Source organism: Gossypium hirsutum, chromosome D13, assembly GCF_007990345.1.
Source record: "Gossypium hirsutum isolate 1008001.06 chromosome D13, Gossypium_hirsutum_v2.1, whole genome shotgun sequence".
Lineage (NCBI taxonomy): Eukaryota > Viridiplantae > Streptophyta > Magnoliopsida > Malvales > Malvaceae > Gossypium > Gossypium hirsutum.
In genome coordinates, this window is record NC_053449.1 from 59,772,915 (window position 1) to 59,845,003 (window position 72,089).

Consider the following 72,089-nt stretch of genomic DNA (forward strand, 5'->3'; position numbering starts at 1 on the left):
AAATAAATAAATATAATAGATACGAATAATATTAAATTTAGGTATTTAAAAAAAGAATGATAAATATATAAAACAAATATAAATAATATTAACTTTAGATATTTAAAAAATGAAGAATAATAAATAAGTTAATATATAAATAATGAAATTAATCAAACAAATGACTGAATTGAAATCAAAACAAAATTGAACGCGCATAAAAGAGGAAGGACTAACTGGGAAATTATTCCCTATCCCTAAAATGACGTTGTTCCCCAGAGGACTAAAATGAAATAAAAATAAAATTATAGGGTAAAATTAAAAAGAAAAAAATGAAATAGGACTATATTGCAACAAGCCATAAAAAGTGAAAGGACTAAAACAAAAATATCCCTTACCAGCGAAAACATGCGAATCCTAGGGGGTGGATCGGGTTGGGTTGCGGGTTGTATCAAAATGACACCGTTTCAGGTGTTTGCCTTTTAAAACGGTCCAATGACCAAATTGAAACAAAAATAAAAATACGTGGCAAAATTAAAAAAACATAAAAAGGCATAGGACCAGATCAAAATAAGCAGCAAAAGCGGAAGAACTAAACGTGCAAATAGACCCTTCATCTAAAAACACGCAGATCCTATGGGGTCTTGGGTCGGATATCTCGAGTCAATGGCCAAAACAATGTCGTTTTGGGGCTGTTGAAGCCAGCCATAAAACGGTGTCGTGTAATGAGTCTATAAAAGTTATATATATTTTTTTAAATTTTTATTCTGCCTAGTTTTTTATAAAAAAATTGAGATCCCCTTACTACTCTCTAGCCCTCTCTAAGTCGCCCTTTAGTCAGACATCGGGCACTGTCGCTGCCAGCGACTATCAATGACAGCAACTTTCGTCTACGGTGGTCAAAGTTCACCAAAAGCCCATTTTTTGAGCTATTTTCTACCCTTAACCCTGATTTGAGACCAAAATTCAAAAAAGACACCAAAACACCAAAAAAAATAAGAGAACCTTTCGGTTCTGCCCTCTTCCCTTGCGACCATTTGGCGAAACCCGAGAGTCTATTGCCCTTGCAAAACAGAGAACGAGATGCCGGTAAAAAGAAAGGGTAAAAGATTTTGTTTTTATTTTCACTTTATATATTTCAAAGATAAAAATAAATGAAAAAAATCACCTTTTTGTTTTTGATTCTATATCCGATTGTTAATTCTTGTATTTAATTTTTTTTCTCTGTATATTTTCTTCTGTCACTATTACAATTTGGTGATGGCTTTTATAACCATATTACACTATTTACTACTCAAGTTTGTTGTTGTTTCTTTACTGCTATCTTTGTGCTGCTTCTGTCTTCTTTTTGTTCTCTTTTACAGGTTCGCAAGGTCAACAAAATAGGAGACCCTGACTTTTGCCATTTCGATGTAATGGCAGCAGAGGAAAGGTCGGGCTTTGGGGCGCGAATCTTGGGCGACGTGCCTGTTCAGATGGAGGGTAACGACACTGGTGTCTTAGGGGGAGCTAGGGTTTTTTAGCTTTTTTTCTGAAAAGATTGGGTTATGGGCTTTAGGGTTTTTGTTTGTTTTGGACTTGTAAGTTGGGCTTGTAATATTTGGTCTGGACTGTTAATTTATTATTATTTATTTATTTTGTGTTTGTTTAGGGCACGGGCAAAATTGAGCCCTTACAGCTGCCCCTCTTTGCTCGTTGTCGTGTAACGAGAATGAAGCAAAGACTTTTAAGAAGGACCAATTTTGTCTTGCAAGTCAAATTTCGACTTTTTTTGTGCTTTTTTTTGTTCAAGTAGCTTCTTTCTAACCCATTGCAACTTCAGGGGTATAGGAATTGTCGCTTTAATCTGTTCTACTGCAACTTCAGAGAGATAAAATTTATAACTCGTACCTTTAATCTGTTTCACTACAACTCTAGAAAAATAAGATTTGTTATCTTCAATCTACTACACTGCAACTCCATAGAAATAAGATTCGCTATCTTCAATCTGCTCCTCTACAACTTTAGGGAGATAAAATTTTTAACTTGTAGCTTTAATCTGTTCCACTGCAACTTCAGGGAAATAAGATTTATAATATTCAATTTGCTCCACTGTAACTTCAGGGAGATAAGATTTATAACTTGCAGCTTTAATCTATTCCACTGCAACTTGAGGGAAATAAGATTTAAAACTTATAGCTTTAATCTGTTCCACTACAACTTCAAGAAAATAAGATTCGCTATATTCAAACTGCTCCAATGCAACTTTAGGAAGATAAGATTTGTAACTTGTAGCTTTAATCTGTTCCACTATAACTTCAGAGAAATAAGATTCACATCTTCAATCTGCTCCACTGCAACTTCAGGGAGATAAGATTTGTATATGTTATCTTTTCCACTGTAACTTTACGGAGATAAAATTTATGGCTTTAACCTGCTCCTCTGTAACTTCAGGGATATAAAATTGTCATGATAACTTTAATCCGTTCCATTACAACTTCAGGGGTATAGGATTTGTAGTTTCACTGATCTATTACACCATTTTCTGGGAAACATGACCTGTAGAATTTTATCAGTCTATATTTATGCCGAGCGATTAGGATATTATGATCAGAATGAATCAAATGCTCCTAACTATATGTGTATGCATGTAATTTGCATAGATGCAATATTTCAGTTTTCGAGAATGATCCCCTTTTAATGCTTAGGTTGACATTGCTCGTTGTTCATCAAAGTTCTGTCACTGACGCATTACCCTGTCTTCTTGCTCAGTTGGTATCTTTGATAGGAAACCCAAAGAAATAGTCACAATTTGGGCTATTCTTTCCCAAATATTTCTAACATTTAAATTTGGTTAGTTCTGACTAATGGTCCTATTTCAGGTTCTCATACTATTTAGAAAATCTTTTAGAGCAATATGAAGAACTCATTTTACTTGAATATTATTAGTTCATTAATCGTTATTTCAATAAAAATACCTGAAAAAGATCATAACAGTGGATAAGATTAAAATTTATTAGGATCAGAGTGAATAAATTAACCAAAATAGCAAACGTTGATGAGATACAAAATAAGTAAAATAAAACTAGGTGCCTCAGATATCGTAGCATGAGCTTCTTCGTACTAACTTCTTAAGGACCCTTTCAACCTGATATGTGTTTAGAAGACCAATAGTACTCTGTTGATGCCCCAATATGTATGTCGCATCCGTCTTTATTGTTAATTCGGAGAGGACAAGACTACCACATGCCCTATCTTTGATCAAAATTTGTATTGCTATTTCCTGGTTTTCAACTCAAAACTCTTTTGGTCTCAAGGCGTCTTTTTACGAGTTTTCACCTTGGCCTCTCCTTTTTTGTTTAAGCGAAGTACTTCTTAACTAAATTCGAATTCACGGGATTAGGTAAGTTTTTGCCATCCATATCGGTCAAAACCAACGTTTCTCTAGAAAAGATATTCTTTACCACATAAGCTCCTTCCTAGTTTGGCATCCACTTTTTTTTGAAGTCCTTTTGTATGAGGAGGAACTTTTTCAATACCAGGTCCCCCTCATGGAATTATTTAGGGCGAACCTTTTTGTCATAAGCTCGCATAATTCGTTTTTGGTACATCTGACCATGACGGATAGCTTTCAACCTTTTCTCTTCAATCAAGTTTAATTTATCATACCAAGATTAGATCCATCCGGCTTCATCTAATTTCAACTCTACCAAAACTCAGAGAGAAGAAATCTCGACTTCAATAGGCAAAACCGCCTCCATTCCATAAACCAATGAGAAAGGCGTTGCCCCAGTAGAGGTTCTGACAGACGTTCGATAGGCATAGAGGACAAATGATAACTTTTCATGCCAATCTTTATAAGTCTCAGTTATTTTTCCCATGATCTTCTTAATATTCTTATTGGCTGCCTCTATTGCACCATTCATTTTTGGGCGATATGGTGACGAGTTGTGGTGTTTGATCTTGAAATGACTATAGACCTCCGCTATCGTACTATTGTTCAAGTTTAATACATTGTCAGATATGATCCTTTCTGGCATTCCATACCGACATATGATTTCTTTCTTCAAGAATTTACCGACTTTCAACTTCGTGACATTGACATAAGAAGTGACCTCTACCCATTTGGTAAAATAATCGACGACTACAAAGATGAATCGATCCCCATTGAAAGCTTTTGGTGAGATCGACCCAATGACATCCATGCCCCACATAGAGAAAGGCCATGAAGAACTCATAACATGAAGATGTGAATGAGGCATGTGAATTTTATTTTCATAAATTTGGCACTTATGGCATCTTCTGTCATAATTGATGCAATCTTCTTTCATGGTGGATCAATAATATCCAAATCTCATTGTAATACCCAATTTTAGCCCCGGCTCACATATGGAAACATAATTTTTGAGGATATGCAATCTTAGATATGATATGCAATCTTAGATATGATATATAATCTTAGATATGATATGCAATCTTAGAAGATGTGATTTTGTAATCTTAGATATTTAATTTGTAGATACCCTTTAATCTCAGCCGTTGATATAATTGATCTGTACCGTTGGATTTGGGGAGGCTCAACTATAAATAGAGGCCTCTCCCTTCATTGTAAAAGAAAAAAGAAAAAAGGAGGAGGAATAAAAAAGAGAACGATTGGCAGTTTTTTAAAGGTGGCTTACTATTTTTTTCTTTCGATTATTTTTTTACTTATTTACGATTTTAAAAAAGGGAGAAGGTGATACTACTGCGAATTTTATTTATTTATTTTATTTAGCCCATCCGCCTTTTAATGTTTTTGTAATTAAGTTTTTTTTTTATTTTTTTAATTTATCCTTTTATTTATTTTTATTTCAATTTGGTCTAATTTGAACGGCGTCATTTAGAGGAGAATGGACAATTTCCTTTCCAGCCCCTCTGCATTCTTTGCGCGTTCAATATGGTCCTTGAGACTTCAATTATTTGCGAATTTGCCCTAGCTTTTTTATCACATTTTAAAATTAGTCATTTTTTAGAATTAATTAATTTCAAAATATTTTCTTTTTTCCCTTTTTTTTAGTTTATATATGTAATTATTATATTTATGATTTATATATTTATTACCTTATATATATATGTACGTATATATTATACTTTCTATACATATTTTATAATTTCTATATATATATAATCATTATCTTTATGATCTATATATTTATTAACTTATATATATGTATGTATATATATTATACTTTCTATCCATATTTTATAATTTCTATATGTATATTTTTCTTTATACTCATGAATGTATTATATATATAAATATATTTTTTATATAAATTTTATATTTTTTTCCCATAATTTCAATGTATATATTATGTACTTTCTTTTATTTATTTTTTATATGTTTGTTGATTTATGTTTTCATATATTTTTTTTATTTTGCTCATTTATTTGATACTTTGCATTTCATTGTTTTTTTTTAAATTTTGTTTATTTATTTGTCTATCTTATTTCTATATAATTGTCGTATTTATTATTGTTATTTGTTATTGTGACATTTATACACGCATTCAATATAACATTACATTTTTTTACTCGATTTTAAAATTTTCAAAATTGAGATAATGCTTGTATTTAGGATTTTCAAGGAAATTGAGCCCTAACGTATTGGGTTTCGATTTTCTTCGTTAAATCTAATAATCGAGCATTTCTCTTTAATCAAAAAATAAGAACTCATTATTGAGAATTCAACACGTTGTGTCCTAACGTATTGGATGTGACGCATTGATTTCTCGAAATGAAGATTTTTTTCTAAACAATAATAAAGGAAATATTCCGAGTTTGGGATTTTAAAGGAATTGTCCCCTAAAGTATTGGGCCGCGATTTCTTAAATCTTGAATAAATGAATATTCTTTTACATTTTTTATTGCACTAGTATTTTGCCCTAATTTTTTTTTGGAAAAATTAGAATGTCGTGTCCTAACGTATTGGGTGTGGTATTTTCTTTCTCTGAAGTGATAAGGGTCTTAATACGTAACGTTTTTAAGTTTTTGCTAAAGATTATGTTTTTTCAAATTTTCGACATTAAGACATTAATTAATTAACTAGGTACCAATTTTGGGGCGTAATGAGGGTGCTAATCCTTCCTCATACGTAACTGACTCCCGGACCCATTTTTTCTAAAATTTGTAAACCAAAGTCATTTTTAGGTGACACAATCACACCTTAAAAAAAGATTGGTGGCGACTCTCAATTTTTATTTTTTAAAAGTCGACAACCTAAATTTTTTTTTGTTTTAAAAAAAATGATTTCGACAGCTTGGCGACTCCGCTGGGGACTTTTTTTTAAAAAAATAAGAGAGTCAAGCCACAAAGTTTATTAATTCTTGTCTTATAGTCGAGAAAATATTTTTTATAAAAAAACTCATGACATCCTTCATTATCTTCTTGTTTAAATATTGTTTGCATTATACATTTCATGAGCTGAACAATTTTACCCTTTTAAGTGGGAGTGAGAAGCTATGCATTCGTGAGGTTTTCACCTCCGTGTAGGGTAGTGGATTGCTTCCGGGATACATCCGTACCTATGTCTTCGTAAGATTTTCATCTCCGTGCAGCCATAGGGAAATGTATTCCCCTGAACCGAACTCGATCCATATGAGACTATAATGGGTGAGGATTGAGGAATCTACTGGTTCGGGTACCTTTACTTTAAAACCGAACCGCATATAATGAGCCTTAGGAGCTTACCTTAGGTAGAACCGCACTGAACCCTAGTAGATATCCGAGTAGGAATTTTACTATTATATTCTATGTTTATATGATACTGACTTTTCGTGTTTTATTTACATGTCATGGCATTTCATTTCATTATAAAAGAGGTGTTGATTCATGTTCAATTACTAAATAGAGAGCTGGTTATAAGAAAATGAGTTTCTTACTAAAGTGGATGACAATATGGTTGTCCGAATATGGTCCAAGAACACATGATAAGAGAAGGATGATAATTTAATGGAGGACTATGGATCCGTTACTCGAGAATTCAAGATGACAAAGATTATTCGAGAGCCGCTGAACTTTCTTAAAGAGAAGCCAACGAGCATCACAAGGATGAGCGAACAACAACTTACGGCCCGGATTGAGCAAAAAGAGATAGAAGAGACGTTTTTGAAGAGTTCGTGAGAGTTATATTAACACTCAAATGAAGAAAATGATCGAATATCTTCGCCTATGACGGCAGAGCCGTATGAATATTCATTTTATGTAAAGAGATTTGTTTTCTAGTAAAGTTCTCTAAATGGAATTGAATCAGAAACGTCTCTTTATGCATTCATTTCATGCATTCACATTACATGATATCATATGCATTAAAGTCCACTAAAAGATTCTAATTGATATAAATCATTCATCAGTTAATCTGGAAACCAACCAGCCTACTAAACACCGCTACGGTACTCAATCAAAAACTAAGGATATGGATCAAAGGATGGAAAAACTAGAACAATCCCAAAAGGAAATACATGAGCAACTTCAAAAGCAAATGAATGAGCAGCAAAAAATGATAGACAAAATGATAGAATCTCAAGGGAGTATGATGGCTCAGTTAACTCAATGGTTCAACAAAGGAACTGATAAAGGAAAAGGCTCTGTGTTCAATATTGAAGAAGGAGACAATGAGAGACCTGTTTATCCTCCGGACTTTACCCCCCAATAAGTTGAGATATACCCGCGTAGGTCATCTATTACCATTAATCCTCCGGGTGACGCTGCAACGCTATTGAATCTCCAAGCGGGATCAGGCTCTAACCCTGGAGACAACCTCGTTAATCCTGCTGTCCCTAATTTCGATGAGGCAGCGGAAAAAGGAAAAATGAATGATGAACTGCCAAAACAACTAGAAGAAAAGTACAAGTGGCTAGAGGAGAAATTTAGAGCAATGGAATTTGCTGATAGCAACTATAGGATTGATGCTAAAGAATTAAGCTTGGTTCCAGATTTGGTACTCCCATACAAGTTCAAAATGCCAGAGTTTGAGAAGTACAACGGAACTAGTAGCCCCAAAGCTCATATTACTATGTTTTGCGGATGGATGACTGGGTATGTTAATAACGACCAACTGCTAATACATTGCTTTCAAGATAGCCTCACAGGGGCAGTATCTAAGTGGTACAATCGATTGAACTGTACCCAGATTAATTCATGGAGAGATTTAGCACAGGCATTCATAAAGTAATACAACCATGTAACTGACATGGTACCTGATAGAATCACTCTGCAGAACATGGAAAAGAAGTCGGGTGAAATTTTTAGGCAATACGCGCAGAGATGGAGGAAGGTCACCGTACAAGTTCAGCCACCGCTATTGGAAAAGAAAATGGCAATACTTTTCGTTAACACATTGAAGGCTCCATTCATCACACATATGTTGGGAAGCGCCATAAAAAGCTTTTCTGACATAATCATGAATGGTGAAATGGTAGAAAATGCTATCAGAAGTGGAAAGATTGATGAAATAATAGAAGACAAGCCTCAAAGGAAAAAGAAAATGAGGTGAACAACGTGAATACGTACAGCAAATTGATTACGGTAAATCAACCAAGAAATGTGGTTACTAATCAGCAAGGTTCATTAAGACAAGAATCAGGTGTGAAGCAAGACACTGAGAAGCTCCAGTTTACGCCAATTTCAATGTCGTATAAGGAGCTGTATCAAAAATTATTTGATGCACATGTTGTTTCTCCTTTTCATGTGAAGCCTCCACAGCCTCCGTATCCCAAATGGTACGACGCAAGTGTACAATGCGATTATCATGCGGGAGTTATAGGGCATTCAATAGAGAATTGAACTACCTTCAAAAAGCTAGTTGAAAGACTCATCAACCTGGGTGTTGTCAAGTTTGATGACTCATCTAGTGAAGGAAATCCGCTACCAAACCACATTTGATAATGGGGGTGAATGTGATGTATGAAGAAGTGTTGAGAGACGTACACATCAATGCCATATTTGAAGACACAATTTACAAGAAACCTTAAAGATATTCGCCCTTATCAACTTGGAGGTGTTCTAAGTAATTGAACTGCGGAAGAAATCTCTGTAGTTTTTAGAGTTTATTTAGAGTAATGTTCAGAACAATTTTGTTGTTTTTAGCCTAGAAATGATAAAAATTCCTTTGCGAAATAGGCTCATGTCTGAACGTCATTATTCTAATAAAATACATCTTTGCATTCATACTTTTTTTTATTCTTTTTATTCTGTCACTCTTTTGAATTTTCTTCCACATTATTCTCTTATTCATAATTATATTGTACAAATAATTATTCATAAATTTGCACATTCTTTGTATATTCTTTGGAACTTACTATGGGTCCGTAGATATCAATGACATGAGTGACGCTGCTGCAGACTCAGAATTCTCTTTTGAGCAAGGTATGTGTTTAGAGGGATCTCATGACTTTGAAGATGACATAGATTGTAGCCTATTTCTGGACTTGTTAAGGATGGTAGAACAAGTCGAGAAACAGATCTTACCCTACAAAGAATCATTGAGATGCATGATTTCTCCTTATGTGGGGCATGAAGGTCATTTGGTTGACCTCATCAAAAGAGTCTGACAGTCATCGATACATCTTTGTAGAAGTTACTTCATATGCTAATGTCACAAAGTCGACAATTAGCAAATTCGTGAAGAATCATATGTCAATATGGAACGCCAAAAGGATAATATCTGACAATCTACTAAATTTGAACAATAGAATAATATCAAAAGTTTGCAGTCTATTCACGATTAATGCCATCTGCCGGGGCAATGCATTTCTCTTAGGCCTATCACAGTTTTGCCTATGGAAGAAAAGATTCTTTCTTTCTGAGTTCTGGATTCAATTCTGTTTGAAGAGGAATTTTTAAAGTTGTCCATTATGGTCAAATGCGCAAAAAAAAATGATGCGAGCTTACAAAAGGTCCGCCCTAGAGAATTCCTCGAGAGGAACCTGGTATTGAAGAATATATTTCCCATGCAAAAAGAATTTCATCCCAAGCTAGGAAGGACCTTATCTGGAAAAGCATCGATCAGAAGGGATAATAAGGGCATGCCTAATTCTATGAGTTCAGATTTAATAAAAAAAAGGGGCAAAAAAAGAAAGAAATAAAGAAAGAAAGAAATAGGAGAGGCCAAGGTGAAAGTCCGCAAAGGACGCCTTGAGACCAAGGGGGATTTGAGTTGAAAACCCGAAAAGGGCGGCTCAAATATTGATCAGAATGGGGCATGAGGTGATCAAAGCAGTTCAAATTTTGATCAGATAGGGGCATGTGATGATCTTGCTATACTTGAATCAACAGGAAAGGGTAGGCGACATCTTGGGGCTTCGACAAAACATTGTAGATCTCTTAAACACATGTCAAACTCAGAATAATCTTCAGAAAGTTTGTGCAGAGAAGTTCAAGCTGCGATATCTAGGGCACCCAATTTCCATACTATTTATATTGAATTTGTTGTTCTTGGAATACCTCATTCTTTTCCAAGATACACATTCTCAATCAATTTTTTTGTTATCCTTATTTTTGATAATCTATTCCTTTCGAGCTATGCTTAGAACCAATTGTATTCTCATCCATTGTTATACCCTTTTTGCAAGCATGTTGCATTGGAATAATGATTAATGCACTAATAAAACTTTCACAAGGAAAGTTCTGCATATTACTCTAGAAGTTTCTAAATAATACAGGAACTTGAAACAGGACTGTTGTTTAAAACGCACCATGTTTAAAGGTTGGAAATTTGAAAAGGAATAGTCTAAATTAGGACTTTCTCTTTGGATCTTATTATCAAAAACATTAATGATAAGATGTCGTGTTGACGACAAGGCTTAAATAAACAAGCAAGCAATGATCACAGACAATAGAAAGAGGTTTCCTCGGAGAAGAAAGCCTTCATTTGTGCGTGAGCCTTTGGTACGATACCCTGGGAATGGTGTAAAGGACCAAGGAGTTTCATATTCTGTATCATTGAATTACAATAGGAAAGGATTGAGAGAAAGCTAGATTTTTCTACCCTTGGATCACAACGAGAGAAAGGATGATCCAAATTTTGTGTCCCAGAGGATTGAACTTTGAACTTCATAGTGGAGGCAATTTGATTAAGTGTTTCATTGGAGATGCCAGCCAAGAAGGAAGGCGTTGAAGACAAGACCTTAATAAACTTCGAGCAATGATAAAAAATGATCATTCTAAAAAAAAATTCTACACTCATGCAAACACCATACATGTCTAGTTAGGAGCATTTGATTCATTTTGATCATGCCATCCTAATCATTAGGCATAATTAGATTCATTATACAGGTCATGTTCCCTAAAAAATAGATCGATGAAATCACAAAGCCTTGCCTCCCTGGGTTGCAGCGGAGCAGGTTGAAAATAACAGATCTTGCCTTCCTGTACTGGCAGTGAAGCAGATCGAAGACATCACTCTTATCACCTTGACGTTTCAATGAAAAAGATTGAAGCCACAACGACGAATCTTATTTCCCTAGCATTGTAGCGGAGCAGATTGAAGCCACGATGGTGAATTTTATCTCTCTGGTGATAAGGCTTGGATTAGCTGAAGCGGAGCATATTGAAGCTATGGATAGCGAATCCTATCTCTTTGGCATCACAGTGAAGCAGATTGAAACCACGACGATGAATCTTACTTCTCTGGCAGTGTAGTGGAACAGATTGAAGCTACGACGGCAAATCTTGTTTCCCTAACATTGAAATTAAAAAGATTAAAGCCGCGACGGCGAATCTTATTTCCTTGGCAGTGCAGTGGATCGGATTGAAGCTACGACAGTGAATCTCATCCTCGACATTGTAGTTAAACAAATTGAAGATGGCAAATCTTATCTCCCTGAAGTTGCAGTGGAGCAGATTAAAGCCGATCTTATCTCTCTAAAGTTGTAGAGAGCAAATCACATTTGGTCTGATCTCCTTGAAGTTGCAGTGGAGCAAACTAAGTAAACAAGTCTTATCCTCCTGAAGTTGCAGTGAGGCAGACCCAAGATGGCGAATCTTATCTCTCTGAAGTTGTAGTGGAGCAGATTAAAGCCAATAATCCTATCTCCCTGAAGTTGCAGTGGAGTGGGTTAAAACCGATCTTATCTCCTTAAGCAGTAGTGGAGCAGATCGAAGATGGCAGATTTTATCTCCTTGAGGTTATAGTGGAGTACATTGAAGCCAGTAATTCTACTTCCCTGGACAACAGTGGAATAGATTGAAGATTTCAGATCTTATCTCCCTAAGCAGTAGTGGAGCAGATCGAAGATGGCGGATTTTACCTCCCTATGGTTATAGTGGAGTACATTGAAGCTAGTAATTCTACTTCCCTGGGCAACAGTGGAATAGATTGAAGATTTCAGATCTTATCTCCCTAAGAAGTAGTGGAGCAGATCGAATATGGCGGATTTTACCTCCCTGTAGTTACAGTGGAGTATATTGGAGCCAGTAATTCTACTTCCCTAGGCAACAGTGGAATAGATTGAAGATTTCAGATCTTATCTCCCTAAGCAGTAGTGGAGAAGATCGAATATGGTAGATTTTACCTCCCTGTGGTTACAGTGGAGTACATTGAAGCCAGTAATCCTATCTCCCTGGTCAGCAGTGGAATAGGTTGAAGATTGTAAGTCTTATCTCTCTGCAGTTGCAGTGGAATAGATTAAAGCAATAGCTCCTATACTTCTGAAGATGCAGTAGGAAGGAATTAGGCTACTTGAAGAAGAAGAGTTTCATGTTCCAGCAAGACCGGACAGAATTGAGCATTTTTAAAGTCTTTGCTCCGTTCTTGTTACACGACAACGAGCAAAGAGGGGCAGCTGTAATACCCAATTTTAGCCCGGGCTCACACATGGAAACATAATTTTTGAGGATATGCAATCTTAGATATGATATGCAATCCTAGATATGATATACAATCTTAGATATGATATATGCAATCTTAGATATGATATGCAATCTTAGATATGATATATAATCTTAGATATGATCAGCAATCTTAGAAGATGTGATTTTGTAATCTTAGATATTTAATTTGTAGATACCCTTTAATCTCAGCCGTTGATGTAATTGATCTGTACCGTTGGATTTGGGGAGGCTCAACTATAAATAGAGGCCTCTCCCTTCATTGTAAAAGAAAAAAGAAAAAAAGGAGGAGGAATAAAAAAGAGAACGATTGACAGTTTTTTAAAGGTGGCTTATTATTTTTTTTCGTTCGATTATTTTTTTACTTATTTACAATTTTAAAAAAAGAGAGAAGGTGATACCACTGCGGATTTTATTTATTTATTTATTTTATTTAGCCCCTCCGCCTTTTAATATTTGTGTAATTAAGTTTTTTTTTTATTTTTTTAATTTACCCTTTTATTTATTTTTATTTCAATTTGGTCTAATTTAAACGGCATCGTTTAGAGGAGAATGGACAATTTTCTTTCCAGCCCCTCTGCATTCTTTGCGCGTTCAATATGGTCCTTGAGACTTCAATTATTTGTGAATTTGCCCTAGCTTTTTTATCACATTTTAAAATTAGTCGTTTTTTAGAATTAATTAATTTCAAAATATTTTCTTTTTTCCCTTTTTTTAGTTTATATATGTAATTATTATTTTTATGATTTATATATTTATTACCTTATATATATATGTACGTATATATATTATACTTTTTATACATATTTTATAATTTCTATATATATAATCATTATCTTTATGATCTATATATTTATTAACTTATATATATGTATATATATTATACTTTCTATCCATATTTTATAATTTCTATATGTATATTTTTCTTTATTCTCATGAATGTATTATATATATAAATTTTATATTTTTTATATAAATTTTATATTTTTTTTCCATAATTTCAATGTATATATTATGTACTTTCTTTTCTTTATTTTTTTATATGTTTGTTGATTTATGTTTTCATATATATTTTTTATTTTGCTCATTTATTTGATACTTTGCATGTCATTGTTTTTTTTTAAATTTTGTTTATTTATTTGTCTATCTTATTTCTATATAATTGTCGTATTTATTATTGTTATTTGTTATTGCGACATTTATACACGCATTCAATATAACATTACATTTTTTACTCGATTTTAAAATTTTTAAAATTGAGATAATGCTTGTATTTAGGATTTTCAAGGAAATTGAGCCCTAACGTATTGGGTTTCGATTTTATTCGTTAAATCTAATAATCGAGCATTTCTCTTTAATCAAAAAATAAGAACTCATTATTGGGAATTCAACACGTTGTGTCCTAACGTATTGGATATGACGCATTGATTTCTCGAAATGAAGATTTTTTCTAAACAATAATAAAGGAAATATTCCGAGTTTGGAATTTTAAAGGAATTGTGCCCTAACGTATTGGGCCGCGATTTCTTAAATCTTGAATAAATGGATATTCTTTTACATTTTTTATTGCACTAGTATTTTGCCCTAATTTTTTTTTTAGAAAAATTAGAATGTCGTGCCCTAACGTATTCGGTGTGGTATTTTCTTTCTCTAAAATGATAAGAGTCTTAATACGTAACGTTTTTAAGTTTTTGCTAAAGATTATGTTTTTTCAAATTTTCGACATTAAGACATTAATTAATTAACTAGGTACCAATTTTTGGGCGTAATGAGGGTGCTAATCCTTCCTCATACGTAACTGACTCCCGGACCCGTTTTTTCTAAAATTTGTAGACCAAAGTCATTTTTAGGTGACCCAATCACACCTTAATAAAAGATTGGTGGCGACTCTCAATTTTCATTTTTTAAAAGTCGACAACTTAAAATTTTTTTTGTTTTAAAAAAAAATGGTTTCGACACTCATGATTTGCTTGGCCATCGTAAAACCGTTAGCATGTGTTCCACAGACGCCTTCGTGGACTTCTTCCAAAATTTTCTTAGCCTCAACACGTCAACACATCTTTATAGCAGCTGATCCTTTCTTCTTTTATATAGGATTTTCCCATCTAGAACATAGTCATTGGCCATTCTTCTCAATGTCCTTTTCTCATTTTCAGTTGCTTGGTCAGGGTATTCACGATTCTTCATATACCGTAGTATATCGTGGTACCAAAGGTGATCATTTTTTTTTATTCGATGTTGTAATAATGAGTTGGAACCTTATAAATACTCATCTAGATAGGTTTTACATCTTCTTATTTGTTCATTTTGACCATGGAAGCTAAAGTAGCTAGGGCATCAACCATCTAATTTTCATCTTGCCGGAGGTAGTAGAAGGTAATGTCATCAAACTCCTTAATTAGTCCAAGGACTAGCCTTCTATACTCAATTAACTTGGGATCTATTGTCTCCCATTCACCTTTGAGCTGATAGATCACTAATGCAGAATCCCTGTATACCTCTAGCACTTTGATCTTACATTCTATGATTGCACGAATACCCATGATGCATGCTTCGTATTCTACCATATTGTTTGTATAATTAAAATATAATTTACTAGTAAAGAGATAATGGTCTCCGTTTGGGGATACCAGGATTGCCCCGATTCTGTTACCTATAACATTTGACGCTCCGTCAAAATTTAGTTTCCAATGACGTACTTCTTGAGCATCTTCTTCAGTGGTTGCAACATATATCAAATCTTCATTCGAAAAATTAAAATTCAAAGGCTTGTAATCTTCTAGAGCTCTACTGGCCAGAAAATATGCTATTGCACTCCCTTTTACTACCTTCTTGTTCACATAGACTATATCAAATTTGGAAAGCAGAATTTGCCATCTGACCATCCTTCCATTCAAAATAGTCGACTTTATCATGTACTTTAGAGGGTCCATTTTTGAGATTAGCTAAGTTGTATGGTACAGCATGTACTGCCTCAGTCTCCGGGTTGTCCAGATTAAGGCGCAACACAACTTTTTAATTGGCGAATATCTTGTCTCACGTTCAGTAAACTTCTTACTGAGATAATATATCGCTCTTTCTTTTCTCCCTGACTCATCATGTTGACCAAGCACGCATCTCATAAAATTTTTAAATACTGCCAAGTACAGTATCAATGGCTTATCTAAACTAGGTGGCATCAGCACTAGGGTATTGGACAAGTAATGTTTGACCTTGTTAAGAGTTTTCTAGCACTCTTCATCCTATACACCTCGATTATATTTCTTAAGGAGACGGAATATGAGGTTACATTTCTCAGTTAGTTGTGAAATAAATCGGGAGATATAATTTAACTTCTTTTAGAAACCTCGAACTTCTTTTTGAATACGCGGCGGAGGCAACTCCTGTATAGCCTTTGACTTTATCTTGGTCGATCTCAATCCCTTTTTCACTAACTACGAATTCTAACAGTTTCCTTGACCTATCCCCGAATGTACATTTTACTGGATTAAGCTTTAGTTAGAATTTTCTCAATCTCAAGAACAATTTTCTCAGGACTTGTATATGCTCATTTTCTATTCGGGATTTTACGATTTTATCATCGACTTAAACCTCGATTTCTTTGTGTATCATATCATGAAATAGGGTTACCATGGCTCTTTAATACATCACTCTCACGGTCTTTAGTCCAAATAGCATTACCTTATAGCAAAATGTTCCCCACATGGTTTCGAATGTAGTCTTTTCCATGTCTTCAGTATGCATCTTTATCTGGTTGTATCCAGAGAAACCATCCTTGAAGGAGAACAGTGAGTAACTTGCTGTATTGTCCACTAGGGTGTCAATATAGGGTAATGAGAAATTATCCTTCGGGCTGACCTTGTTTAAGTCCCTGTAGTCTACATACATTTGTATTTTTCCATCTTTCTTAGGGACGAGGACTATATTGGCTACCCACTCCGAGTATTTAACCACTTGTTAGAAACCAACGTTGAATTGTTTTTTAACCTCTTCTTTTATTTTCAGTAAGATGTCAAGCCTCATCCTTCAAAGCTTCTGTTAAACTGGTTTGTACTCTTCCTTTATGGGGAGTCGGTGTACCATAATATCAGTACTTAACTCATGCATATCTTGATACGACCATGTGAAAATATTTTTAAATTCTTGGAGTAACTCAATGAAGTCTCGTTTTGTCTCTACAATGATACAAGCTTCGATATTCACCTCTTTCTCTTCTCCTAAGCTTATAATTTCTACTGATTCTTTGTATGGTAGGATCTGTTTCTCATCTTGTTCTACCATCTTTAACAAATCAGGAGATAAGCTAAAGTCTCGATCATTTTCAAAATCCCGAGCTTCCTCCGGACACATATCTTGCTTAAAAAGAGATTCTGAGTCAATAGCAGCGTCGCTCATATCATTGATATATGGAGACTTTTAATTAGCTCTAAAAATTACAGGAATCTCTCCTGCAGTCCAATTGTTCAGAACACTTTCAGGTACATAAGGGTAAATGCCCGATAAATTCTCTTCCCCAATTCTTTCTTCAGTATGGCGTTGATGTTCAGATTTCCCAATATTTCTTTTGTAGTCTCTTTTCTTGTCATCTTCCATTCAGGGTAAATAGTTCCTTCTGACACAAATGTTCTGGATATATAAGAAAGGTCATCGGTTCCCACTTGACCTCTCCCCCGCTTAATCGCACTCTTCTCCTTTCTTACTTATTCTACAACTCCTTCTTTTGCCTCGCATCTGGCTTATATCCTAAGCCAAAACAGTCTCGTTTGTCCCTCAACATTGGTGCTTCGACTTTCCCTTGGAGGTATTTTCCAAGTCCCATTCCCATTAAGACTCATTTCCCAACCGTCAACTACCGGCTCATCCTTGTAGTTTTGGATATTTTGGGCATTGGGATCTTGTTCTCTTCAATAATAAATTCCAACTATCGAAAGGAACATTTTATCGCATCATCGTCCGCCCCTATGTATGGCTCATCACTGGTTACGGATGCAATAATATCTTCAAGACAACTGGTTGTACCACCGTTGGCGACGGCGATGGCGACCGCCGTCCACTGTGGTCGGAGTTCACCAAAAGCCCCTTTTTTTGAGCCATTTTTCTACCCTTAACCCATATTTGAGACCAAAACACCAAAAAAAATAAAAGAACCTTTCGGATCTGCCCTCTTTCGTTGTGACCGTTTAGCCAACCCCGAAGGTTAGTCGGCCTTGCAAAACAGAGAGCAAGACGCCGACAAAGAAAGGGTAAAAGATTTTGTTTTTTTTTTTTACTTTATATATTTCAAAAATAAAAATGAATGAAAAAAATCACCTTTTTGTTTTCGAATCTATATCTGATTGTTAATTCTTGTATTCAATTATTTTCTCTGTATATTTTCTTCTGTCAGTATTACAATTTGGTGATGGCTTTTATAGCCATATTACACTGTTTACTACTCAAGTTTGTTACTGTTTCTCTACTGCTATCTTTGTGCTGCTTCTGTCTTCTTTTTGTTCTCTTTTATAGGTTCACGAGGTCAACAAAGGAGGAGACCCTGGCCTTTGCCATTTCGGTGTAATGGCAACAGAGGAAGGGTCGGCTTTGGGGCACGAATCTCGGGCGATGTGCCCGTTCACGTGGAGGGCAACGACATTGGTGTCTTAAGGGGAGCTAGGGTTTTTTAGCTTTTTTTTTTGAAAAGATTGGGTCATGGGCTTTAGGGTTTTTGTTTGTTTTGGGCTTGTAATATTTGGACTGGATTGTTAATTTATTATTTATTTATTGTTTCTGTGTAGTGCCCAGGCAAAATTGGGCCCTTACACCTATATTATTAAAAGAAATCAAATAAACCCATATTGTGACAAATGTGACATTTATTGTATAAAAAATGTCTTAAATTTTTTTTTCAATTTCAATTCAATTCTAAACAAAATATTTCATTTATAGAGCCATAAAAACTTTAAAAATGTTTGATCTGTTAAATAATAAATGATATTTTTTAAACATAAAATGTTAATTCTATTTCAGTTTGACCTTATTTGATTCATTTTAATAGTACAAGGACTAATTGATCAATTTAATAGTAGAGGGACTAATTTGATCATGTATCTATAATAGAAGGGCTTTCGGGTACATTCACCTAATTAGAAGCGACATTTTTGGGAATAGCTCTCATCTCCTTTGCCTGTTGGACTCTAAAAACAACAAATATAGGAGAAGATAGACGCAGGAAACACATAGCAGCATCGAAATGATCACATTGTTGAAACTAAAATAAGCTATATACTGCATATTTGCATTTACACAAACATTTGTGCATTAAACAAGCTTCCTTATATATCAGTTATTCGATAACCTAAGAGAGAAGGTAGACACACGGCAAGCGGCCATACCTCGTGTACAAGGAAGACCAAGCCAAGCTAATCCCTAAGATACTGCCTTGCAAACTACTTGAATAACAACTCGAGACACACTCATGCTCCTATGAGTATTATTCCTATGTAAAACTCACACTTCTATCTCCTAATTTCTCCTATTTGCCTGCTTATATAGTAAGGATCACTTTCGGTTACAAACATGTGAGTAACTTGGATAGTATTCATGCCTTGGGATTCTTCAGTAGAACTGACCTTTGTAATGGAGTTGTTTATTGATAGCAAAGTAGCCTTATATCATTATTTTTCTTCCGCTGTGGACATTTGTCTCTATCAAGCCTTCATTTGAGAGGTTTATAATGGAATCTGCTATGACTCTGGCACTGGTTTTCATATAGCCACCTAAAACAAGAAAATGGATAAGTATGTTATGATGGGTGAAGCTTGAACAGAATCAGACATGTTTTTATGATATTCGTCATCTCAGGTTACATTGAGGATCCATCCAATGTGGTAATTTCAAACTTAGCTCCAGCAGTCTTGTTCATATATAGTGGAAAGTAAATAAACAATTCTTTCTATTTATTTTTCCTTCCATTAACACAAACGATAAGCGGGAGAACTATATCTTGGCTATTATCAAAGGGACCAACACCGATCAGTGACTGAAATGAAAATATTTTTCTTAATTAATGTAAGGAGGGCAGTTGTCGTCTTTTGCATAAAGCAAGGCATCGTCTATTTGTTGTTTGCTTCAAGCATAAATATAAAGGTTTGAAGATACGAACCTGATGTGACCATTACAATAGGGATCTTTCTATCACGAGCAAACCTGAAGACCTTCTCATCTCTTTTGATCACCCCCTCTGGACTGACCTGAAAATTTTAAGTGACGAGTAGCCGCAAGTGAAAACTAGCAAATATTAATTATGCAGAGATGCACCATCCAATAAAAAGAAATATTTTAAAAATAAAACATGGTGTATTTTACTGAATGCCCCAGAATTTAAAGGGGCACAGAAATGAACTGCCTTAAGCACCCTTCTTGGTTGTAGTCGTCTCAAACTTTCTTTTACTTTTTGTTTTTCACATGCGACACTCCATCCCTTCACTGCAAGCACTGATACTCCGGATTATGCCAAGCAGCCCATCTAGAATTATATCCCCGAAATCTTGTAGGATATTTCTAGAGTTAAACCAACATTTAAGATACAGAAAATCTCTGTAATTTTGCATGATAATCTAATCCTCATTGCTACTTATCTACTTCCCTTTTTGGTTCAAAACTACTTATTTGAAATGAATGTACTATAAATGAAGGATTTTCTTTCACAGTTTAGTGGAAAAGAACGACCGTTCTAATCTGCTTCTAGTGGTCTGAAGATGCATCATCCTAATGCAGCGCTGTTCAGTTAACCTATAAGCAGGCAAGTGAAGCTCTGCAGAGTTTTTAGGGAGATGAACACAAAATCTCATATGAATCAACATGACCATGTTAGCACATAATATGAGATAAAACAGGAATGTGTTCCTGCAACCAGCATCAGCTTCCTTCTTTCTGTATGATGTTTAGGCTGCTCTCCACTCTCCAGGGCCATCATTGAAAGGACAATTCTTCACCAAAAGTTAAGTTGATGACTCAGAGACAATTGATTCACAGAAAGTGTGAGTCTAATGAAGATCTGCTTTACTTCTCATAGAAGAGGAAAAGTACTGGGAGAAAAAGAATAGAAAGCACACAATTAAGCAAATGGATCCTATGATTGAATTTACCTTTAATCCACCCAGTGGATCTCCATCGAGAATATCAGTTCCAGCATTGTAAACAATCAACTCGGGGGCAAAATTACTCCCCGCTACCTGGCATTTGTAACTAATAACTACAATGCAATAACGACATAAGAACAACTTTTTACTACGGTATTCATAGTACAAAATTAGTTAAAGATAACAAGTAAATGAAAAGAAAAGAGGAGAACATAATAGAGATAAAAATGCAAAGCAAAAGATGAAGCCCGAGTTGGCAAAAATGCTGATGAAATCATGTCAGAGTGCACCAGAGTTAAAAAGCATCAGACATTATGACAACAATAAATAAAAGAATAGATAGAGGCAGAGACACAGTATAAGCACTAAATGCATTTGAAATAATACGATTAAAAATAGTAAATGACAAAGTCAAAACCAAGACAGACACATAAAACGGACTTATTTGTGAGTAAAGGTGTCAGGCAAAGATGCATTAGTGTTGTCAGATAAAATACAGCAGATATGGACATCAGAATTGAGAAAAGATCCAGCGAAAAACAGAAAAAAGCATGTTGAAGATAGCTGAAAAAATCTATACCGCAAGTGCTTTATCCAATTGGTCCAAATAGTCAACAGTTGCAGTCCCAGTCTGTTCATATATCGGAATATTAAATCAGCTAAAGACCTAGCAAGCAATAAGCTAACTTCATTAACAAGATGCTAGATGCTCACCACCACTTCAACCTTCTGGTTAATATAATTTCTAGCAGTCATATCCTGAAAAGATTGAATGAAAATAATAATAAAACCAGAAGGTAAGGTGAGTTGTCCTCTTAAATTGATATTTCAAGAGAAAAAAGTCGGAACTCATTGCATAGAGCAAAAAAATAACAGTTAAAAGGACAGTACATACTATCGTGTAGGAGAAGAGGCTGTTCAAGTTCAACTAGAGAAAATGCAATACAAATATAGAAAGCAAGCACTTACAAATGGGTAGATTCCTGGATTGTACATATCCAGGATGTACACACGCTCTGCCAGTTAAAACACAAACATAGAAAATTAAAAAAGAAAAAGAAAACCAAGATAAAGCACCATGAGGAAAATTAAAGCATCCTTACCGTCATTACCAAAATCCATTTCATGACCATTTCCTTGATGTGCATCTAAATCAATTATCATCACCCTAAAAAATATTATAAAGTATAAGGAGAATAGCCCATTAATAAAAGATATAGTCAATAGATTAGTTGAGAATAGGATGCCATATAAGATTGCAAGGACTGCATTTATTATTTTTAATCTTGACTTTCTATTACCTTGATATATTTAACCGAACAAAAGCAAAATGAATGCAAAGGGAAATATCTGCGTATGCACAAAATCCACCTCCCCTTCCACCACTGCAATGATGAAACCCTCCCCCAACATTGATAGCCCATCCTCGGTCCATCGCTAACTTAGCCGCCAGAACAGTTCCACCCACCTGTAGTAATATGATCAGTATAATCCTAGTTTCACAAAAAACTGAATCTCCAATGAAAAAGAAAATGATGTAATTAGCTCCAAGACAGACTATGATTCTATGGCTTTACCTGCCTTCGGAAGGGATAAAGAACTTTCATCTGAACAAGCCAATTGGGTAACATTGCTACAGGAGGAACCTACACAACACAGTGCCTTGAATCAATCTAAGAAGTACAATAACATCATTTGATACTACTTAGTTCTCAGCCAAAAACATCGAACCATAACAAACATAGCCAGTAAAATATTGGGCATGCAACACACAAAATTCCCATGAACCCAAAACAGTAATAAATAAAACCAAGCAATCTTGCTATTTTTTTTCTGGAGAATCCCATTTTTAAGCAGAGCCACAAGATCACACTAGATAGTTGCGACTGGCAACGAAATAAGTAAAATCCAAGGAAGCAAAAATTAACTTCATACTAAAAACAACCAAATTATTGCATAAGGAAATTCTACAAGGTACCTCAGTTATCCTGGCAACATTCACGCTGTTATTCAGGCTGTTCAGGTATGCTTCTGTATGCACCTATCCCGAGAATATCGGGGAAGAAAATACAAGCATTAGGTTACAGCGCCTGCTACAGATAGATGCCTCATTAACTAAGAGTTATATTTTCCATCACCTATGATCTTCCTTTTTCCTCAATAAGCATAAGCCTCAGTGTATAAACAAAGTGAGTGGAAAAAACATTCAATTACCACAAGTAGGTCCTCCCTTGAAGCTTCCAATGGATCAACAATAGATTTTTTTTCCAGGTAACCTTCCGACATCAAGAATCGGCATATCCGACCCCATTTCGAAGAATCGAACGGATGCCTACATCAACCGCGAATAACTAACTAATTTTCTAAAACCGGTTAATCAAATTTTAAAAAATAAAATCAAATTCAAAATATCTTACAGTTTCTCAATTCCGAGGAAGCTGATATCGTAATAAGAAGAGTAGATAACTGGAACCTGTAAAATGAAAATTTCAAAATTTCAAGCTAGAAACAAACAATTTATTTATCATATATGAAAATTTTATATAATTAACAAGATAAAAGTTACCTTGGAGGAAGCATCAGGCTGATAGAGCTTGCTAGAGTTAATTCGTTGACGGCGGAGAGATCCGGCATCGATTTTGGTAGCGGGTTGAGAGGATGACGAAGACGAAGACCAAAACATTGTAAAGGAGTTAAAGCAGCGATATGCAATGAAAGGAGTGGCGAGTGCGAGGAACAAATATAGGGTCGATTTGCAGAGATTACGAGTTGATTCGGTGGTGTTTGCAATGACTCGGTGAGTTCTAAACTTCCAAAACGGTTGCTGGTGTGAGAGCGTCAGCAAAGGAATCGTCATCGCGTTGGTTTCAAGCTTTTAAATAAATTCGTTTTTGTAACACAAAGCGGTGGCACAGACGCAATAAAAAACAAAAGTACGGAATGGCTTAAGAGGTGTGGTAAAATTCTATCGATTTCAGATTCTTTATATCAGAAAATGTATTCCTTTCTTAAAGGTGGAAGCAAAGAACAAAATTATCAATGGAATGTTAGTTGGATTCATCAGTTTGGATGTTGTTATTAATATAGCAAGATAGGGTTAAAGCTGTTTATCGGTTGGTTATCCGTTTGATTCTAAAAGTTTGCTCAAAATTTAAGAAGATTTAGACAAAAATATTACACCCGAAAGGGCCTGGACAAAAAATAAGCCTGTTTAAAATATTTGTTGGGTTTGGGCTTAAACATTCAAAGACCAAGCTCGGCCTGACCCAACTTATATTATTTTTATATATTATATAATTTAAAACACATTAAAAAATAAATTTATATTAAATATATAATACTACTCTAAATGTAAACATTAAAATAATGTTAAGATGACTATATAAGATATATATAAATTTATTAAATATTAAAATAAAATAAATATTTTAAAAAAAATACTACCAGCGGATTTAAAATGGGCTTGGATTTCTCTTTTATAAATATGGACGGATTTGAATAAAATTTTAAACCCATATTTCGAGCCGGGTTTGGACAAACATAAATTATGTTAATATCATGTTTAGGCTCGACTCAACCTGATCCATGAACACCTCTAAATATTTATTAAATTTAGATTTTAATAACAAATAATTAATTATAAATATAATCAATTGAATCCATAGGTAGAGAAAAAATCCATGGAAAGTTAAATTTTTTAATACTATCCAAAATCTACTTTTAATGAAACTTTATTATTATTTAGCATTGCATGGTTCATTTCGAGCGGGTCTTTTTCACGAAGATGGACATGGTTCGTTAGGATGTATAAATGAGTTTTTATAGAATTTGTATGGAGCTGTCAGACAATTTGTTAGAGGGTGTGATTCAAATTTACTTATTTTGTTAAAGAAATATCTATAGTGGTAAAATAAGGGAATATATTTTCAATAGATTTACCCTCGATATGTTATTCGAAAATTTTTGAGTGAGCTTCTTCATGTCCCGATTCGATTAAATCTAAGTAGCACCATATAAAATTATTTATAATTATTCTTTAGATATTTGAATTTGTTAAATATTTAAATTTAATTTTGTTAGAATTTTTTATTTAGGGATAAGGTTGATGTTCATGATATAAATCATGTGTAAATTCTCTCTAGATTTTATTATGCTTTTAAGTCTATAAGTCTTATCCAGATTTATTATGATTTAGATTTAGAACTACATTTATTGTGTTTGACATTGATTAGAATAGAATTTTTCAGCATTTAAATAGATGTAGTCGTAGGCTCAACCCTGGGAATTCTCTGGAAGTGCGGTTGCCTAGGACCCAAGTCTGAAAGGGGTCTAAAATATTGTCTTCCAGTTTTTAAAGAGTTCAAAAATTTTTTTACCAACTTTTATGAGACCTAAATTTTTTTTTCTCCAACTTGTAAGAAACCTAAAACCCTATTTTATTGTTTTGCCTAGGATCCAGAAATGTCAAGAACATACCTGTATAGTCAAAACTCCTCTTGTATTATTCAATTTTTAACAGTGAATTTCTCCTCCTTCGTTCGTAATTTTTTCTCAAAAGGGTTTTTACGTAAAATCTGTATTTTATTTTTTATTTTCTTATTGTTTTACAATCGTTCTATTGTCATTATCGACATTTATTATAACACAACCGTTTAGTAAAAAAATGTTGATGATAAAAAAGCTTTAAAAATAAATTAATAGTCTTTTTAGTATAAAAAGTAGTTTTCTTAAGATAATTATGAAATATTAAAAAAATGAATTTAGTTAGAGAAATATATTTAAAAATATTATGAAAAAAAAAGTGGGAAATTGTGAAAGTGGACAGTTTCTTAAGTATGTGAGTTCTGTTTTGTTAAAGACAATGTGAGTTTTGTTTTTTTAAGTTAAAATTTATTTACATTTTTTGACATCTATATTTAGTTATATTATTATCTAAATTTATCTATTTAATTCATCATGCTAAGTTAATTAAAAGTTTTATAATTAGTATAAATAAATATGTTAAAATTAAACATGCTTATAGTTAAATATTTATAATTTTGAAAAGTTAACCATGGATGATGGTTAAAGAAATACAAAGATAACAAATATATATTTTTTGTTTTCAATTTTAAATTTAACTTTGTTGAGTACAAGAGAGGGCTGGAGGCTTAGACAATAGAACACACAATGGTAAATGTGTGGCGAGTTGTATTTGGTGAAGGTGATCCATTTTTTAATTTAGGATCTTGACGCATGTATAATGCAAATCTCATTGTGGTCGGTTTAGTAGACAACATAGTAGTTTTCTAAATAGATTGTAATGGGACGGAAATAGACTAAGCGAGGTATCACGTGTCTTATGTGTAAGAAAGAACCCAACACCTATAATTTACAAGATAAATTGAAGAAGGCCAACGTTTCATGCCAATGTACTTCCATGAAGCCGAGCTTCGATGAGGTGTTGCTACTTGACAAAGTCATACTAGCAATGTAACGGGCGAGATTACAACTTGAAAAGATTGTGATGACATGAAATGCTTACAAGTGGTAAAACATCATCAGGGTCTAGTTATTAATGCAAGAGAATGGATTGTATGCAACTGTAATTTTATGTCATCCTTATTCTTTTCCAATAGAAAAATAACAAATCAAATTTTTTATCCTGATTGTCAGCTTTTTCCTATCATTCTTCTATTGGAAATAAATAAAAATAACGTTAAAATCACAATTTCATACAATCATTTCTCATTAATGCAAAGGAACATGTTTAATTGAAGAGGATTCGGAGTATACTTATTCATAAATCAGACTTGAAAAAGGGTTTTTATGCCTCATATCTATCAGAATTGAACTTAAATAATAAAAAATATTTTTAAAATTAAATTTAATTATTTTAAAATATTTTATTAGATTTTAAACCGTGAAACAAATTTTCTAGACGGCCAGTAATTTTAACCTTCTTGTTTAAAGCCTAGTTTCTGGATAATTGCTTCGTTTTAAGGTTCTTTTTAAAAAAATCATCCAACGTGTATATTATTGAGAGGGACACTGACAATACCATTAGAGTCGTCATAATAGAATCAAATCGTGCCCATGCAGCAGCGTTGAAAGCGATTGGTCAATACAAACTTCCACCCTCCCACTTCTATCTCTTCCTTAAGATTCCAAATCAATCAAATCGTGGGAACATGTTTCCGATGCCAGTACCTTCTCTCCTCTCAGCAGATTCTCAGGTCTGAGCTCATCCACCACCGCTCTGCTAATGTCAGGTAACCAAGGATGAGGAAAAATCTCTCTTTAGCTGCTATGTTTTCATCCAAAACGCACCAAAAATGATTTTATTTCGCTTCTACTTTTAAGATACCGCTCGATGGAAAAGTGTTTCAATTGTAATTTAACTCAATGTATTATTTAATTCTAATGACGTTTTGAGCGAGTGGACAATACTTGGAATGATTTTTGCGGATGGATCCTTCATGTTATTAGTTTTCATTCATAAATAAAATAATTTTTTTAAATGATGGAAAGACGTGCCACGTAGAGTGTTGTGAATCAATCCTATGTATGCATGAATGAATCTGTGGCCGTATATATATATTTCACTTAGCAAATCTATCAGAAACTAGTGGAAATTGCCAAATTGATGTGGCAAAATAAGGATCGGATGTACATTTATATCTATCAAGAAAGAAAGTGACTTGGGTTATCATTAGATCTTATTATCACGTTCTTGTGACCTGAAATAATCTCTAAAGTAAAAGAGCAATATAACCATGCTGGGATTCACAGCTAACAGGGGATACATCATACAAGAAAATTCATCTTAAGAAATGGACCTAGACTCAGCCATTAATGCAAGAAACGAGCAACCAAAAACGGGTTCTGAACTGTTGGCTTTGTAGTTGTGAAATGACCCAAGGCATGAGAAAGAAAATAAAAGAGAGCCTCTTTTTTCACAAATGACTCGAGCCTCAATTCGGAATCCAAATAAGTCAAAACCAGCAGAGAAAGCGATCAAAAGGTACTTTATTATCAACGCTTTACAAACAAATCCCCAGGAGGGTAAACCCTTAAATGGAACATTATCAGTGTATGAAGAAAATTGTTTAATCAAAAGGGGAAACCCCAACAAAAGAACGTGGGCAAGGGGAAGGGTGATGCCATGCATTTTTCTATTACTCAAGTTAATGCCACTTATCGTTACGACACAGCTGCCATATAATTCATCTTCTACATCTTTCAGTCACATCAGACACAAGGTTATAAACAGATAAAACCCAGTGGCAGTAATCATGCAAAGCTACAAACTCAAAAAGGCTTGAGAATATGTATGTGTACATTCAATTCGAGAAATAACTACCTGATTGTGCCTCTACCAGTGCCTTGCATGCTAAGATCCAACAGGAGCAACACCTTTGGCTTTAGCTGCAGCAGTTGCCGCTGCGGCTGCGGCAGCTGCTGCGGCTGCAGCTGATGCAGCTGGACTAGGACTTGGTGGTACTGGGTTGGACTGAGGTCCATTCTGTGCTACAATCACCTCTTGATGCTGTTCTTGTTGCTGCTGCTGAGAGTTAACCTGCGCCAGCAGAGCATTAATCTGAGCTCCTGTGAGTGTCTCATGCTCGAGCAATGCATTAGCAAGTGCATGATGTTCTTTGCTGTGGGTAGTGAGGATGGTTTTTGCATTGTTATAAGCCTTCTCCAGTAAGTACTTCACTTCTTTCTCTATAAGATGTCTAGTCTCGGTGCTTAGGCTCCGACCATCATCATTATAAGAATGGGTAACAAGTCCCACTTCTTTACTCATGCCATACTTTGTAACCATGGATCTGGCCAGTTCAGTTGCATTCTCAAGATCAGAGCGTGGACCGGAAGTAACTTCGTTTTCTCCAAAGATGAGCTCTTCTGCAACCCAACCACCCAATGCAACATCGAGCCTAGCAAGCATCTGTTTTCGGGAGAAGCTTGTTTGATCCACCTCAGGCAACTGGGACACCATGCCAAGAGCCATCCCTCGAGGGACTATTGTTGCTTTGTGAACAGGAAGTGCCCCCTCCGTATGGATGGCAACAAGAGCATGGCCAGCCTCGTGAAAAGCAGTCAATTTTCGTGACTCTTCAGAAATGACAGCTGACTTTCGTTCACTTCCCAATATGATCTTGTCCTTTGCGTACTCCAAATCTACCATTGTCACTTCTTTAGCACCATGCATTGCAGCACTCACTGCAGCAACATTGACCAGATTTGCAAGATCAGCACCAGAGAATCCAGGAGTACCTCTAGCAATGATCATTAAATCAACATCACCTGCCTTCAATACCTGTAATGGAACAGAATGAATGGTTAGACTTGCATGGCTCAATGATTCTACCAGAAAGATATGACCAATACCAATGGTTAGTCTGACGCAACAAAAACCTAATATGGGAGAGTCAGACAACAAAATGTTGATGTCATTGGACCAAAATGTAAATTAACAAAGACATTAATTAGAAGCATGCTTGAAAAGCCAATATCAAGCCAAATTTTATGATACAAGCTTCAATGGGCCTGCTAAACACAGTCTGCACAAAGTCTGCCAAACACAGTCTGCACAAATGTCAACTCAAGCCCGGACTCCAAAAACACATGGACTTGTACACAATCAACACGGTACCTTTGACATGTGGGATTCCAGAATCTGCCTCCGGCCTTCAACATCTGGATAAGGAATAATGATGCGGCGGTCAAATCGTCCAGGTCTAATCAGTGCCTTATCCAATGATTCTGGAAAATTGGTGGCTGCAATTAGAATGATTCCTTCATTCTGTTTAAATCCATCCAATTCGACAAGCAACTGATTCAAAGTCATCCTCATGTACTGCTGGTCCTTTGGATTACGGCTTCCACCTATGGCATCTATCTCATCAATAAATATAATACATGGGGATCGCTTCTTTGCAGCAGCAAAAAGATCTCTCACTCTTCGAGCTCCAACTCCAACAAACATCTCTTCAAATTCACTGCCACTGCAGGAGAAGAAAGGTACCCCGGCCTCTCCAGCAATAGCTCTTGCTAACATAGTTTTCCCATTGCCAGGTGGACCAACAAGTAAGACACCTTTTGGAAGCTTGCCACCAAGACGAGTGAAACGCTGCAAGAAGGGTAAAGGTAATTAGAGACAGAAAGTGAGGGAGGGAGAGGGAGACATCTACCAAATCAAAAAGTGCATTCACCTTAGGATCTCGAAGGTAGTGGACAATTTCTTCTAACTCTGCCTTTGCCTCATCAACTCCTTTGACATCATTAAATTTTGTGTTAGATTCTACAACTTGCACCTCTTCGTGTAGACCAAGTCCTAAAACAAGGATACCAGTCAGTCAGAATCCAGGAAAAGGACTATCAGTTTAAACATGGACAAATAATTTAGAAGAAAACATGTCGCTTAAAACATTCTACCTTTACTAATCCCTCTATCCTCAATAAGTGCTCCAACACCAGAAATCAACAAGAAGCCAAGTGCAATACTACGAAAAGTACGCCACAATTGATCTTTAAAATTCCCTCCTTCTGCAGTCACCATGTGGATAGGAGCACTAGAAGTTCCTAAGACACCATTTTTTGTCGATTTTCCCACATTTTGAAAAGCTGAAAGGCCACTTTTACTCTCTTCCTCCACTGATGAACTGGAGATACCTGTAATTTTGCATAATCTATTAGTCAACAAAGATAACAGAAAAGGCAAAGAGCAGAAATTGTTCAGAAAGAAATGGGTTAATACTAGTTTAACAGGGAATTTATTAGCACTATCAAATTAGAAACAACATTCAAAGATCACTCCAAAAAAATGGGGAAAAAATACTGCAAAATTATCATTTTAAGAGAAATTATAGATGCAAGATAGCAAGACCACTCACCTCTCTGCAATGTCTTAAGTAACTCACTTTCATCAAGCCTGTCAACTTTGACTAATGCTTTAACATACTCAGAAAGTGCAGAACGATTAGAATGTAATGATGGCTGAGTTTCAAATAGTCTTATCACTGCTTCAGGATCATTTCTATGGTAAATTTCTCTTAAACTAGCAGCTTCACTAGCTTCATCAGCATCTCGGAGTCTGCGACCTAAATTGACTGCATAGCTTGACCTAAACCTATTTTGGCCACTCAAAAACCTATTGCCTGCACTCCAACAAGAGTTCAGTTTAGGAACAAAGTTTTAAGTTGAGAACACAGAAACCAGTTATCTTATTGAAAAAATAAAGAAGAACAAAACCATGGAGATAATGATAGAATATAAAAAGTTCGATTGAAACAAACACAAATACCAGAGAGATGAGCTTTACTAAACGAGTTCCGATATTGTCCCAACCGTGATTGCTGTCTTGATACCTGTTTTAAGATGGAAACGAGGCTTATTGTTTATCTAAAGCAATATACATACAAATTACTCTATAATAAGCAAAAATAACCCACAAAAAGCATTAACTAAGTTTCTCACCGATCCAATTATTGCAAAAATACACTACTTCTAACAATATCTAATGGGAGACGACATTTACAAATATGCATTTAACGAAATGAAAATTGCAAAAGCTTAAAAAAGAAAAACCAAGTGTTTGCGCCAATAAAAGTCTCAATCAGCTCAAGCAAATGAGTATCTTTTGTTACGACCAATGGAAATTAAAATAAAAGATTCCATTTTTTTTTCAATTTTTCCTACTCCACTAATACATATCTCGGATTCAACTATTCAAGTGTCCAAGGCAATATCTTTAATTTATTTAAATTAGGGTTCCCTCAATCCCCAAATATTAAAACTTCATATCATAGAGATTCAATATATAAATAACAATCACTGCACAAATATATATATACACAAAGAGCTAGGCAAAAAGAAGCTCGAAAGAGAGGGGAAATAACCTGAGAGATTAGGCTTCTCCAAGCCATCGCCTTTTTGCAGAGACCTAAGAGAAAAAAAATCTGATCTTCTTATTCTTTCTTTCTCTCCCCGGTGCTTGATGGGTTTGTTTGGTTAGCGAGAAAATAAAGGGGAGGGTCAAATTTTATGAGAAAGAGGGTTAGAAAGATGGAAAATCTAGAAAGCGAGATGGATCGTTAGATTAATTTTATAATTTTTGTAAAAATGTTTTTAGGCTTTTATTTTGATGATGATGCGCACTGTAATAAGTTTCTGTCACGATGAGAAGATCTTCCTTGTGAATTGTCAGATTTACCCTTTCTTCTTTTTGTTTGCAATTTCCTTGAGATTTTTTAGTCTGATTGGGTTTCAAATTTATTTATTTTTATTTTCCATTTCTTCTTCTCTTTTAGTTTTAACAAATAATAGAAAGTATAAAAAAAACTATGTTAAAAGGAGATGAAGAAGAGAGGAAAATAAAAGAAGAAGCAGAAGATAATGAAAAAAAAAGAATGTTAAAAGAATGTTAAAGAAAAAAAATTAAATTACTCAAAATGAGAAAATGTAGGAACAAATGTATAATTTAATCTAAAATTTTTGTTTGAAATGATGATTTAACGTACCACATTAGCTTATCGTTACACCGTTAACTGTAATTAATGACTCAGTGACTAAAATGTTACAATACGTTAACGTAAGTGACTAAAACGTAAAAATTTAAATATAAATGACTAAAATGTAACCTGAAATAAAAAAAATTATTATTTTAACAGTTTAACCTAAAAATAATACAAATTTTATTTATTTCTAATCTAATAATTAAAAAACCTGGACTTATCTATTTATTTAAACCCAATAACTAATAAATCAATCTAAGGAATAGACGGTACATTTACTTACGGTTAGTGTAAAAATAGGGATGACGATGAGATTAAATACTGTAACATGAGACAAAAAGTAAACTAAATGCATCGTACACTATCAATCCAAACTCACCCTAAATTCTAAAGTCAATAATTGACTAACCCAATTTATTTGCAAACAAAAGGGAGAAGCAACAGAGTTGTTAGAGAGAAGCTGCTCCAATCCAAGCGCTGGCTCGAGTTGAGGGAATCCCAATTAAGAAAGATGAAAGTGCAGATGAGGGATTCGGTTGAGTCACTAATGGCAGCTAAAGAACCTGCTCTGAGGAGGGAATGGCGGCTCCAGTGGCTCCGATGGCGACATGGTTCATCAGCATTTGGTGGGGGCACCGAGGCAGCCAGAAATGGGTTGAATGATGGCACCAAACCTGTTGATAGTTTCTTTTATTTTCCTTGTTTGTTGTGTTTAACTGAATTTATAGTGCTCAACCCAACGGTGATAACGGAGTTTTGGCCCAACGGCTTTGCCCAAGTCTCAATGCTCATCGGAGCGTGTGCTTCAACACCTGTTAAAAACTTGATAATCAATGAAGTGTTTCAGGTAGAGGTGCTCATGAACGGGTTTAGGTTGATCCTAAACATGATATTAACATATTTTATATTTGTTTAAGTTTAGTTCATTTTAAAATATAGATCTAAAATTTTGTTTAAATTCGTCTATATTTATAAAAGACTAATCCAAATCTATTTTAAGCTCACTCATATTATTTTTTAAAAATATTTATATTATATTATATTAATATTTAATAATTTTTTATTTATTAAATTTTTTTATATAGTCATCTTAACATTATTTTAATATTTATATTAAAGTAATATTATATATTTAGTATAAATTTATTCTTTTAATGTATTCTAAATTACATAATATATAAAAATAATATACTATAAAATATTATAAACTTAAAACGGGCAAGGCCAGACTCGGGCCTTAAATGTTTAAATTCAAGCTCAACCCATATTTTAAACGAGCTTTATTTTTTTTGTCTAAATCTATTTTTCAAATCTAATATTTTTATCTAAGCTCTCTCAAATTTCGGACAATTTTGGATTTGAATGAATTACCCGACTATGAAGAAGTTTATTCTCAGAGGCTGTGGCCCTGTTTGGGACCATTAATTTATACTGTTGAATAGTATTTTTATTTGTTTTTCTCTATTTTACTTTAGCATGTTAGTAGGATAAATGTACCCAATGCCTACCTATTGTACGGATGACTCACCATATATGAATTCTTTTCTTTTTAAAAGAAAAAGATTGGCTTGGCTGGGCTGAGGAGAAGCGGGTTTTGCGACTCTAAGCTGTTGTTGGTTCAGATGTGGACCAAGTAATCCACATGGTTGAACCCACGGTCTCAACGCCATGCAAGCAAAGGAATAATAATGAAAATTGAGACCGGAGAGCTTTTATTAATTTCAATTTCAACCCACTTTAATAATAAAAAATCAATAATTCCAACCTATTTTATTTAAACTAAAAAACATTAGGATTTAGATAAACTCGAGATAATTTGACTTTAAAAAATCAATTCACAAACACAAATGATAATAACCCGAAATGATTCAAAAATATTAATACTCAAATCCGTTAAACTCAACTAATTTATGTCCTCCGCTTCATAGATCTAATTGAAATTGAATTTTAAATTTTAGTTTATCATCATATAAAATTAACAAGTGTTAAATGTAATGGTAAGACACATTGTACTCTAAAAAAGATATCGTAATTTCACATATTGAAGACAACATTGTGAGAAAGAATAACCGTTAACCTTGAATATGAAGAATAATACAGATATTCAAAATTATGAATAAAGTTGAATAGCAATTATCTTCTCGGAAATACAATGTCTCTTTAAATATTTATAATTATATTTTAATTTTAATTAAACAAGAAATAAGCCACACTCAATTCAAGCTGATTGCAGCAATAATGAAGTTTATGTTGTAAAAGGGAGGCTTAAGATAACTCTTACTCAACAATTCTTTCGTTTTACAAATTTTAGAGTGAGTATGATGAGAGGTGGAGTGCAGTACGATACGTTTAGTTTATTTTTTGTTTCATATTACAGTATCTAATTTCATCATCACCGTTGTTTTTACACTAACCATAAGTAAACGTTCAAACTCATCCTTAATTTAAGATTATTTTTATTTTTAATTATTGCAAATTAATAATTTTTTTCTTTTAATCATGGCGTAACCTCTTATGGGTTATTGTCCTTGCATGGTCTTTATATATATATATAAATGCTTTACAAGTCTTAGTTTAAGATTATTTTTTTTTTATTTTTGATTATTGCAAATTAAGAATTATTTATTTTAAGCTTAATATAACCTTTCAAACTTTTTCGGACCTATTTTTTTTTCAATTCGGTACTTAAACTTGACATTTTTTTCTAATTTGGTACCTAAACTTGATAGTTTTCTTAAGTTGGTACTTAAACTTTTGGGAATCCAATTTGGTACCTGAACTTAACTATTTTTCCTATTTTGGTACCTAATTTGTTTTGTTCAATTTGGTACTTGTCAAACACTTTACAAATTGCTCCAATTTATGAAGTAGCAAAAATAATCAATATATGATCGACATGTGACAGATGATATGATATTTTTTTTGTATTTTATATGTTAAATTACTTTTATTTTTAATTAATTAATTATTTTATTAATTGAAAATAATGAATTTCTTTTAATTTGAGATTTTAATTTTTTTTCTTATTTAATATTAATTCATTAAGTATAGCTCAGTATCTATTTTTTAACATGAATTTCCTCTGGTATTGATAATATTTTTGTAGCATAACAAAAAAAAAATTAACATTGTTAATGTTTTGGGTAATTTGTATAACATTTAATAAATTTAGGTACCAAATTGAACCTAAAACAAAATTTAGGTGCCAAATTAGGAAAAAAAATGCCAAGTTCATGTACTAAATTGGGTCCAAAAAAGTTTAGTACCAAATTAAGAAAAAGTGTCAAATTCAAATACCGGATTGGGCCAAAATAAAGTTTAAGCGCCAAATTAAAAAAAATGTCAAATTCAGATACTAAATGATATATAAAGCCTTTCTTTTAATCATGGCGTAAATTCTTAACAATTCATGGGTTATTGTCCTTGCATGGTCTTTTTTTATACATACATGTTTTACAAGTCTTAGTTTAAGATTATATTTTAATTTTAATTAAACAAGAAATTAGCCACACGCAATTCAAGCTGACCGCAGCAATAATGAAGTTCATGTTGTAAAGGGAATCCATCAGATAACTCTTACACCTCAACACTTGTTTCTTTCTTTCTTTTTTTTTTAATTATTGCAAATTAAGAAATATTTCTTTTAACCATCGTGGGTTATTGTCCTTGCGTTGTCCTCTTTTATATATATAAATGTTCTACAAATCTTAGCTTTTGATCTTTAGACAAAACCCATTGGTTCATCTCTGCCTTCTTTTGAGAGAACAAAATGGATATATCTCTGTTTCTGTTTGTTGGGTTTTCTTGTTTTCTGCTAATCAATGGGAATAAAGTGGAAGACTGTGATTATCTGACAGACAAGACAAGTCTTCAATCTTTCCATGTTTTATTGCAAGCAGAACAGCCTTATAGAACAGCTTATCACTTCCAATCTCCTCAAAACTGGTTGAATGGTAAGAAACTAATCTTGTTCTTGCAACTTCATGTTTTTTTAATAATAAAAAACATCCCAATTCTCTGACTTTAATGTGTTTGATTTTATGCTGATCTGCTTCATTGGTGGGATGATGAAAATGGGTGACATTCAATACACAGATCCTAACGGTAAGAAAGCAATTTCCTTTTGGTTTCAACTTATCTTTTTTCCCTTCTCCTTTTGTACTTTAGATGTATATTGCTCAGATTTAGAAAAATCATATCCTCGTACTCATGTCTAAATTATATGTGTAACACAGATTCGAGGATGAGTGTGGAATAAGAGTATAATTCTTATTTAAAATATTTTCATATATTAGGAAGATCATGCTCTGTTCCATGCTCGAGCATGTGTCGGACTAGATATCGAACACGGGTATTTTAAGAAAAATTAAAATTCCGGATATAGCATGTTAAATCTGTAAACACTTAATTGTTCCATCCATGCATGCAGGGCCAATGTACTACAAGGGAGTCTATCACTTATTCTACCAATACAATCCAAATAGTGCATGGTTTGGTGATGGTATGGTTTGGGCACATTCTGCATCATATGATCTTATTAACTGGTTTGGTCTTGATCATGCACTTGTTCCATCCGAGCCATTTGATGCCATAAGTTGCTGGTCCGGTTCAGCAACGATCCTTCCGGGGGATAAACCTGTTATTTTATACACCGGCATAGATGCTAACTATAACCAGGTTCAAAACCTGGCAAACCCGAAAAATGAATCCGATCCATTGCTAGTAGAATGGGTCAAATACTCTAGAAACCCTCTAATGACTCCACCGGATGGTGTTAAAGGAGATAACTTTAGAGATCCAACAACTGCTTGGCAGGGCCCCGATGGAACCTGGAAAGTAGTCATTGGAAGCTATAGCAATAACCAGGGCATGGCTATACTTTACCAAAGTCAAGATTTTGTTCATTGGACTATGCATCGAGATCCTCTTTATTCGTCGTCGAAAACCGAGATGTGGGAGTGTCCAGATTTCTTTCCTGTGTCGATTAACAGCACCAATGGGGTCGACACCTCTGTTGAAAACCCAAGTGTTAGGCATGTCATGAAGGCAAGTTTCAATTCCCATGATTACTATATAGTAGGGACTTACGTTACTGAGCAGGAAAGGTTCCTTCCCGATGCTGACTTTACCGGGACCAGTTCGGACTTGAGATTTGATTACGGTAAATTCTACCCCTCAAAGTCGTTCTTTGATGGTAAGAAGAACCGAAGGATACTATGCGCTTGGGTAAATGAATCCGATAGTATGGAAGATGATCTAAAGAAAGGATGGTCTGGAGTCTGGACTTCAGGTGATTGACATTACATATTTATTGATGTTGCATGATGTATTAGAATCACACTGATCCTCAATCTCAATGGTTTATGTATAATCCTTTGCAGTCGATTCCAAGGAAGATTTGGCTTGACCGAAACGGCAAGCAACTAGTGCAGTGGCCAGTGGAAGAACTCAATAGTCTACGTGACAATGAAGTCTATGTTTATGGCAAGCAGCTCGAAAGCGGGTCGGTTTTTGAAGTTTCGGGCATCACTGCTTCACAGGTGAGTATTCTGTGGTTGCATATCAATTTCCCATTTGTATTTGACGTAATTGCATTTTCATGACCAATTTTCTTACTCTGTTGGAAGGCCGATATCGAAATAATGTTTGAATTGCCCAAACTAGAAGAGGCCGAGTTCATAGACACCAGTTTGGTTGATCCCCAACTAATCTGTGACAAACAAGATGCATCTGTGACCGGAAAATTCGGACCATTCGGTTTATTAGCTTTGGCAACAAAGGACTTGACTGAACAAACTGCGATTTTCTTCCGGGTTTTCCGAGACCATAAAGACTATAAAGTACTTATGTGCAGTGACCAAAAGAGGTTAGTCACCATTTCTGTCCATAACTATCCACAATTTAAGCAATAAGTCATCCACATTCATTTGATTCAATGTCAAAACATGTTGTTCAACAGGTCTTCTTTACGGAACGAGTTAGATAAAACCACATACGGAGCCTTCATAGACATCGATCCTCAGCGGGAAATGGTTTCACTAAGAACCTTGGTGCGTTGATTTGTGTTCACCTTGCTGGCCTTTTCGGTATATTTTGATTTTGGTTTCTACCATTTTTACATTTCTTGGTTCACCTTTTTGCAGATAGACCATTCCATAATTGAGAGTTTTGGTGGAAAAGGAAGAAGTGTTATCACCACAAGAGTTTATCCAAAGCTTGCTATTAATGATGAAGCCCATCTTTTTGCATTCAACAATGGAAGTCTCAGTGTAAGAGTTTCAAGGTTGAATGCATGGAGTATGAATAAAGCCCAGATAACTGCAGGGTGGAACCCGAAACTATATCCGAGGATTTCTCGAGGAAGAAGTAAAGAACATGACCCATTGTTCAGGTCCGTAGACACTCGATTTTGTTCGGATCATTTTTACAATAAAACAGGCCCTTTAGGTGTTTATTGGGTATTAAAATTAGGATTTTTAATTAGGTTTGTCTACTTGGATTTTGAATCCAATTCATTATGGCTCGATTTATTATTATTATTATATACTTTTTAATGCTTCGAAATATTCAATTCAGTTTAATTTTCTTAAAAAAATCATGTGAAATTTAAAAGTCAAATCCTAATTTATATAAAATAATTAAATATTATTATATAATACCATAAATTTAAGGTAAAAGAAGTTATAATTTTTTTGTTAATTGAAAAAATATTGATAGGTAAAAGATTACTTACTTAGAAATATTGAAGTATTTGCATGTGAAATTATATATTTGTTTTATAATTTTGTAATATTATAATAATATTTTGTTTTAAAAATTTTATTACTATAACTTAAAAATATTGTAATGGTAATATATCATAATTGTTCTGCTTGATGTTTTTAAAACATTTTATTTATAATTAGATTGATAATATTAAAAATATTTGGGGAAAAACCTTTATGAAGATAAATTTTTTTAAACATATTAAATTTAGAATAATGTAATAATACAATGATTCAAATAATTAGAAGCAAAGCAAACCCAATATGGGAGAGTCAGACAACAAAATGTTGATGTCATTGAACCAAAATGTAAATTAGCAGAGACGTCAATTAGAAGCATGCTTGAAAAGCTAATATCAAGCCAAATTTTATGATACATGCTTCAATGGGGCCTGCTAAACACAGTCTGCACAAAGTACAGCCTATAATTTGCTCAATCAGCCACTGACAAATGTCAACTCAAGCTCGAACTCCAAAAACATATGGACTTGTACACAGTCAACACAGTACCTTTGACATGTGGGATTCCAAAATCTGCCTCCGGCCTTCAACATCTGGATAAGGAATAATGATGCGGCGGTCAAATCGTCCAGGTCTAATCAGTGCCTTATCCAATGATTCTGGAAAATTGGTGGCTGCAATTAGAATGATTCCTTCATTCTGTTTAAATCCATTCAATTCGACAAGCAACTGATTCAAAGTCATCCTCATGTACTGCTGGTCCTTTGGATTACGGCTTCCACCTATGGCATCTATCTCATCAATAAATATAATACATGGGGATCGCTTCTTTGCAGCAGCAAAAAGATCTCTCACTCTTCGAGCTCCAACTCCAACAAACATCTCTTCAAACTCACTGCCGCTGCAGGAGAAGAAAGGTACACTAGCCTCTCCAGCAATAGCTCTTGCTAACATAGTTTTCCCATTGCCAGGTGGACTAACAAGTAAGACACCTTTTGGAAGCTTGCCACCAAGACGAGTGAAACGCTGCAAGAAGGTAAAGGTAATTAGAGACAGAGTGAGGGAGGGAGAGGGAGACATCTACCAAATCAAAAAGTGCATTCACCTTAGGATCTCGAAGGTAGTGGACAATCTCTTCTAACTCTGCCTTTGCCTCATCAACTCCTTTGACATCATTAAATTTTGTGTTAGATTCTACAACTTGCACCTCTTCGTGTAGACCAAGTCCTAAAACAAGGATACCAGTCAGACAGAATTCAGGAAAAGGACTATCAGTTAAAACATGGACAAATAATTTAGAAGAAAGCTTGTCACTTAAAACATTCCACCTTTACTAATCCCTCTATCCTCAATAAGTGCTCCAACACTAGAAATCAACAAGAAGCCAAGTGCAATACTACGAAAAGTACGCCACAATTGATCTTTAAAACTCCCTCCTTCTGCAGTCACCATGTGGATAGGAGCACTAGCAGTTCCTAAGACACCGTGTTTTGTCGATTTTCCCACATTTTGAAAGGCTGAAAGGCCACTTTTACTCTCTTCCTCCACTGCTGAACTGGAGATACCTGTAATTTTGCATAATCTATTAGCCAACAAAGATAATACAAAAGGCAAAGAGCAGAAGTTGTTCAGAAAGAAATGGTTAATAATAGTTTAACACGGAATTTATTAGCACTATCAAATTAGGAACAACATTCAAAGATAAGTACAGAAAAATGGAGAAAATTTACTGCAAAATTATCATTTTAAGAGAAATTATAGATGCAAGATAGCAAGACCACTCACCTCTCTGCAATGTCTTAAGTAACTCGCTTTCATCAAGCCTGTCGACTTTGACTAATGCTTTAACATATTCAGAAGGTGCAGAAGGATTAGAATGTAATGATGGCTGACTTTCAAATAGTCTTATCACTGCTTTAGGATCATTTCCATGGTGAATTTCTCTTAAACTAGCAGCTTCACTAGCTTCATCAGCATCTCGGAGTCTGCGACCTAAATTGACTGCATAGCTTGACCTAAACCTATTTTGGCCAATCAAAAACCTATGACCTGCACTCCAACAAGATTTCAGCTTAGGCAATAAAGTTTTAAGTTGAGAACACAGAAAACCAGGTATCTTATTGAAAAAATAAAGAAGAATAAAACCATGAAGATAATGATAGAAAATAAAAAGTTCGATTGAAACAAACAAAAATACCAGCGAGATGAGCTTTACTAAACAAGTTCCGATACTGTCCCAACAGTGATTGCTAACTTCTCTGAAATATCTGAAATATCCTCTCTCCAAACTGAAATATCTGGAAATTGATAAGGTCAAAGATCTACATTCTCTACAAGAGGAGTTTCTGCAAAACCGAGCTTCTCTTCAGAGACTGATGATTCTAGAATGCATTAAGTTTACATCAATGCCAGAGGGGATGCGTCGTTTCACCTCTTTGACGTTCTTGAAAATTATTAATTGTCCCCAATTATCGAAAAGATGCCAAATGGATACTGGTTTGGACTGTCCTAATATTGCTCACATTGAACGCATTTGGATTGAAGATGGAGGCATTGTGGAAACTGGCAGGGGTTTTTGAGGTACAAACTAAAATTCAATCTTCCTTTTACCAAAATTTATACCAATTCATATATAAAATTGTCCTTACCTACCAAAAATATAGTAATCATTTAGAATAATAAGTGGAGCTCTTCTCACACTTTCTTACAGTACTGACCACTGGAATTCTATTATGTGATATTGTTGATTTAGGTGATTTTATTTATTTTTCTCTTTCCTAATACTTCATTTTCAATCGTTTTTCAGAGTGAAGAGGCACAAAACTGTGGTGATATATGCAAAGGCATGGAGTTGAGCGATGTTGGTGTTTCTAGGCTTGGTGGTGATACTGTTTCTCCATTCTTTATTATGCTTTGTTGTATTCCTTTTGGTGTGTTTTAGACTTTAACTTTGGACTTGTTTTTGTTGTTGTTGGGTGGTTTCTTCTGATCTGCTCCTTTGTTTCTACTTTCTTTTGCCTTTGGACTATGCTGTCTTTTGTTCCACAGCATCTCTATACTTATGCTTAGCTAAAAATGTATGTTTGTACACCTCTGTACTTATGCTTAGCTAAAGAAATATGTATGTATTGTATGTATGCAGGTGTGAACCCCTAAAATATATTTATTTATTTAAACCCTTTATAATTTATAAATTTTTAAATTATAAATGATAAAATTATATTTTAACCTAAAAAATAATAAAAATTTATAATTTAATTTTGTCTCAAATTTAAAAACATATTAATGTTTGGATGTGATCTATAAAATAATCAAAACCTTGAAAGACAAAAGGCAAAATGATTGTGCTCTCAATTGACAGTAACTCACACGAATCAAGGTTTTGTCTTTATATAACATAATCAAACGCGCCATAGCAAATCAACTCCCCTTTTCGTCATTGGATCAGTGAGAATTTATATAGAGAAGATGAGTAGGCAATGTTGGAGCTTAGCAAGCAGGACGTTTTGCGATATACGAATCCTAGCATCGATCTTCTGAAAAAAAACAAACATTTTGGTTTTTTTACTTGGAATTTAAATCCAATTCATTAAGGCTCGATTTATTATTATACTTTTTTATGCTTTGGAAAATTCAATTGGACCAAGCTGTGGTTCAATTGGAAGATTGGCTTGGCTGGGCTGAAGGGACAAGCTGGTTTTGCGACTCCAAGCTGTGGTTCAGATGTGGACCAAGTCATCCACATGGTTGAACCCACTTGGACTCTTTGTCTTTCTATATACAGTCTCATCGCCATGAAGGCAAAGGCATATTAATGAGAACTAAGACTGGAGAGCTTTTATTAATTTCAATTCCTAACTCAATTTAATAATAAAAAATCAATAATTCCAACCTATTTTATTTAAACTAAAAAACATTAGAATTCAGATCAACTCTGAGATACTTTGAATTGAAAAAAATCAATTCAAAAACATAAATGATAATAACCGAATTGATTTAAATATATTAATACTCAAATTGATTCAACTCGATTTCATGACAAAATAAGGTCTATAGATCATTTTCTTAATTTAATTGGGTCTTTAAGTCGATTTTAACTTTAATTAGGAAAATAAGTCGGTTTTATGGAAAATGCATCCAATTGGTGCGCTTTATGCACAGATGACAGTAAAACGCACTTAACTGGTTGCGCTTTCCTTTTCTCTCTCCAAAATTAGAGTTTTATTTATTTATTTAAGGTTAGGGTTTTGATTTGATTGGGGATTGAGTTTAGGGTTTTTGAGGGTTTAGATTTTTTTAAAAGTGTTAAGGGTTTTTGACTCAAACGACAGAAGTTCTTTAAGTAGTTTTAAGGAGTCGAAGATGTGATAATGCGCCTCAGCACACATACAATTCATATGTCATGGCGGGATAAGATCATCATCGTAGAAACCCGTCGTCGAAAAATCTAGTTTTGGGGTAATAATGCTTGATACGATCAATGGTCGATGTCTACGTGAATGTGTCATTTGGCAGTCGTGATACGATCACAGGTTCAAGTATAACAGGGGACCAGTTGGGCGCGCTTTCCATAAAATCAACCTATTTCCCTTATTAAAGTTAAAATTGGCCTAAAGGCCTAATTAGAATTAAAAAATGGCCTATAGGCCTTATTTTGCCCAAATCCATCAAACCTAGTTAATTTGTGTCCTCCAACGCTTCAAAGATCTCATTGAAATTGAATTTTAGAATTTAGTTTATCATATAAAATCAACAAGTGTTGAATGCCGTGATAATATATATTGTACTCTCTAGAAGATATCATAATTTCAAACTTTAAAACAACATTGTTAGGAGAAATAATCATTAACCTTGAATATGAAAAATAATACATGATATTCAAAATCATGAATAAAGCTGAAATGTAGATATGTTAAACATTAATAGAGTAATAAAAATACAAGTGTTGAGTGCAATGGTAGAGTAGTTGTCTTTCTACGAATAGAGTCTTAATTCAATTGGCATCGGTATTGTTGTCAGTGCAGGAGGATCTGCGTTAAAGTATATTATCCTCTTATTTAAGAGATAAGAATACGCTATGAATAATTCTAGATATTATATTAAAAAAATAGCTGTCTTTAAGGTTATTTTTTTTAATTTTAATTAAACAAAAAAATTAGCCACACGCAATTCAAGCTGACCGCGGCAATGATGAAGTTCATGTTGCAAAAGGGATGTCATCACATAACTCTTACTCCTCAACAATTCTTTCGTTTTACAAGTCTTAGTTTAAGATTATATTTTAATTATTTTTAATTATTGCAAATTAAGACTTATTTCTTTTAATCATGGCGTAAATTCTTATGGGTTATTGTCCTTGCATGGTCTTTTCTTATACATAAATGTTTTACAAGTCTTAGTTTAAGATTATATTTTAATCTTAGTTAAACAAGAAATTAGCCAGACGCAAGCAATAATGAAGTTCATGTTGTAAAGGAAATCCATCAGATATCTCTTACAGCTCACCACTTGTTTCTTTCTTTCTTTTTTTAATTATAGCAAATTAAGAATTATTTCTTTTAACCATGGTGTAAATTCTTACAATTCATGGGTTATTGTCCTTGCGTGGTCTTTATATATATATATATATAAACGTTTTACAAATCCCATTGGTTCATCTCAGCCATCTTTTGAGCCAAAAAAATGGATATCTCTCTGTTTCTGTTTGTTGGGTTTTCTTGTTTTCTGCTAATCAATGGGAATAAAGTGGAAGACTGTGGTTATCTGACAGACAAGACAAGTTTTCAATCTTTCCAGGTTTTATTGCAAGCAGAACAGCCTTATAGAACAGCTTATCACTTCCAGTCTCCTCGAAACTGGATGAATGGTAAGAAACTAATCTTGTTCTTGCAACTTCATGTTTAAAAAAAATATATATAAAAAAATCCCAATTCTCTGCATTGATGTGTTTGTTTGGTGTTAATTGGTTCAACTGATCCTTCAATGATGGGATGATGAAAATGGGTGACATTCACTATACAGATCCTAACGGCAAGAAACCAATTTCCTTTTGGTTTCAGCTTCTCCTTTTGTACTTTAGATGTATATTGCTCGGGTTTAGAAAAATCATATCCTCGTACTCATGTCTATGTGTATCATGGATTCGAGGATGAGTGTTGAATAATAGTATAATTTTTTTTGAAATTTTTTCATATATTGGGAAGGTCATGCTCTATTTCGTCATGCTCGAGCATGGGTCGGACTAGGTATCGGGCACGGGTATTTTAAGAAAAATGAAAAGTCCAGATATAGCATGTTAAATCTGACAACACTTTATTGTTCATCTATGCATGTAGGGCCAATGCAATACAAGGGAGTCTACCACTTATTCTACCAATACAATCCAAATAGTGCATGGTTTGGTGATGGTATGGTTTGGGCACATTCTGCATCATATGATCTTATTAACTGGTTTGGTCTTGATCATGCACTTGTTCCATCCAAGCCATTTGATGCCATAAGTTGCATTTCCGGTTCGGCAACGATCCTTCCAGGGGATAAACCGGTCATTTTATACACCGGTGTAGATGCTAACTATAACTAGGTTTAAAACCTGGCAACACCGAAAAACGAATCCGACCCATTGTTAGTTGAATGGGTCAAATACTCCGGAAACCCTCTAATGACTCCACCGGATGGTGTTAATGGAGATAACTTTAGATATCCAACAACTGCTTGGCAGGGCCCTGATGGAACTTGGAAAGTAGTCATTGGAAGCTATAGCAATAACCAGGGCATGGCTATACTCTACAAAAGTCAAGATTTTATTCATTGGACTATGCATCAAGATCCCCTTTATTCTTCGTCGAAAACCGAGATGTGGGTGTGTCCGGACTTCTTTCCTGTGTCGATTAACGACACCAATGGGGTCGACACCTCTATTGAAAACCCAAGTGTTAGGCATGTCATGAAGGCAAGTTTCAATTCCCATGATGTCTATATAGTAAGGACTTATGTTAACGAGCAGGAAAGGTTCCTTCCTGATGCTGACTTCACCGGAACCAGTTCGGACTTAAGATTTGATTACGGTAAATTCTATGCCTCAAAGTCATTCTTTGACAGTAAGAAGAACCGAAGGATACTATGCGCTTGGGTAAACGAATCCGATAGTATGGAAGATGATCTAAAGAAAGGATGGTCTGGACTTCAGGTGATTGACATTACATATTTATTGATGTTGCATGATGTATTAGAATCACACTGATCCTCAATCTCAATGGTTTATGTATAATCCTTTGCAGTCGATTCCAAGGAAGATTTGGCTTGACCGAAACGGCAAGCAACTAGTGCAGTGGCCAGTGGAAGAACTCAATAGTCTACGTGACAATGAAGTCTATGTTTATGGCAAGCAGCTCGAAAGCGGGTCGGTTTTTGAAGTTTCGGGCATCACTGCTTCACAGGTGAGTATTCTGTGGTTGCATATCAATTTCCCATTTGTATTTGACGTAATTGCATTTTCATGACCAATTTTCTTACTCTGTTGGAAGGCCGATATCGAAATAATGTTTGAATTGCCCAAACTAGAAGAGGCCGAGTTCATAGACACCAGTTTGGTTGATCCCCAACTAATCTGTGACAAACAAGATGCATCTGTGACCGAAAAATTCAGACCATTCGGTTTATTAGCTTTGGCAACAATGGACTTGACCGAACAAACTGCAATTTTCTTCCGGGTTTTCCGAGACCATAAAGACTATAAAGTACTCATGTGCAGTGACCAAAAGAGGTTAGTCACCACTTTTGTCCATAACTATCCACAATTTAAGCAATAAGTCATCCACATTCATTTGATTCAATGTCAAAAAACATGTTGCTCAACAGGTCTTCTTTACGGAACGAGTTAGATAAAACCACATACGGAGCCTTCGTAGACATCGATCCTCAGCGGGAAATGGTTTCACTAAGGACCTTGGTGCGTTGATTTGTGTTCACCCTGGTGGCCTTTTAGGTATATTTTGATTTTGGTTTCTACCATTTTTACATTTCTTGGTTTACCTTTTTGCAGATAGACCATTCCATAATTGAGAGTTTTGGTGGAAAAGGAAGAAGTGTTATCACCACAAGAGTTTATCCAGAGCTTGCTATTAATGATGAAGCCCATCTTTTTGCATTCAACAATGGAAGTCTCAGTGTAAAAGTTTCAAGGTTGAATGCATGGAGTATGAATAAAGCCCAGATAACTGCAGGAGGGAAAACCGAAACTCTATCCGAGGATTTTTCGAGGAAGAAGTAAGGAGTATGACCCTTAATTGGGCCTAAGCTTAGCTCACATTTGGATTTTTAATTGGGTTTTTCCACTTGGATTTTGAATTCAATTCCTTTAAGGCTCGATTTATTATTATTATTATTATATACTTTCTTATGCTTTGGAAAGTTCAATTCAGTTTAATTTTCTTAAAAAAAATATGTAAAATTTAAAAGTCAAATCCTAATTTATATAAAATAATTAAATATTATTTATATAATACCAAAAAATTAAGGTAAAAGAAGTTATAAATTTTTTGTTAATTTAAAAAATATTGATAGGTAAAAGAGTACTTAGAAATATTGAAGTATTTGCATGTGAAGTTATATATTTTTTTTATAATTTTGTAATCCTAAAATAATATTTTGTTTTAAAAATTTTATTACTATAACTTAAAAATATTGTAATGGTAATATGTTATAATTGTTTGAATACATTTACTCTGCTTGATGTTTTTAAAAACATTTTATTTATAAATAAATTGGTAATATTAAAAATGTTTTTATTAAAAATATTTGGGGAAAAACCTTTATGAAGATAAAAATTTTAAAACATTTTAAATTTAGAATAATATAAAAATACAATTCTTTTTGAGAATGTAAAATTATATGAAAATTTAAAAAAAAAACCTAGATTAAAAAGTTAAAATAATATCTCAAATATTAAAATAAACTACAAACTATATACATAATAGCTAAAGTTTAGAAAAATCCTTACGTAATAACCAAAAAGAAAACATTATAAGTAAATGGAAAATTAATATATATAAAGATAGTTTCTGAATATGTAATTGTAGGGTGTAAACTCAGTAAGTAACGAATAAAGTGAATAAAATAAGAATCGAAAAGATTGAACACGCAGATTTCAAGTAGAAAAACTCTTTAAAAGAGGGTAAAAAACTACGAGTAAAAGGAGATTTCACTATAATAAAAGAGAGTACACAATATGGGGAGAATTAAAAAAAAAGACCAGAAGTGCACAAGAAAAAACTTCGAAACAAAAAAACAAAATTCTCTTAATCTAAATAATGTTTTATTGTGTAAAACTTGTGGGCTGAAATTCGTAGCATATATGACTATAATAACTCTAGGTTAATTAGAGTTTAAGTGGAAAACTAAAAACAAAGTTTAAATAAAAGAAGAAAAATCAAAATAAATTTTGATCAAAATAATAAGTGTAAAAATAGAACATCGATAATGACAATATATCGCAAAGAAAAGAGAAATAAAAATAAAGAACACACAGATTTCTACGTAGAAACCCTTTCGGGAAAAAAATCATGGGCAAAGGAGAAGAAAATTCACTATGTCAAATTCGAATGATTACAAGAGGAGTTTCGACTACATCTATTTATAGGTTGAAAAAACCTAATTCTAATCAAAGTCAAATATATTATGCTAATAAATGTTAAATTTATTATACTCATAAATACTAAATATTCTAGAAAGAAGATATATTTTGTTTAACTTGACTTGCAAGCAATCTCTTAGAATTTGAGTCACACAACTCTAACAATCTCCACCTTGACACGGATTCTCAACGAACAAGTTTTTCACCTTTTCCATAAAACCCCTTAAGGGTTTAACTTCAACAATGAATACCAACCAAGTCTAAGCAATGCTCAAACTTGGTTATAGGAAGTGACTTAGTCATCATATCCGTAGGATTTTCATTAGTACTAATTTTGCTCACAAAAATATCACCACGAGCAATAATATCACGAACAAAATGATACCGAACATCAATGTGGTGTGTTCTCTCATGAAACATTTGATCTTTTGTAAGGAAGATGACACTCTGACTGTCACAAAATACTGTACTGATTTGAAGGTCTTCATTGAGTTCACTAAAGAGTCCCTTCAACCAAATAGCTTCTTTACAAGCCTCAGTAATTGCCATGTACTTAGCTTCAATGGTAGACAAAATGACTATAGTTTGCAAAGTGGTTTTCCAACTGATTGTACAACCTCCGATTGTAAAGACATAACCTGTAAGAGATCTTCTTCTATCAAGGTCTCCAGCAAAATCAGCATCAACATACCTAACGACTCCATCTCTAGTTCTTCCAAACTATAAGCAAATATTAGTAGTACCTCGTAAGTATCTTAAAATCCACTGAACTGTTTTCCAATGTTCTTTACTGGGATTCACCATGTATCTGCTAACTGCATTGACTGTATATGATAAATCTAAACGTGAACAAACCATAGCAAACATGAGAGATCCCACTGCACTAGAGTATGGAACATGTGACATGTACTCAATCTCATCATCTGATTGTGGAGACAAAGCCGATGAAAGTCTAAAATGGGCTACTAAAGGAGTACTAACAGGCTTAGCACTCTGCATATTGAACCTGCAAAGAATTTTCTCAATGTACCCTTTCTGACTTAGGTACAATTTACTTGCTTTTCTATCTCTGAGAATTTCCATATTAAGTATCTTCTTTGCTGGTCCCAAATCTTTCATCTCAAATTCTTCACTTAGTTGGGCTTTGACCTTTCTTATCTCATATTTATCTTTTGCTGCTATCAACATGTCATCAACATAAAGGAGTAGATACACAAAAGAACTATCATTGTTTTTCTTAAAGTAAACACAACTGTCAAAACTACTTCTTTTGAAATCATGATAAGTCATAAAGGAATCAAACCTCTTGTACCACTGTCTTGGTGACTGTTTCAAACCATAAATGGACTTTTTCAGTAAGCAAACATAATATTTTTTTTTCTGATAATGTAAAACCCTCTAGTTGTTGCATGTAAATATCCTCTTCAAGTTCTCCATGTAAAAATGCAGTTTTTACATCTAACTGCTCAAGCTCCAAATCATGCATGGCCACAATACCAAGTAAAGCTCGAATCAAACTATGCTTCACAACTGGGGAGAATACATTTGTGAAGTCCACTCCTGGAATTTGACTGTAACCTTTTGCAACAAGCCTTGCTTTATATCTGATTTCTTCAATTCCTGAAGTCCCTTCTTTCTTTTTAAACACCCATTTACAACGAACAACCTTTTTACCTTTAGGAAGTTTCACAAGATTCTATGTTCTATTTTTGTAGAGTGATTCCATCTCCTCTTGCATAGCAAACATCCACTTTTCTGAGTCTTCCCAACTAACCGCCTCAGAATAATTAGATGGCTATTGGTTTGTATCTATATCTTCAACCACATTTAAATCATAAACAACTAGATCAGCCTCGACATACTTCTTTGGAGGTTTAATTTCTCTTCTAGTTCTGTTTTTGGCGATAGAGTATTGTGGTAAAGAAGCAACTCTATTCTGAATTTTTGTACTGGCTTGATGAGCCGACTCTATTGCAGATTCTAGATTAATCTGATGCTTCACTTGCTTTTTATTTTCTTTATTGGAAGAGTCTTTAAAAGATAAGTTAGGTAGCATAGCAGTTTCATCAAAAACAACATCTCTGCTAATCACAACTTTTCTATTTTCAGGACACCATAACTTATACCCTTTTACACCAGCTTTATAACCAAGAAAAATACATTTAATGGATCTCAGTTTCAATTTTCCATTATCAACATGAGCATACGCAGGACACCCAAAGATCTTTAAATCAGAATAGTCAGCAGGATTTCCAGACCATACCTCTTGTGGAGTCTCTTTTTTCAATAGAAACAGATGATGATCAGTTGATAAAAAAAACATGCAGTAGAGGCTTTTTCGGCCCAAAACGACTTTGGTAAGTTAGCATTTGACAACATACATCGAACCTTCTCCATAATCGTTCTGTTTATTCGTTTTGCAACGTCACTTTGCTGTGGAGTATAACGAACTATCAAGTGTCTCACGATCCCTTCTAACTTGCACAGTTTATTAAACTCATCAGAACAAAACTCTAAGCCATTGTCTGTGCGGAGGTATTTTATTTATTTTCCCGTCTGTTTTTCAATTATAGTTTTCCAAGACTTAAATGCGAAAAACACGTCGTTTTTTTGCTTCAAGAAGAACGCCCAAACTTTTCTGGAAAAATCATCAATAAAAGTTAGCATATAATTAGCTCCACCTCTCGAAGGCACTCTGGATGTCCCCCACAGATCAGAATGATTATACTCCAACGTTCCTTTCGTGTTATGGATTCCTCTAGTGAATCAAACTCTCTTTTGCTTCCCAAAAACGCGGTGCTCATAGAACTTTAGTTTGTAAATTTCTTTTCCATTAAAAAGTCCTCTTTTGCTCAATTCTGCCATGCCATTCTCACTCATATGCCCTAGGCGCATATGTCAAAGTTTAGTAATATCATCATCTGACAAGGAAGAAGAAGCGACAACTGCATCACCAGTAACAGTAGAACCCTGCAAAACATATAACTTGGCAGTCTTTCTTTGCCCTTTCATCACAACGAAGGAACCTTTGGAAATATTCAAAACCCCACTTTCAGCTGTGTATATGTACCTTTTTGAATCAATAGTATTCAACGAAATTAAATTTCTCTTCAATTCTTGAACATGTCGTACGTCACTAAGTGTTTTGACAACTCCGTCAAACATCTTAACTTTAATCGTTCCAACATCTGCAATTTTACACAAAGCATTATTTCCTATCAAAACAACACATTCAGACATTATTTCATAAGTTGTAAACCAATCCCGATTGGGAATTATGTGAAAGGTGCAACCCGAATCAATGATCCACTCTTCACTCACTTTAGAATTATTGACAGAAGCGACTAGAAGTTCACCATCGCTGTAATCTTTTACAACATTAGCTTCACCAAAATTTTCTAGTTGTTTTCTCTTTTGATTCGCAACCTCTATTTTGATCTTGTTCTGTAGCACTCAGATTTAATGTGCCATTTCTTCTTGCAGAAGTTACAAGTTTTACCTCTATTTGAAGACTTCGATCTACCCTTAGATTTACCGCGAGGATTCCGCTCTTGTGTCCTTCCATGATCATCATCAGCATTCTGTTCTTGTCTCCTACAAACAATGAGACTCTCCCACTTAGAGTCGTATTTAACCACAAAATGCTTTATCTTATCATACGAGGTCAAAGAATTATAAACCTCATCAATTGTGAGAGACTCGCGGCTATATAAAATTGTGTCTCTAAAGGTTGAATATGATGGGGGCACCAAACAAAGTAGAATCAAACCTAGATCTTCCTTATCATACTAAACCTCCATGGCCTTCAAGTTTGAGAGAATTTCTTTAAACACTATTAAGTGTTCGTGCATAGACGCACATTCCTCCAAACGATGAGCATAAAGACGCTGCTTCATATGTAACTTGCTGGTTAGAGTTTTCGACATACATATTTATTCCAGCCTCTTCCATAATGCAGTGGTGGTCTTCTCTTTCATCACATCCTGCAAAATTTCATTAGACAAATGCAGATGTAATTGTGTTAACGCCTTTCGATCCTTACGCTTCTTCTCTTCATCTGTTAATGTCGAAGGCATCTTATCTATCCCTAGCAAGGCATCCTCTAGATCCATCTACGCGCAAGAACTACTTGCATCTTTATCTGCCACAACACAAATATGGTGTTGCGATCCAACAACGAAATTTCATACTTCAAAGGTGCCATTACCGTGATCGAGATGAACAACCCGGAAGCTCCGATACCAATTTGTAAAAATAGAACGTCGATAATGACAATATATTACAAAGAAAAGAGAAATAAAAATAAAGAACACACATATTTTTACGTGAAAACCCTTTCGGGGAAAAAACCACGGGTAGAGGAGAAGAAAATTCACTATGTCAAATTCGAATAATTACAAGAGGAGTTTTGACTACATCTATTTATAGGTTGAAAAAGCCTAATTCTAATCAAAGTCAAATATATTATGCTAATAAATGCTAAATATGTTATACTCATAAATACTAAATCTTCTAGAAAGAATATATATTTTGTTTAACTTGACTTGCAAGAAATTTCTTAGAATTTGGGTCACACAACTCTAACAATAAGCATTCTTCCACATGTACAATATATATTTTGATACATAAAACAAATAAATAAAACAATTGAAAAGAAGATATAAACAAATTTCGAACAAAGTTAGACCTCTATTATGTTTCTAGACTTGCTCAAAGTTTTTTTTTGAACAATCTCATTATAGGTTCTAATCATATTTGCTTTTTTTGACACAATGCTTAGAACTATCTATAGCCCTCCAACCTATAAATAAGAGGATAATTCGCTTCAACGCACTCAAACCCACGTCCCCATTGACAATAATACACATACTAATCAAACTAAGACTCAATCGGCTAGACTTGCTCAAAGTTGAATCTCCATTTCATTTGATTGATATCGGCATTGTTGCTAGTGGAAGAGAATGCAAGTTGAGTACGCTGAAACGTATTATCAAATATATATAATAAGAATTTATAATAAAATTATTAACATTTCTTCCAAATTTTAGGGATCATAGTTGTTTATAAGTATAAAACTTGCAAAATTTTAAAGATTGATAGTTGATTATAATAATGTAAAATTCAAATTCTAGAGATTTCCTTTATTATAACACGTTAGCTATTATTATGATGATGGTAAGCAAAAATATCTTTTATATAAATTAAATAAGTGGTATTAATGTTTATAAATTTAATATATTAAGTAAAATAATTATATAATTGTATTATTTGAATGCGAGTAAGAATGTAGGATATAATTAGATATATCAACATAAGTATGTTTAATTTTTTTAATTTTGTTCAATAAGAGTTAATTAAAATTCATGATTACAATAAAAAAAATCATGTTATTCAAAATTTTTTGAAGCATTTAAATTTTTACATTCATGTCCGACACATATTTGAAAGTTACTAAAGTTAATTATCTAACAATTAAAGAAGTATGGTTAAACCTCTTACCTACAAGATGACGATTCCGGTTTTTTTCAAGTAATATATTAGATTAGGTAGGGACAAATCTAAAAAATAGTGGGTGGCTGCTAAGAGTTAAGGCTTCTTGGGCTATTCTTTTTGGTTTGGTAGTATGGCGTCTATAAAAGAATAGGAATCTTTTCGTTTTTCAAGACTTAACATGGAGTATAACAGAAACTATTAAGATATCAGTATGTTGAGCAAAATAGTACATTACTACCCAAGCATAGGGGCTGTCAAAATTTTTAATGAGTCAAGACAATCATTCGGAGAAATTTAATGTAACTAGTTTTTTTTAACCAAAAAAAAAAGAGTTAACTATCCTAACATGATTTATACCTAAATCTCGAGAATTTACTTAATCAAGGGGTTGATTTAAATGAACCGAAATATAATCAATCGATTTATAAAATCATCTTCAAGAAATAATATTCCATAAATTTGAGATTCGAATATGTATAATATTGAGCAACGAAGAAAAACAGGGAAAAAAAAGTGATGGACTGATAAAGTTACTTAAAAAAGATGCTTATATATTTTTTTTCCAATTTTAGACCTTAAACCTTACCCATTAAGGAACTTTCAAAAAGATTGCCCATTTTTCATCTTTGCACTTATAAAACATATAATTATAAACACCAAAAAGCATTAATCTTTTTCTTTTGATCAGACAAAATTGCTTATTATATAAAGAATCTCAAAGGGATTCTCCTTCTATGTTAGGGTGTAAAGATTCTGTAAAGCCAACACCCTAGCATGACTGCTCAAATAAACTAAGCACAACTTGATTTTGGATGAGAAATTTACCATTAAATATTTAACAGTTATTTTTATGGGAAAGAAAAGGTTTTATAAGTAAGATTAAGATATAAAATGTGTTTATTTTATTTATTTTTAAAATTATAAATATATCTCAAGAGAGAGATATATCATATTTTCAACTTGGTTATGGGTTTTGAGTGTACCAAATAATACTTCTTAAATTGAATTGAGAGTTCGCTAAATATGTACGTTTAATTGCAACCAGGCTCGGTTTTAGGGTTGTTTGAGAGTAGAATTTTCAATTTTTTACCATAAATGCTTCATCTCCTAAAGCCCTAAAAATTTTTTAACTTTTATTTGTATTACATTTTATAATTTTTTTTAAAAGGGACTCAATTTATTGTTTTGCCTAGGGCCCAAAAATATCAAGAACGAACATGATTGCAACAGGAAAAATAGTAGAAATAAAATAGGTATAAATTTTTTTTACATAGTCCAGAAGATATTTTTACATCTGCACCTTTTTCATGAAGTAACCCATTATAAAGTGATTAAAACTTTTCCTTTCTCGTTGGAAGCTTAATTACAAATTGAGCATAAAAATCACTTTTTACAAAAAGACTTTCTTTAAAAGCTTAATTATAAATTAAACACAAAAATATTATTCTTTAAAATCTTCAAAATAATGGAAGAAATAATCCAAAATGGTTGGAAGAAACAAATATCAACAAATATTCTTTAAAATTCGGTTAAAATCGAATTAACCAACCGAACCAAACTAATTCGATTAATTTATGGGTTAACCGATCTAGTTCAGTTGAAGATCGGTTAAAGTTTTTTTGAAATTTCGATTAACAGTTAATTCGGTTCGAAATCGGGTAATTAAACGAATTAACCGAAATTAATAAATAATATTATATATTATATGTATAAGGCTATTACTAATTTGGTTAATTCGGTCAAATGAACATTATCAATTTATTTTTTTAATATATTCTATACTTGTTTTAACAAATATATATATATATATATATAAAATTCAATTCAATTAATTTTTTTGAAAAAGATATGATTCAGTTAAGAATTAAAAAATTAAAAAATTCGATTAATTGGATTATACTAATTTGAACCAAAAGAGATTATTAATAATATCTGGGTCCACTTAAGTTGACGTGGATATTATTTATTTTCAGCCTTGTTTAATTAACTTAGAAATATTTCAGAAAAAGAAATGTTTTCTTGTGATTGCTAAATTTGGAAGAAATAAAAAAGTAGTGAGGGATCCCTTATTAATTTACTCCTTTGTCATTTAAAGGTTCCAACAAGAAACATTCCCACTTGCTATTGTTTATTATTTTAAATAAACAACATCTCAACATGCAAACCCAATTATTTTAGTAGAAAATATGAATAAATTTGGTTCCTGGGATCATGAAATATCCATAGAAACATCATCTAAGATCTGCATGAAAGCTGAAACAAATCATAACAAAAATACAAGGAAAAAAGAAGCAGAAATGATTTCTTTTTTGGAACTTACAATAATAATTTTGATGACAAGAGAAAACCCAGATTAAAAATGGCAACTTGATTATGTATTTTTAATGCTAATATTTATTAATATTAATAACCCTATGTATCATCCCCAGAGAGCGCCAACTTCGACGAGCTTTGGGATGAGGTGGCCACTAAGGTGAAGGGCCACGAGTGATTTGAGGTCGCCGACGCAGGATCCACCAATGAACACGGCGGGTACTGGATTCCGTGACGAGATACCACCGTGACCCGTTGCTGGCGGAGGAGGAGGAGGGAGGGAAGCGATTTCATGGTCATCGAGTTGGATGATGGTAGGGTGAACTCCGATGGTGACCAAGAGCTTTTTCATGACATGACACATGCAACAAGAGGATCGGCTGAAGATGATGACCGGGTGCTTTGATATCAACCGCCTGATTCGAGCCTCCGTCGACTCCTCTTCGTCGAAGGAAAGGGCGGCGCCGGTGAGGGCGGTGGTGGTGGTCATCATGGGTATGGAAGATGAAGAAAGGGGTGGTGGTATGTCAGTTGAGCAACTTCGTAGGCTTTGCATCTGCCAAAAACAAAAGACAGGTGAGCTTTTGGAGTGAAAAGGGGTAATGTCAACGAAGGGGGAAAAGCAAAGATGTGGGATAAATATGAGTTGCTTACATCATCAAATACAGTGTTACATGGGATTTAGGGATCATTGAGATTTCGAGGGTACCGAGGATTTAGGGTAAACGCACATGCTTAATGAAAAAGAAAGATAAAAAAATTCCTACAAAAGAAAATTAAAAAAAAAAACCCATCAAATTTAACCCTTTATATATTTAATCAATTTGGCATTTCTTATTATTTTTAGGCTATAAAGTTTGGAATGTTTTAAAAATAGTTGAATTATTTTTTTAAACGTAAATATAAATTAAAATATTAATTTTTAAATATGACAACTCGCATATACTTCATTTTTTTCACTTTAAAATAATTATTGCTATAACTGTTTTTAAGTCTTTTCCGTTGACTAGTTGAAATTTTTTTAACACAGTGCCACATGACAATTCATAATTGGTCCACATGTTAACTTTTGTTAGGAATTAACACCCTTATGTTTGAGTACTAAAATGAACAAATTAAAAGTACAAGCACCACATTAACAATTTTATTAAAGTACAAGCGTAAATCTTGCCATTATCCCTAAAGATATTAATTTCAATGTGAGTTGAGCTCAAACCTCATAAGTGCATGATATATATCGCCAAAGCCTAATGCAATTGAGGACATTAAGTGAAGTACTCCAGATACAAAGTATGGAAAAATGTCTATTAACTTCACCGTTAGGATCTAACACCTATCCTAGAGTAGCTAGGTAGGGAAGTAAAATTAATCCTTGTTTGTATCGGGGGCATAGCCAGGGGGCTGGTAGGGGGCCCTACCCCTTAAAATAGAAAAAATTCTATTTAGGCCCTTTAAAATTTTAAAATTCTAAATTAATAAAAGAAAAATACACTTTGGCCCCTTAAAAATGATAAATAATCCTTTAAAAATTATAAATATATCAGCTATTAAAATGGTGAAATTATATTTTTACTATCGTAAAGATTACAATTTAATTTTGTCCCCTTAAAATAATTTTCTAGCTTCGCCATTGGTTATTACATGGGTTTTTCTGGGACAAAATGAGTCACTTCAAATAGGTTCATTGCTTCAACCCAGAATACGATTAATTTGACATGGGCTACATGAAGCCCCAATAGTTTACCAAATAAATTGATAAGTCGGGCATTCTCGACAATGAAATCAAGTTTGGGTTAACATTAAGTTTTGGGTTCAATCTCCCATCACTTCCACTCCCTTCCCTAGTAAAAAAAATTCAAATTCAAATATAATTTAGTATATATATTTTTCTAAATACTCATTTTGGGGCGGAACCTTTAAACGTTGCTTATATAAAGGTGAAACTATTCAAAATGATTAAAAAAGGACTATACCTTTTCGAAAGTGCTCAAATAAGAGTTAAACCTTTCAAAATGGTTAAATAAGGGTTAAACCTTTTTGAAGATGCTCCAATAAAGGCTTTAAATGTCATATATCAGGTTTCCAATCACATTCTTATTTTTTTTTCTTTCCTTTTCAAGTAATATCCGACTTAGTTTCCTTGTGTTCTATTTTAAACATATCATCATTCACCTAATTTTGTATTGAAAATGGAGATGAAGTGTGTGAAAAGCCCTTATTTGGACACATTTGAAAATGATTGGCCCATTTTTTACCATTTTGAAAGGTTTAATCTTTATATAAGCAACTTCCTAAAAGGTTAATTTGAGCATTTAGCATATTTTTTTTTATATATTTAGATACGTGATGTGATGATAACAAAAATGATGACAAGTAAAATATTTGTAATTTCTTTAATATTTGAATCTAAATTTAAACATTACTATTTGAACCAAAATTAGATTTAAATAATTAACCATCACATATCTAAATGTGCTAAATATATAAATTTAGTAGACTTAATACAAATTTTAAAAGGTAAACTAGAGAATATATTCGAATATTATAATCCCCATTTGTTATTAGTGAAAGATAAAAGTAAATTCAAATAATAAAGATCTAAATTCAAAATTTTTATTTGTAAAAGCAAATTACATTCCAATAGTAAAATATTAGCAAAAAAAAAATCTACATTTGTCTTAAACATGTTGTGAATCATAATTAAAATATCTAAATTCATAATATTTGATAAAAAGCATATATCTATCAATGTTGAATTGACATTATTTATTGTGATACGTAAAATGACCTCTTACATCACCAAAGTTTATCATGAAAGTCGGATATTGTTGTTGTGATGACAATGATTTGCTGTAATTTGATATGTTAGATTAGGCTCTACAGTACACTCAAGGAACTTATTCTCAAGCAATTTAAGTATTTTTTATATCTTTCTATCGTTTTTAGCTTTAATCATTATTAAACGTTTTTACTTAGTTTTGACCCTTTTGAGACTCAAATTGGCCAAATGATGCCATGGGGAACCTAATGATGTGATTAAGTTGGTGAAGGGAGACAATAATGGTCCAACCTCGAGGAAAACATCATTTAGAGTGGGTGTCGTGATACTGAGGGCATGGAAGTCGCAACACCAAGATCTTTCACTTTGAGGATGCAAAACTTCAACGAAAAATTAACATGGAGCTTATTGTCGTGGGAGTCGCAATATCGAGGGTAGGATATCGTAACATTGAGCCTCTAAAATCGTGATATCCTTGAAGGTATTGAAGTGAAGAGATTGAGGCAAACTCTAGTGATGTCGTGACACCGACCATTGGGTGCCGCAACACCAAGATCCCCCACAACCACAAGTTCACTATTGTCTAGGGTGTCTCGACACTGAAGCCTAGGTGTTGCGACACCACAGCCTAATGGGGAGAAATAGCTGCAGGGGCAGTTATTTGTCCAACACCTTACCCAATCAAAACACAGCTTCTAGGGTCATTATTGTTAACTTTTTTGGATTGTAATCAGATGTTAAAAGTCACTTTTGGTTGAAGACTAAATGAGCCAATTTTGTCTTTAACTTTCATCTTTTAAGCTTCATAGTTATTCTTCTTCATCTTTTAGGCTTTTTCTGGTTTTAGTTGGATAAGTTGGCGGTTTAGTTAATTTTTACTGTAGCTTTGTATCAATTGAACTTTGGTACTAAAAATATCTTTGTATTTTCAAATTCATCCAAGCCTTTTAATATAATTTAGCTCCATTTATTTTTCATAATTAAAAATCCAAACTTTGTTAGTATTTTTCACCTCCATTGTTGCTACCATCATCTTCTTTATGTAACCATTAAGAAATCCTTAAGCTTTTTTTAACCCTATTCTTGTACTTACTTGAATGTATGATTTGAATATGTGTTGGGTTGTTGTTTGTATGAAAATGGTGTTAGGTAAATAAATCTATGGTGGTTGGTTGATGGAAATGTTGCTTGGTTAGTTTTTGGTACAGAGACTAAATCAAATAAACTCCAAAACTTAAGAATGACGCCTCTAGATGAATAATTATATAAGTGAGACTGAGAGGATATCCTATTGAGCACCAATTTGGCTGTCAAAGGTTAGTTTGGTGAGTTCGAGAGTTAAACTGGACTAAATCATCTAATTTAGTAAAATGGTGACCGAGAGGTAAAATTTAGCCAATTAGAAGTTTAAACCATTTAGATCCCTAATCCAAAGACTAATCAGCAACACGGAAGTCAAACAACCGCTTCTGTGTATTGGATTGTTAATTGTTTAATTTTGACAGTTTTACAATTTTGTCATTCTTAGTGTTAGGTAGTTGATTAGTGTAATTTACCCTTGATTATGAATTTTCGTAATATAGTAATTATCGAGTAGTTAGCTAGACTTCTTATTTGTCAACTTGTTGCTTAGGAATCACTTTGTCTCTGAACTCTCTTGGGTTTGATCCTTGGAATACTTGGGTGTTCCATTATAACACTACAAATATTACAACTCAAACAATCACACTTGCAGTACATCGCTAGATTATTATTTGTATTTGAGTTGATTCATAGCTCCGGTGCATGCACGGGGTACGATTAGAAAACTAGCATTACTTCCTTTGAAACATAAATGGCTTCACTTGCAAAATCCATAGAATCCATTGTAATTAGTATAAAGGGAATGAATGACAAAAAATGATTTCATGGTGGCTCAATTTGAACGTTTAAGTGGAAACAACCAAATCCTTGCCAACTAAACTCAACATCAAACTCTTCAAGAAGTTGGTGAAATTAAGACTGTAAAGAAGTACTTCAAAATGTCTCTCCAAATTAACTTAAGGAGCTTAACAATGAGGCAATCAAAGGTTAAATGGAAAATATTTCTCCACCTTCATATTTATACGCAAAGTCATACATTCAAAAGATTATTATTTAAGAATGCCCAAAAATTATAAGCCTCTAAAGTTTCAATAGTTTGATGGCAAAAGAAATTTATGTCAACATGTTGTGCACTTTGTGGAAATTACTTGTAATAGCACCAATATTGATAGAGGGTGAAGGAGTTCATCTGATCATTAGAAGAAAATGCCTTTGATTGGTACACTACTATTAAGCTTAAGATGATTGATAGCTAGGAAGAACTTGACTTGAATTTCTCAATCGATTTTACAACACTTATCACATTGTTAGTATAATTGAGCTTACAAGCTTATAATGGTGGATAGGTTAGCTAGTAATTGATTACATCTATTGGTGGAGGAGTCTAAGTTTTTCAATGCAAATAAAATAAAATAAAATAAAATTGTTAGAGTCTTTTACCATCTACATGTACCTACAATGCATAAATTGATACTTGCATTATATTTTCTAAGGCATTAAACCAAAGTCCTTTGAAGAATTAGCTACTTAAGCTCATGACATGGAGATGAGAATGAAAGTTGTTAAGAATCAAGAAACTTATTAGGAATAAACCCATAAAGGGGGGATTTTGTTGAAAATGAAGAGGTCAATCGGTCCATAATTGTAAACATAAAATCCATTTCTGTTCAAGCCAAAGGCAAAACAAGAGTCACAATTAAGTAGAGGTAAGAAAAGACGTATTTTTTCTTGGCGTCGATATTTCAAACATGTTTGAAGAGCTTTTAAAAGTTAAGTTGATTAGGTTGCCAAAAATAAAACAATCAAAAGAATCTAGTCGGGCATATGATCCTAACTATTGCAAATATCACCGCTTGATTAATCACTCTTGAGAACTGCTTTATGATAAAATAGAAGATTATGCAACTTAATGAAAAAAAAGGGAAAATCAAGTTTGAAAAAGAAATGACATAGTAAAGCTTGACATTTGCCACTATGATTTCTTAATCCAATATAATAGATGGAGCCATGAAATTCAGCTATTTCAATCTTATTACAGTAGTTTCAATCACAAGTAAGATGATGAATTTTCAAGGGATTGGGGCACTCATTTGTTCCTAGTATTTTAGAATGATTATAGTTTGACTACAATCTCATGTCAAAGAATCCAATAAAAAAACAACACTCTTAGGCACAAGCTTAAACTTTTCATCCAAAGTATGATGCTTCTAAGTATAAGTTTAAATTGTTAATCCAAAATATGATGCTTTTAAGCACGAGCATGATTTGTTCGCCCCAAAATGCAAAAGGCACAAGCTTAAACTTTTCATCCAAAGTATGATGCTTCTAAGTATAAGTTTAAATTGTTAATCCAAAATATGATGCTTCTAAGCATGAGGATAATTTGTTCGCCCCAAAATGCAAAAGTGCATGAGCGGTTTGGTTTCATTACCAAGTTAAGCCAAAATGAAAAAAAAAAATTCTTGATGACACTTGAAACTTGTGAATCTTGTCAAGATAGTTTCAAAGATGAATTTTGACATCGGAAGAAAATCAAATTTCAAGACCTTTCCACTTTCTACACTCAACAAATGTCATGTACATAACTAACTCTTGAAGGGACATTTGTAAAAAGAAAAACTTTGGACCAATCAAAATTTATCATATGTCATTATTGTTATCTCTAATTAAATTAAATGAATTAAGAGATAAGTCAAGAAATTAAACTCTTTTATAGAGAAAATTTGTAACACCCCGATATTGGACCTGATGGTTGGGTTTGAATTACAAAATGTCACATTCATTTTCGAAGCAACTACGATCAATTACAATAAATTTATAGCCTTAAACATTCATTTACGAGTATTATAAACACATGATGCGATACACAATCATTTTCAGATCTTATACCAGCTTACGAAAGCTCTAATGCTAACCCGAGATCAAATTGAGACCAAATTGTAAAGGTTTCAAAGTATCGGGTTGACGTTGCGACTTAGAGGTTCCTCGTCGTGACACAACTCACTAGCTAGGCTTGTCGCAACCTTGAGCATCCGTCGTCACAACGTAGCTCTCTGGTTGATCTCATTGCAACATTAAGAGTATGTCTTCACAACGTAAATCAATGTTTCCAAAATGACCAATTTGGAACAAGTTTAAAAGACTTGAAATAACACTTAAACATCCCAAACACAACCAATTCAATAATATACGAATCACATTCAAGCCAAAATATGTCAAAATGATACTTCAAGATAACATTAATCAACCAAATTCCAAATCTGACCATTTATAATACAAAACTGGTTTAAACCCTAGGTACATGCCATATACTAATTGTTGTGTGAAAGCGTGTAAAAGAGTAAAATTATTGTACTAAAAAATCACACTAAGTTCAATTCTCAGGAAAGAGAGGTGGATCACAAGGATCGCTTAAGTACTAGGTCTTTCCTAGCCAGAATATCCATCAATCGTAATTTAATAGCACAATAAATCACTACAATCACACTCACAATTCGTGCAGAATAATACAATAAAGAACACAAGAATTTAACGAGATTCAACAAATTTTGCCTACGTCCTCGGACACTACCAAATATATTTCACTCCAAAATACAAGTGAGAATTTATAAAGAGTGAGAGAGAAAACAATGCCTTAAGTAGAGAATGACAAATTTGGGATAATCAAGAAGAGAAATGGTTAGGCCTATTTATAGTTGAGGTTCAGGGATCAAAATTGCAATTATCTTATGCCAAATCTCAATCCCACTTTTGGTGCCTTAAATCCTAGATTTTGATACCCATATCTTTCTGATACCCATATCTTTGACTTTCTATAAATATGGATGATTTCCAATAATCTCCACCTTGAAGATTTGATTTTAATAATCTTATCTTCACACAATTCTCTCTGCCTTTGTCAACAACACTTGATAGTGCCTTCTTCAACTGTTAAACTTGCCTAGCTTTCATAAACTGATCAAATTGCTTGTATCACTGCCTCGATTGTTTCAATCCATAAAACGACTTTGTCAGTTTGCAAACCCAATTTTCTTTATCAGCAACCTTAAATCCATCTGGCTGAGTCATATAGATTTTCTCTTCTAAATCACCATGTAAAAATGCGGTCTTCACATCGAGCTGAACTAGTTCAAGATCATATTGCGCAACCAAGGCTAGCAAAATTCGAATAGATGAATGCTTCACAATTAGAGAAAACACTTCATTGTAGTCTATTCCTTCTTTCTGAGCGTAACCCTTTGCTACCAATCTAGCCTTGTATCGAACTTTATTTTTACCAGGAAATCCTTTATTCTTTGCATATACCCATTTGCATCCAATTGCCTTCTTTCCTTTGGGTAGTGTTACCAACTCCCAAGTCATTTTTTTATGAAGAGACTACATTTCTTCATTCATAGCTTGCTTCCACTTTACACCATCAGGGTTACTTCTTACTTCTGTGTAAGCAGAAAGAATATCATCATCTGCAATTGGAAGTGCATAGGCCACCATATCATCAAAGCGAGCAGGCATACGAATCTCTTTTCTTGGCCTCCTATATGCAATTGAATCATGTTGCTGTAGAAGTTCTTAGGTCGAAACTTCTTCATCATTTGTTCCTTCAATATTAGCTGGATAATTATTAACCTTTTCAAGCTCCACCTGCTGCAAAGTGCCACTGGTTTTGTTATCCTTTTGTGAATCATTGTTCTTCATCATGGTTGATTCATCAAAAGTCTAGGAGTTTTTCCATTTGTTATAGCTGATGGCAACCGGTTAATTAGATGACACGCATATGTAACTGCCTCAGCCCAAAATTCCTTGCCCAATCTAGTATTGGACAACATACATTGAACTTTCTCCAGTATAGTCTGATTCATACGTTCTGCCACCCTATTCTGTTGTGGTGTATCTCGAACAGTGAAGTGTCACACAATGCCCTCATCTTGACATACTTGTAGAAATGGATCATTCTTGTACTCAGTACCATTGTCTGATTGAAGTCGTTTGACCTTTCGACCAGTCTGGGTCTCCACCATCTTATTCCATTTCAAAAATGCTTCTAAAACTTCATTTTTCCTTTTCATTAGATACACCCATACTTTTCTGGAATAACCATTAACAAAAGTAACAAAATAGTGCATACCTCCCAAAGAAGCCACTTTAGTAGGTCCCCACACATTACTATGAACGTAGTCCAGAATTCCTTTTGTATTGTGAATTGCTGAACCAAATTTTATCCTTGTTTGCTTGCCCAGAACACAATGTTCACAGAATTCCAATTTGCAAGAATTTGCACCTTTTAACAAGCATTGCTTCGCCAAACTCTGTAAAGCTTTTTCACCAGCATGTCCCAATCGCATATGCCATAACCTGGTAGCCTCTGAATCTGCATCTTTCGCAGATGCTGTTGATGTTGATCCAATAACTGTACTTCCATTTAAATAGAACAGGTTATTCCTTCTTGTGCCTTTCATCACAGTCAATACCCCAGCTACTACCTTTAGTAATCCATCTCTCAAAGTGATTGTGAGCCCTTTAGATTTTAGGACCCCTAATGAAATGAGATTTTTCTTCAAGCTAGGTATGTAGCGAACATCTGTCAAGACTTAAATTGAGCCATCGTGATTCTTCAATTGGATTGCACCTACTCCTATTGTCTTACAAGCGCTGTCATTGCCCATAAAAACAACTCCACCTTTTAGTTCTTTAAGACTAGAAAACCAGTCCTTATTAGGACACATATGGTAAGTACATCCCGAATCCAAAATCCACTCATCTGTATGACATGCCATTGCCATTCCAACCTAGCTAAAGTCTGACTCATCATCATGCTCCGCTACACATGCATCAGAAATAGCCTTGCCCTTTTGTAACTTAGGACAATTCTTTTTCTAATGCCCTTTCTCATGACAAAAAGCACATTCATCTTTGGCAGGTCTCCCTTTGGACTTACTCCTTCTACCAGATTTGTTGCTGTGCAAACGTCCTCTTACTGTTAAGACTTCTGTAGTTGTATCTCTGTGATCTTTTTTATCTTTCTTTCGAGTCTCAGATCTATACAATGTACTACAGACTGCATCAAATGTGATTGTATCCTTCCCATGAAGCAATATGGTGGTAAAATGATCAAAAGAGTAAAATTATTGTACTAAAAAATCACACTGAGTTTAATTCCCAGGAAAGAGATGTAGTTCACAAGGATTGCTTAAGTACCAGGTCTTTCCTAACCAGAATATCCCTCAATCGTAATTTAATAGCATAATAAATCACTACAATTACACTCACAATTCATGCAGAATAATACAATAAAAAACACAAGAATTTAACGAGGTTCAGCAAATTTTACCTATGTCCTCGGACACTACCAAATATATTTCACTCCAAAATATAAGTGAGAATTTACAAAGAGGGAGAGAGAAAACAATGCCTTAAGTAGAGAATGGAAAATTTGGGATAATCAAGAAGAGAAATGGTTAGGCCTATTTATAGTTGAGGTTCAGGGATCAAAATTGCAATTATCTTATGCCAAATCTCAATCCCACTTTTGGTGCCTTAAATCCCAGATTTTGATACCCATATCTTTCTGATACCCATATCTTTGACTATCTATAAATATGGATGATTTCCAATACTAATCAAAAGAGAAATTTACAAGCTTTTCTGAGTTGAATAATCGTTTCTTGGATACTAGAACTACTAGTATTCCCGAGAATCACCTACACCTGCGCATGTAGAAAACAAACCGTATGCTGAGCGATAGGGTTCAATGGTACGTTTATGATTCAAAATAATATAACATAAGGTATTAGTAGCAATATAACATGTTACACATACACCAAATATCTATCAATACATATTCCCAAACATAGTTAATATGTATATGCAACAATTTAAAATGATCCAAAATCGTAAATGTATAAATTGTGGTATCGCGTCACTCGTCGACAACTCTCGTTTTTTCTTTCCCTCTCAAAGGTTTCGCGTTAATGTTAGCTACGAATAGTTACAAAACATATCACATAATCAATTACCAGCAAATTCATAACCAAATATCAATTTATGCAGATTTTACAATTTATTCAATTTAGTCCCTAAAATCGAGACAAACATAACTTTCAATTTAAAGCTTCGGATTAAAATTTGATTATATATATTCATTAGGGACCCTATAATTCTTATTCCTACCGAAATTTCATAATATTTTTTTCATTTTATTCAATTTGGTCCCTAATTTACGTAGCTAATAATTAAGCTTTATAATTTAGTCATTTTCTTAATCTAAGCTTAATTTATAACAACTTCACATCTGATTGATTCAATTCTCAACAATAGAAACTTTTAAAACCTTTAAAAGTTTCACAAATTGATACATGGGCTAGCTAAATCAAGCTCCCATGACTTCAAATCTATAAAAATTAAAGAAAAATGTTTAGAGACTTACTTGAAATCAAGGGTCGAATGTTCCAACTAGGTTTTAATCTTTCTTTCTTCTTCTAATATGGTGGACGGTGGCCTTGGGAAGAAGATGACATCTTTTGTAATCTTTTTCCCACTTAATTCACTTAGATACGTAAGTTTATTTTAATTAAACTTATTTAATTAGCTTAATTATAATTAACATCACATCCCACTAACATCTATCTCAAATTGGTCCATTTTCTATTTTGGTCCTTTGGATAATTCCTATTTAAGTCTCCAAGCCTTTTTCTAATTAAAAATCTATAGGAATTAAACTTTTACAATTTAGTCCTTAAGCCTTAATTAACCACATTTTTTTACTAAATTGCTTATCCAAATCTCAAGTCATCAATATAATAATTATGTACATATTCCTATTTAATATTTACGGGTTCAATTTAGGAAAGCGAGGTCTTGAAACTGCATTTTCTGACTCCATTAAAAACCAAGTAGTTATAAAATCTTTTATAAAGAAACTATATTCTTTAAAAATTATTTTCTCTCTAATTAATTTAAATTAATATGAGATGATTAATAAATAAAAGAACTTAATCATTGCAGTTCACTCAATTGAATGGTTCATATTCTACAAGAAGTCTCTTTTAGTTGATTGATTAACACTATAAAAGAGGGTTACCTCCAAACCATTCAACACAACTTTAAAAATTCACGACTTCAGAAGTTCAAAAATTGAAGCCTAAATAGAAGATTTTTGAAGATTAGAAGCTTTCTACAAAATCTAAATTTTTTCTAAAGAACTTGTAGAAATTCTGAAGAGCGCTACATTAGTTTTGAAGAAAGCTGCTCTTCGATATTGTCCACTAATCAACAAAAAAGTAGATAAGATCCGTTCTTCAATATCAAGTTTAGAAGACCCTTGAAATAGAATCACCCATCTAAGATCAAGTCTCGAAGACCCTTGGATAAAAACTTTTCCGAATTTGGTTACATTAACTCAAACGAAATAAAACTCATTTTCAAGATCAATTCTTGATGAGCCTTGAAGTAGAAAACATCTACCCAAGACCAAGTCTAAATTAATCTTGGATCGAAACTCTACTGAAATAAAGAATCTAAGGATTTATCCAGAGGTTGTAGCTTATAAATTCATAAATAAAATTCTTTGACTTATTCCAAACTTCTTCAGATTTTATTTATGATGTGGAATTTGTGTATACATTAAAGCACCATTGATGGTGGTAAATACATATGTTGTCTTCCATTTGTGATGAAATAAGCAAAGGAACTTGCAGCTTGGTTGCATTTATATATTATCTTATGTTATGATCATATTTTTTCATATAATAATCATCGACAATTCTTTAATTGACAATCTTAAAGGTAAATAATCATGAGGGGTTGTTGTTTGGTGCAATAATCAAAATTTTCTATCTTGGAAATATTAGGGGGATGTTTAAATTGTTGGATAACTTATGTGCTAAGGTGAAAGATATTTCTTCCCTTAAAATCTATCTGGAGGTGAGTAGTATGCTGATGCGATTGCAAAGGGTGACATTAATAGAAATTCTTAGTGATATAATTATTGATGTGTGAAACATAACACAAGTCAAGAAATGTTCTCTTTTAAGTTTCTTCATGTTGAAGAGAAACCACTGAATAGCATTATACTCTTAAGGTTTTGTCTCCTGGCCCTACAGAGAAATTAAGGACTCTTCTTTGATGCTTAAACAAGCAAAGCGATAACCACTAAAGAACTTTACACGTCGTAAGACTTGAACCTATGGCCTCAAGGATATAAAGGTGAAATGGAAAAGTATGGTACTACTTGGGCTTCAAAGTTGAGTCGGCACATCGCTTTTCAATGCAACGACATTTTTATGGTGTTTCACACATCTTATTAGGGAATAAACTTTGTGAAAGCACGATTTGCGACATCCAAAGAAAATAATACCTTTACATTACTAGCATAATAGACTACCAATCATCTAATAAGATCATAAAAAATTAAGTCAATTATATTGAAAAAAAGAAAAAAAGAAGAGAAAAACATTAAGCCGTTTACAAGAATTTCTTGTTTCAAGTGGGAAGGCCACAAAGCCAATATCTCCGCATCAACTGTACTAATCGAAAGGTCTCAGTCCTATTTTATTTTACAGTTCAATTTTTTTATGAAACAACTTTGAACATCAAGAATTTGCGAACCAACATCCAAACAATTTTTTGCTCCGAGCTTCGACATTAATCGTCAAAACTTGTCAATAGATACTGATCCACCATATCGATTATTGAATAGTTGTTTAGAGCTCGCTAGCTAGACTTTAAAAAAAAATTTAACAGCTTGGTGATTTAAATAAAAACTTTTGAATAGTTAAATGACCTAAATAAAAACTTTCAATTTAACAAAGATTTTATAACTTTTTAAAGTTAAGTGACCAAAATATAAACTTACTAATAATTTAGTTATCTCGAGTAGAATTTATCCTATTTACTTATATTTTTTTCTCAAAACATCAAATGAGTTTGGTTGACTAATCAAAGCTGACACATGGGTGACACCAGCTGATGCGATAGTCACGTGTTAGATGGTAGGATCGAGTGGTGTCATTCTCTGAATCCCTGTCGGCTCTTATGTAATGTAGTAAGTTTCCCCCTCTTACCCTTTTACTGGAAAAGGACGCGTGGATGTTCATATGAAAGATAAAGGGTCCTATAAAAAAAACTGTCTAATCTGAACCGTACACGTGGAAAGTCGTAGATATGGCGAATTGGGTGTAATTAGTTGTGGTGGGGTTGATGGTGAACTCATGGGGTCAATTGAATTATGTTATGTTATCCTTAGGTTCTAACCATACAAATATAATTGATAGGTCTTAGGAGCAATAATTATTGATATTGAATTGCTATAAGTACACATTTGTCAAAGAATCTTCATTGTTTTGATTGAATTTTTTTTATTTCATTATCCCCAAACTAAAAATTTATTTTAATGATCTGTGTATTTATTTATAGTTAGTGTAAAAATAACGATGACAGTAAAATTAGATATTGTAATAATATTATAACGTGAGAAAAAAAAACTAAACGTATCACATTGAAATTAACCCATCTAAAAATATAAATTAATTTTAATTTAATTTTTGGCATGTAAATCTAGAAAAAAAAATGAAATAGGACAGTCGGTGTGGATGGTACAAATTTAAGTTGGAGATACCTGGAGTGTTGTCTTGTCTTTTCTAGAGAAAATAATCTTCATCGTCGTTCATGTTAGAAGAAAAGCTGAAAAAAGGAAAATTTTCAGTGAGTGAGTGAGTGATGTAGTTTCCTTTATTTATATAATGGAAGAGTAATATGGGTTTGGTTGGATAAGTTTTTTGAATTTTTTAAATCGTTTATTGTAATTCAACGATTCGATTTTTATGTTTTTATATATATATATATTTTGAATCTTTAAGTTTATTTTGAAAAAATGAGTTTTTTTTTATATCTTTTGAATATTATTTGACAAAATTTTTAATTTTTTTGTAATATTTTTAAAATGTAATATTTTTCAAGAATTTTAAATTATTTTTATTATTTTAAATATAAAATATTTATTTTTATATCATAAAATTAAAATTAAAATAAAATATTTATTTAAAATTCGGTTCGAGTAAATGTATTTTTATACCATAAAATATTGGTTTTTGTATACATAGTTATAGAATATGTGTTTAAATCTTTAATAGTAGGGAACAAGCTAGGGAAATTTTGTCTTAAGCTCCTTTCGAAATTTCAAACAATCAATTTAATCTTTTTTAGCTTTTAATTAAATGATAAAATTGGTAAAAACTCCTCTTTAGCCCCTTTCAATTTTGATATTGAGCAAATTGGTTTTTGTAATAAAATGGAGCAATTTAATCTCTGTCAATTTTGAAAGTGAGCAACTAAGGACAATTAATTACATTGTTAATGTTTCCTGCCAATTGTACATAATTTTGATTTGTAGAATAACAAATTTAGTCTTTGACATTTATATATTATGTAAATATTGATAAAATGTGAAAGTATTGCGGGCTAAATTTGTTAAATCAAGATCAAATTGATAGAATATGCAAATATTATGGGCCAAATATGTTACATCAAGACCGAATTGACAATACGTGAATTTTGACAGCTAAATTTATTTTTATAAAATATGTATAATTGACAAAACATATTAACACTACAATTAATCGTCCT

General features: G+C 33.4%; 5 protein-coding genes and 1 pseudogene across 6 annotated transcripts; 2 read left to right on the forward strand and 4 right to left on the reverse strand.

Moving 5' to 3' along the window:
* Window positions 1-19,066: 19,066 nt before the first annotated feature.
* Window positions 19,067-23,993, reverse strand: LOC107937978 (histone deacetylase 2). Of its 2 annotated transcripts, XM_016870999.2 has the most exons (13): window positions 23,512-23,993; window positions 23,363-23,418; window positions 23,160-23,277; window positions 22,924-22,986; window positions 22,523-22,591; window positions 22,247-22,413; window positions 22,049-22,113; window positions 21,915-21,961; window positions 21,660-21,704; window positions 21,526-21,576; window positions 20,952-21,038; window positions 19,967-20,054; window positions 19,067-19,580 (listed from the first exon to the last, which is right to left on the reverse strand). In XM_016870999.2, the coding sequence occupies exons 1-13, from the start codon at window positions 23,800-23,802 to the stop codon at window positions 19,471-19,473; spliced, it is 1,257 nt and encodes a 418-aa protein (XP_016726488.1). In that variant the 5' UTR covers window positions 23,803-23,993; the 3' UTR covers window positions 19,067-19,470. The 2 variants fall into 2 exon arrangements, with proteins under 2 accessions (XP_016726488.1, XP_016726489.1); XM_016871000.2 differs by lacking the exon at window positions 19,067-19,580 and having other exon boundaries at window positions 20,035-20,792.
* A 3,940-nt stretch (window positions 23,994-27,933) lies between these two features.
* Window positions 27,934-33,134, reverse strand: LOC107937980 (ATP-dependent zinc metalloprotease FTSH 4, mitochondrial). The gene is made up of 7 exons (XM_016871001.2): window positions 31,829-33,134; window positions 31,234-31,297; window positions 30,824-31,087; window positions 30,366-30,602; window positions 30,143-30,264; window positions 29,584-30,060; window positions 27,934-29,247 (listed from the first exon to the last, which is right to left on the reverse strand). The coding sequence occupies exons 1-7, from the start codon at window positions 31,853-31,855 to the stop codon at window positions 28,318-28,320; spliced, it is 2,121 nt and encodes a 706-aa protein (XP_016726490.2). The 5' UTR covers window positions 31,856-33,134; the 3' UTR covers window positions 27,934-28,317.
* Window positions 33,135-36,151: 3,017 nt separating this feature from the next.
* LOC107937946 (beta-fructofuranosidase, insoluble isoenzyme CWINV6) lies at window positions 36,152-39,009 on the forward strand. The gene is made up of 7 exons (XM_041109355.1): window positions 36,152-36,396; window positions 36,539-36,547; window positions 36,873-37,721; window positions 37,820-37,983; window positions 38,071-38,309; window positions 38,403-38,493; window positions 38,587-39,009. Exons 1-7 carry the CDS (start codon window positions 36,213-36,215, stop codon window positions 38,995-38,997), a joined length of 1,947 nt encoding a protein of 648 aa, XP_040965289.1. The 5' UTR covers window positions 36,152-36,212; the 3' UTR covers window positions 38,998-39,009.
* Window positions 39,010-39,485: 476 nt separating this feature from the next.
* On the reverse strand, window positions 39,486-41,701 carry LOC107937960 (ATP-dependent zinc metalloprotease FTSH 4, mitochondrial). The gene is made up of 5 exons (XM_016870976.2): window positions 41,691-41,701; window positions 40,954-41,531; window positions 40,497-40,733; window positions 40,274-40,395; window positions 39,486-40,194 (listed from the first exon to the last, which is right to left on the reverse strand). Exons 1-5 carry the CDS (start codon window positions 41,699-41,701, stop codon window positions 39,706-39,708), a joined length of 1,437 nt encoding a protein of 478 aa, XP_016726465.2. The 3' UTR covers window positions 39,486-39,705.
* Window positions 41,702-44,836: 3,135 nt separating this feature from the next.
* LOC107937969 (beta-fructofuranosidase, insoluble isoenzyme CWINV6-like) lies at window positions 44,837-47,514 on the forward strand (annotated as a pseudogene).
* Window positions 47,515-56,570: 9,056 nt separating this feature from the next.
* Window positions 56,571-57,364, reverse strand: LOC121225174 (glutaredoxin-C6). The gene has a single exon (XM_041109356.1). The coding sequence runs from the start codon at window positions 57,162-57,164 to the stop codon at window positions 56,715-56,717; it is 450 nt and encodes a 149-aa protein (XP_040965290.1). The 5' UTR covers window positions 57,165-57,364; the 3' UTR covers window positions 56,571-56,714.
* Window positions 57,365-72,089: the final 14,725 nt, after the last annotated feature.

Coding starts and splice junctions, on each gene's coding strand:
- LOC107937946 (XM_041109355.1), top strand. CDS start 36,213: ATGGATATATCTCTGTTTCTGTTTGTTGGGTTTTCTTGTTTTCTGCTA. Junction 37,984..38,070: donor CGGGCATCACTGCTTCACAG/GTGAGTATTCTG, acceptor CTCTGTTGGAAG/GCCGATATCGAAATAATGTT. Junction 38,494..38,586: donor TGGTTTCACTAAGAACCTTG/GTGCGTTGATTT, acceptor ACCTTTTTGCAG/ATAGACCATTCCATAATTGA.
- LOC107937980 (XM_016871001.2), bottom strand. CDS start 31,855: ATGGCTTGGAGAAGCCTAATCTCTCAG. Junction 31,298..31,828: donor GGAGAAGCCTAATCTCTCAG/GTTATTTCCCCT, acceptor ATCTTAAAACAG/GTATCAAGACAGCAATCACG. Junction 30,061..30,142: donor ACTACCTTCGAGATCCTAAG/GTGAATGCACTT, acceptor CCCTTCTTGCAG/CGTTTCACTCGTCTTGGTGG.
- LOC107937978 (XM_016870999.2), bottom strand. CDS start 23,802: ATGACGATTCCTTTGCTGACGCTCTCACACCAGCAACCGTTTTGGAAG. Junction 23,278..23,362: donor TTCCTCGGAATTGAGAAACT/GTAAGATATTTT, acceptor CGGTTGATGTAG/GCATCCGTTCGATTCTTCGA. Junction 22,592..22,923: donor ATGTTGCCAGGATAACTGAG/GTACCTTGTAGA, acceptor TGTGTTGTGTAG/GTTCCTCCTGTAGCAATGTT.
- LOC121225174 (XM_041109356.1), bottom strand. CDS start 57,164: ATGCAAAGCCTACGAAGTTGCTCAACTGACATACCACCACCCCTTTCT.
- LOC107937960 (XM_016870976.2), bottom strand. Junction 40,734..40,953: donor ACTTAAGACATTGCAGAGAG/GTGAGTGGTCTT, acceptor GCAAAATTACAG/GTATCTCCAGTTCAGCAGTG. Junction 40,396..40,496: donor GGATAGAGGGATTAGTAAAG/GTGGAATGTTTT, acceptor TCCTTGTTTTAG/GACTTGGTCTACACGAAGAG.